This window comes from Castanea sativa, chromosome 1 (genome assembly GCF_040712315.1).
Source record: "Castanea sativa cultivar Marrone di Chiusa Pesio chromosome 1, ASM4071231v1".
NCBI classification, from domain to species: Eukaryota; Viridiplantae; Streptophyta; class Magnoliopsida; order Fagales; family Fagaceae; genus Castanea; species Castanea sativa.
Genome location: NC_134013.1, coordinates 69,088,707 through 69,160,795, shown reverse-complemented (window position 1 = coordinate 69,160,795; position 72,089 = coordinate 69,088,707). Strand labels below are relative to the sequence as shown.

Sequence of the window (72,089 nt, the reverse complement as noted above, 5' to 3'; positions counted from 1 at the left end):
CCAAAAGGAAGAAAAACCGAAAATCGGCGGGAAACCCAAGGGTCATGCAATGAGGACATAAGCCTTCTCCAACCCTATCACCCCACGTGGCCATGACCCGCGTAACGCCACCACTACGCATTCAATGCGTCACGAAATCCCAAAGGTCAAAAAAAAAAAAAAAAAAGAGAACTTTTCGTCTTCCACGGTCGTCAGGACACGCATTGACGACCATGGAACCTGGGGGGCAGCTGATGGGACTGACGAAGTTGAACACGGACGAGGTCGCCTCCACAGACGAACCTAACCGATTATCTGCGTCATTGGCAAAAACGTTAATGACATTCAATGCTGCCAATAATGCCCCGGACTGTTACAAGACCTGTTGGACGAACCGGTGGAAACGCATTAAAACCCATTACTCCGCCAAAGACGTTATCAAGGGAGACATTAACACCACAACAGCTATAGTCCAAAAGGATATATAAAGCCCTCACAACACTAATACGAGGTACACGCAGAATCACAACATATATTGAGCTATTTTTGATATTTTGACTACTACCTTCTTTCACACTAACTTTGGCATCGGAAGCGTTGTGACAGGCACCACATCAGTGACCATTTGAGTGAGTTCTCGCTTCTATCACGTCACCGGAGTGCGACCGGCACCGTCTGGACGAACCCAAAGAAACTGACGAGCTTCTGCTTCAACAATAACTAATGATCTATTTTTGAAAATAAACTATTACTTAATTGAAATTATCCATGGTATGTTATTTTGGTTTCTTTCATGCATTAAAACATCTTCGGTTCTCTTCATTTCCTCACCCAAAATAAAGTGAGCATATTACTTTTATATCTCACTTATCTACCTTTTTCTTTACACTTTTTGTATTTACATTAAAACAAGTCACTAGTGAGTAGTGACTAGTGACTAGTGCGACGGTAGAGGCTAGAGTGTTACACTAGTATTATAAGAGAGCGATTTTGCATTCCTGTAATTTATAGGGTAAGTGTAAGTGGAGGTATAATTTAGGTGGGGTAAATTGTAATTTTATTATTGTTATTTATTTTACTTTTTTGAGATAAATTTCATAGTTAAAATTAGGGTTTTACAAAAAAATCCCACTTTGCATGCTCACATTTAATCCAACCAAAATTGACCATAAAGTGTGGTCATTATTGTAGTTAATAATATATAAGTTTTATTTTATATTTAATATATTTAACATATATTAAGATAAATTATTAATATATATGAAATCTGACCAAACCAAATCATACCGTGCGGTTATTGATTTATAAAGGTGAGGTATCGTAAGGGTTTTAGGCAAATGCACAATGCAATGCGATGCTAAATATGGCCCCAAAGCACACACCATGTTAGCCCTTGGTTAATATATGGTAAAACAAATTTAAATTTTGAATGTTTCAGTCAAAAACATTCAAAGGTGTTAATTGAATTACAAAATTATTCGTAGTTTTTTTAATTCATTAAACAAATTATTGCAATGACCACTGTATGTGCAAGTTAGATTTGAGCTTATTTATGGGAGTGAAATAAGTTATCTAATAGTACATCTACACGAGAAAGCTCGAGAAGATGCAAGTTTTGACATGACACTCAATAAGAAATAAAGAAAGTGACGATAGGACATATGAAAAAGATGCATGTTTAAACAAGAAGAAGAAGTTGATTATAAAAACAACACAGGATGTATATGGAAAATCCTAGAGAAGGGATAAAAAACCACGATTTGAGCAAGAACATAATATTCTTGCTCGACTCGGCTTGTATTATGTATGAAAAGAGATCAATTTACGATGAAGTTGTCTTTCTTTCCTACCAACTCTCCATTTTCATCTCAAATATCTATTTGGGTTCTTGCCCTAATAGCATAGTTGTATGTTCCTCTTATACTTTAAGGAATACGGCTTAGTACAAAGGACATGTGTCAAGTCATCATATTCTCTCTTTTGGATGTTTTCACAGCTGTGATATTATCTGCTAACTAAGAGATAAGAATTGCGCCAACGTGGCATTGAGACCCGTAGGTAGGTAGTTTTGCTACTTTTTAGGAGACAAGTCTTGGTCATCAAGAAGGATGTTAAGAATGCTGTGATTAGTACACGTGTCTCCAAGGTGACTCATTGTGCATTCAAGCAATAAGAGGTGTCCTCGTAGTCTTTAACCTTGAAAGTCACTATGTCCCTTTTTGGTGAGTGCTTGAATATCATGTCAAGTGTAAATCTCATCATTCCCAAGGCAGTCAGACCTTTAGCATTGACCAAGACAAAATCTCTTAGCCAACACCTACTCTCCCTTCCCCCACAGCTGCTCCACATGTAGAGTCTAGATTCAACCACTTATGCATTCTCTCATGCCTTAGTGGTGTTATGTACAACCACTAATACAAACAATATATTTTTTAAGAATAATTAAAGTTAATGAAGTTATATGTTTAAACTTTAGTCAAAAATATCATTTTGGTAGTAGATTAATTGATTCATGTTACATATTCAAAAAAAAATGATTCAAGTTATAGCCAATATGGTACCTACTTAATTTTTCTTGCACTTTGTTGACAATCAAACACAAAAACACAAATCATTGATCAATGTTATAGCTCAACTAAGATTCAAATCCTCCTACCCAATTATCCAATTATCAAAAACAAAAAATATCTCTAAATTTTTATAGGCAAAATGACTAAATATGTTTTATTTTTAAAGTACATAGCAAAATATCAATCTTTCCAAAGTTTTTAAAAAGATGCATTAGTCTTTGGAACTTAACATTAGCAATGTTGACTTCTACGTATACTTTACCATTTAAATTTTAAATTAAAAAAAATTTAAGTGGGATTTGAAATTGTTGGTGTTGAATTCTAATTAAAGATACACATAAAAATCAATTTTAAAAATATAAAATTTTATGCAAACCTCAGCTTTATTAAAATCAAGTTTCAAAATAAGAGCATTTTGTTAGATAGTTTAGGAGGACGACGATTTTGCTAAGTAAGCCATTTTCCCTAAATTTCATGAACTAAATTGATTTAAAAAAAAAAAAAAACAAAGAGCATCAGATAGTCACTTGTTTTGTGGATTATTTCACCTCCTTATTTCGGTCAGATGAGCCAGTTATCAGCAACATGGATGAAGTTCTAGCTGCTACTTCACGGGTTGTCACCAATGAGATGAACCAAATTTTGTTGGCGGAGTTCACCAAATGTGAGGTTGATTTGGCTTTAAAGTAGATGTTTCCTTTAAAGGCTCCCAGACTTGACGGCTTGCCTCCTATTTTATTCCAACACTATTGGGATAAGATTGGGGTGGATGTGGCGCAGGTAGTTTTGACTTGGCTTAATTCAGGTACTATTTGTCCATTCTTAAACCATACTTATATTACTTTAATTCCTAAAGAAAATGCCTTGAATAAGTCACGCGATTTCGACTTATTGCCTTATGTAATATCGTGTATAAGCACTACAAAAAAATAGGGCTATCCCAGCGTTTTCAAAACCGCTGGGATAGCCCCAAAAAGCGCTGGGATAGGGTCAAAATTCCTATACCAGCGTTTTTTTTCCCAGCGCTTCAAACTGCTGCGCAGTGATAGTCGGTATAGAGTCGCTAGACCTATACCAACGTTTTTCAAAAACGCCAGGAAAGGCATATGCCCTATCCCAGCGCTTTTGAAAACGCTAGTATAGGCCTTTTAAATTATATGCATTCAAGACCTATACCAGCGCTTTTGGGAGCGCTGGAATAGGTACTACCTATGCCGGCGCTTTCAAAAGCGCTGGTATAGGTCATGAATGAATATAATTTAAAAGACCTATACCAGCGCTTTTGAAAGCGCTGGGATAGGCTGTGCCTATTCCAGCGTTCCCAAAAGCGCTGGGATAGGTCTTGAATGACCAAAATTTAAAAGGACCTATGCCAGCGCTTTCAAAAGCGCTGGTATAGGTCATTTTTTTTTTATAAAATTTTTAGCACCTATAGTGTACCTAAAATACATATTTTCCAATACCTATTTTATAGCAACTGTAATGAGCCACAATTCATATTTTCCAAAAAAAAATACCATACCACATTGAACCAAGAAACTAAATATATTTAATTACACCATATCAATAATTACATCCCAAATGTCTAGAATGTTATGAGGCGCACCTACACTACGATTTCACCATTGCACATTGAGTTTCAAAAATGTAAGTCACAAAACAAACAACACTCCTAATAGAAAATACTCCACATTTTCTCTCCATGCAAGCCACCCGCTTACTCCAAAACAACAATCCACCACGACAGTAATGTAGACACATTATTTTACAATTTAAGGGAATTAAGAAGCAGATCTTACTCACCCTTTAGCAATCCTAGTGTTTGACCATGGAAAGAAGAAGGTAAACTTCAAATAGCCACCCTCCTGCAAAACGAACTGACCATTACTCACTACTATGATAGGTGACCATTACATAAAAATGAAATCTTTGGTGATTAAACATCAACAATGGTAGGTGTAGTTTATTATATATCAAAGGTTCAGAAGTGATGAATCATACTTGGGGATGATCAAAACTAATAAACATTTTAGAGATAATTATACTTTGTCCACTTGTAATGTGAGACAATTACACACTACTTATCTATGGTATGAAAACTAATACCTTGGATACATGTGGTTCAATCCTCTAACTGCCATTACACATCACCCTTAAAAAAAGGGTAAAAGCAACTAAAAGCTATAACTTGAGCTAAAAGCAACTAAAAGTCAAGAATCGATACCTGAAACAAAATCAAATGGTAATGAAGAGAGGTCCGAGTGAGATTGAGAGAGAGGCCCTTTTGTTCCTGAAAGAAAACAACAAAATATAAAAACCCCATGAAGCAAAACCCTAAAAACAAAATCCAATTAAACCCAAAATCAAAACCCTAAACCAAAAATCAAAACAAAAAATTTTAAAAACTTAATATTATGAGGCCTAGGCTTCATCGGCAGTGGCACGGTGAGGAGGATCAAAAATATGTCATCAATCTTTTGATAGTAATGCAGATTCTGCAAGGATACCTGCAACATGGGAAAGGAAAGTAAGTTCAAGGACAATAGTTTTAAGTGGGTGTATTTATTATTCCTAGTTCTCTCTATTTTTCTTTTTCTTGGTTGTTTATTCTATATGCAAATTCTTAGTGACTTACCTCAATATGTTTGAAATGGTCTCAATAATATTAGATTTTATGGAGAACTAGAATACCCACAGGATCACACAAGTAGTATACAAAGCCTTAAGAGGCAGAGAATAAGACAGGCTGACTTTTTGTCTTTTAGAGATCTCCCAAGTTGATGGGCCTTCATGTATAAGTATTTTACTTATTATGGTCCCCTGGTAAGCCTAACTTTTCGAAAGAAGGAAAGGGCAGTGAATAAGATCCTTTTTTTTTTCTTTTTTCTTTTTACTGACTTCCCTTATAAATCTTACCAAGAGAATCTATAGGGATCTTCATGTAGAAAAATCCCACTTTCAATCAGAATTCAGAACAGCCCAAAAGAGAAAATAACAAGAAAATCAAATGACAAATAAGAAAATGGAAAGAAAGATGTGAACAACTCAGGTTAGGTAATACTGGAGAATATTGGAACTATCAACTATCAACTATTAACTATGGGAGATTCATCTGTATTCCATTTTATAATCACTTGAAAATAGTAAACGTGTCTTAATAAAATAATGACATTAAAATCATTTGACAGTCTCTTCCAAGATTTGGTTTGCAAATTTTCCCCTCTTCTATTTATTTTAAGCCTACTTGTGACTGGCATTTGCATGTGCAATTAGGAAATAAAGTACTTAAAAACTATGAGTTAAAAGTTAATTTTCCCATTGAAAGAGAGTAGAAGAGATTAAGTTGATTAGGCAAAGACAGTAAGAAATATGGAGGCCTTTTTGTTTTGGGGGCTAAGTTTACAACTAGACTAGCATTATATCTATATTTTAATGTGAAATTTCTAACTAGGATAATCTTAAGGTCACGTAATTTATTAAAGAAAACCGCTACTAGATTAAATCAGGACAAAGCAGAATGATGGCATACCCACTATACAATATTCACAACACATACATTGGTTACTGTCAGATCAAATTTGCATTAATTGGTCTTATATCTCCATGCAAGCCACCCGCTTGCTCCAAATCAACAACCCACCACAGTAGAATATTTGAATTTACTAGTAGTTGATAAAATAAATTCACACATAGTTGAACAATAATATGACAACATTCACAAGACAATCAACACTCCCAATAATGAAAAGTAGACCACCTTATATCACCATGCAAGCCACCCGCTTGCTCCAAACCAACAATCCACCACAACAGAATTTTTAACATATAATTATAGACTAGTAGGGTATTATGAAGCAAACTTTACTCACCCTTTCACAATTCACTGGTTTGATCACGGAAAGAGGAAGTCAAACTTAAAGCAAGCTGCTAATCCTGCAAAATCTAAGTCTAAATTATAGACTATTAAGATAACTTAAAGACGTAAATTAGGTGACTTCACGTCCAAAATCATGTAAAGGAGAAGACACTGCTAAACTAAGCACACCGAGAGAACAAACTATAAACTAAAATAGAGAGAGGTGTGCAAAGATATACAAACCAAAAGATAAGCTCCAATATTTTTGCTAGTTTGCATTTGTTCCACAAGTAGACATGAGCTATTTCATAATTTAATCATACGTAGTCAGAGAATGAGAGGTTAACTTACTAGTTGCTACCTTGCTTTGCTCCAAGGGAGATGCCAAAGATGAAAAGAAGAACACCAAGACCCTTCAATACTATTGCAGCAGTCACTAAATGTTTAATCTGGCAATAACAAATCCAACAATTAGAATTGAGTTGTTTTTATTTTAATAAAAAACAAAATGGCAAAGCAAAATAAAATTATCAACTAAACTGAGTGGAAAGATTAATGCATATCTCATGGTTAAAAGCGCTTGCTTGATTCAAAAAGGAGCCCCCATTTAGGATTTCAACAGACAACATCACCTAAATAAGCCTAAGCATGGTTGGTTATGTCAACAGTATCAGAATTCCCCTCCACGTTAATCCACTCATGAGAGTCAAGATACTTAAGATCCTTCACAACTGCATACAGAACATAAGTTTACTAAGCTTAACTTCATATGGGAAAGGAGTAGCTAGAGATTTTAAACAAGCACAACTCTGAAGGACAACAATTTTTTGTTTTTTTTATATAAGAAAAAGTTTTATTAAAATGCAGAAAAAGGAAGATTATCATACAAATAGAATCCAATGCCCCTAGGGACATGCCAACCAGATATCAGTCCAAGACATGCATAACAATTATACCACTCATAGTGTAACCTGTTACGTTTGAGATTGTTCTGAGATGCATATTAGTATATTACTACTGCTTAGGATGAACCATATTAGATTTAACCGTCCAGTCCAATTTGATTTCAAACACAGGGTTTACAATCATATTGGGGATGAAAATGAAAGGGCAATAGAAAAAGATGTAATTTCCTTTCTTTTTTTCTTTTTTTTTTTGATAAGTTAAAAGAATTGATTTATTTTACAATAATTGTAAACATCTTAGACAATAATAGTACATGTGATAAACTTAGCTACTTCATAGATAATCATTTGAAGTTTTGAACTGACAAAAGAAGTGTCAGTCAATGTTTCTACATGTTTCTTCATCTCATTAACCATCTACAAAATTATTTTATTTTATGCAAACAACATTCACCTCTAAACTCAGAAATTACGAACATGCCAACCAGTTGGTCTTGGGGTAATAATTTAGGGACATACAATATCAGAATTGGTAAATTGCAGAGCTTGTGAAGCTAATGCATTAGTAATTCACCTCACATACACACGCGCACACACACACACACAAGTACAAATAGCAATCACTGATGAGATAAAATATACACAACCTGTACTAGTGCTATGTGATTCACAAATGAATCTCACCACTTGCAAAAAGGAGATACAAATATGTACAAATGATAAAACACAGAGAAAATGAATGAAAGAGCTACTTTTAGTATAGCCAAGCAATTTGAAACATGAGCACAAATTAGGGGACCTTAGAAGTTTACCTTCCTATATGGCCACCTATCCAGACCATTTTCACGACAAAGTTTCTTTAGTTAGAAATTTGTAAACCAAATAATTGGAAATTAGCAACCATCTATATCACAATGTGCATTATAAAATTTACAACTGAGCACATCTAATCAATTACAACTTACAACTACACATAACCACATAATTCTCAGAAACCCTCTTGGTAGAAAAATAAAAATAAAAATACAACCACTATGGCTTTGAATTCTCATATACTACTTTAAGGAAGTCCTCCATTTCAGTTGGAGGTGTAATACAGATATAAATTTTACGAAAGCTTAGACTTAAACAAGATAAAAAGGTATATAGTTTGAGCATGAACATACACATTCTTATCCCACATTCAAATCCATGTCTCTTGATTCAACCATATGAAATTCTTATCCAATCCCCAAAAAATATAGACAAACTAATCCCCAATCGAACCCAAGAAGAATTGTTAAAGTCATTGTCCTGTTTTTTAAATAATTCAAAAGGTTCAGAGTTCAGACCAAGAAGTAGAACAAATTTAATATAAGGTCTAAGTGTCCAACTTTCATATCTCTTTTTTACTATTCTTGTTTAATTTCTCAGCAACCAAGCACAGTTCAACAAAAAATTATTATAAAAAGCAATTGAACCTGACTAGAAGGAACCATGAAACCATCGACAAAGATGGAAACCCCATCAAAAAATATCACTTCACTCACACCCACATTTGCCAAAGTCATTTAAAATGCAAAGAATAAATTCCAAAAATCAACTCATATCAACATATGCAACAACAAGACCCATATAGTTGATCTAGCAAACCAACCCTCAAATACCCATTAGGAAACTAATCAACCAAAACCTTTTATCAAAGCAAAAACTCTTCAAATGATATGAAATTTTCGGATTTTAACAAAGCCATTGGTACCCAAATCATCTTAACCCTCTAATCTAGCATTATTCACCAAAACCCATCAAGTATTTACTATAATAATCATTGAATAGCAAAACCCAAAGGATTTCATAAAAGAAATTGAGCAAAAAGCTTAGATTTTTACCTTAAAATCTTGTTGGGAAAAGGCACAAATGAAGGAGTATATGGAGGCTAAAGGGATGATCTAACGGTGGCTGTTCATGAGAGATGAAAAGGGAGTAAGATTTGGGTGAGAGGAAGGGAGAGGCTGCAGCACAAGAAAAACAAGAGAGAGAGAGAGAGAGAGAGACCAACATGAAAATGAGGAAGAAAAGGGTGGGTTAGAGGGAAATGTCTGAAGGAAAGAAGTGGGAGACCAAAAATGAGAGGCCAAAGTGGTGCCAAGCTAAAAAAAATAAGAGGGAAGTCTGAAATTTTTTCAGTGATACGAAGGACCTATTGCAGCGTTTTTTGACCCTATCACAGCGCTTTTTGAAGTGCTGGAATAGGGTAAATAGGGTCACCCTATTCCAGCGCTTCAAAAAGCGTTGGGATAGGCCTCTCTCCATTCCCTTATGGAGTGACCCTATCCCAGCACTTTTTGAAGCATTGGAATAGGGTGACCCTATTCCAGCGCTTCAGAAAGCGCTGGGATAGGCCTCTCTCCATTCCCTTATGGAAGGTCCCTATCTCGGCGCTTTTTGAAGCGCTGGAATAGGGTCAAAAAGCGCTGGAATAGGGTGACCCTATTCCAGCGCTTCAAAAAGCGCCGGGATAGGATAATTTCAAAAATTAAATTAATTGAAAAAAAAAAAATTTACCCTAACCTATAGCGGTGGTTATAAAACGCTGCAATAAGGCATCCTACACCAGCGTTTTTAAAAACCGCCGCTATAGGTCTCCTATTGCAGCGATTTATAAAGCGCCGGTTTTGAGCTGCCGTAATAGGGTTTTCTATACCAGCGCTTTTAAAAAGCGCTGGTACAGGCTTATCTATTACGGCGTTTCTTAAAAACGCTGGGACAGAACGATTTTTTTGTAGTGAAGCTTGTGTCAAAGGTTTTGGCAAACAGGTTAAATAATTTTTTACCAGATATTATTTCCGAGTCCCAAAGTGCCTTCCAATCTGATAAGGCAATCTCTGATAATATTCTTGTGGCTTTTGAATCTCTTCATCATATGAAGCATAAAAAGGTGGGTAAATCGGGTTTTATGGCTATGAAGCTTGATATGAGTAAGACATACGACCGTGTAGAATGGATTTTCTTGTGTCGACTGATAGAGAAGATGGGTTTTAAAGATCGTTGGATTGAGTTAATTCATGGTTGTATTAGTTTTGTTTCTTACTCTACCTTAGTGAATGAGGAACCTCATGGTGATATTAAACCTTCTAGGGGTCTTAGACAAGGCGATCCTCTATCTCCTTATCTATTCCTTTTGGTGTCTGAAGGTCTTAACGGTTTAATCAAACAAGCTGTGGTAGCGGGTGATATTAGAGGTTTTTCCCTGTGTCGCAATGGTCCTCATATATCTCATTTATTTTTTACGGATGATACTCTCCTTTTTTGTAGAGCTGAAATTAGGGAAGTTCAGATTATTCAAAACATTTTAAAGAAGTATGAGTTGGCTTCAGGTTAGAAGATAAATCTGGGTAAGACCACCTTGTTCTTTGGAAATTTTGTCTCTATCTTGTCAAAAAATGCCATTAAAAACCTGCTTGGTGTTCCGGAGATTAAGGACTATGAACATTATTTGGGGCTACCTACGGTGGTGGGAAAGAATAGAAGTGCCAGCCTTACTTATATTAAAGAGAGGATTTGGGGTAAGCTTCAAGGGTGGAAGGAAAAACTACTTTCTCAGGCGGGTAGGGAGGTGTTGTTGAAAGTGGTTTTACAAGCTATTCCCACTTTTGCTTTAAGTTGTTTTAAACTTCTTGTGGGTCTTTGTTATGACATTGAAGCTATGATTTGAAGATTTTGATGGGGTCAACGGGGCGATCGTAGGAAGATACATTGGAAAAAGTGTGATATCTTATGCAAATCAAAATCTAATGGAGGCCTTGGTTTTAGGGAATTGAGTAAATGAGGTCATGTTAGCAAAGCAAGTTTGGAGGTTGGTTCATGACACGGATTCCCTTTTTTACAAAGTGTTTAAGGCTAAATATTTTCCTACGTGTACCATTTTTAATGCCAAGTCAAGTTCGGGGTCTTATGCTTGGAAGAGTATTCTCAAAGCTCGAAAGGTGATATTATTGGGTGCCCAGTGGAGGATAGGTGATGGATCCTCTATTAAGATTTTTAAGGACTCTTGGCTCAGTGGTCATTCAGGAAAAGTCCTTTCCCCGGTTTCAATTATGTCAAAGGAAGCCACAGTGGTCCTGCTGATTGATAATGATTCATAGTGGTGGAATACAAGTTGGTGGATTCTATTTTCATACCTTCTGAAGCGCAGCAAATAAAGTCCATCCCGGTCTGCCATTTTGCTCAGAAAGATTTGTTGTTTTGGCCTCATTCTCGGAATGGTATGTATCAGATGCGTTCGGGTTACCATTTGTTGTGTGATTTACAAAATAATGAGGTGGCTTCATCTTTGGACACAGCTGGGCAGAAAAAATTCTAGAATACCCTATGGAAGTTAAACATTCCAAACAAGGTGGAAATTTTCTTTTGGCGAGCTTGTACTAATTCCATCCCGACTATGCTTAATTTATATAAGCGTAGGATTGTCCCATCTCTGGTTTGTAGTCTTTGTCATGTAAGGGAGGAATCGGTTCTTCATGTCTTATGGTCTTGTGAGGATATTTGTTCAGTGTGGGGGTTGTGTTTTGCTTCCTTACTTCTGAATCTTCCAGGGTCAGCTCGTTTAGAGACTTGATTGAGCTGGTGTTTTGCTCCTCACTGAATACTGAAATTTTTACGATGACTTGTTGGGCTATATGGAACCGCCGGAATAAGTTGCGGGTTGGAGAGGTGGTTTGGCCACTGAACAAGGTTGCTGGTGTTGCGCGCCGTCAATTGTAGAAGTTCCAGCAGGTTCGTCATTGTCCCAGCAAGAAGGTTCGTGCAAGGAGACCTCTGTGGAAGCCTCCTGATGCGGGTTTTGTAAAGGCCAATTTTGATGGGCAATTTTTGAGGATTTAAGAGCAGCTAGTATTGGCGTGGCTGTTCGGAATGAACATGGGGAGGTGGTTGCAGCTTTGGCAGAGCAAATTCCCATTCCTAACTCTGTTTTTACTCTCGAAACTTTGGTGGCTAAGGCGTGTGGTTCTTTTTGTTCGAGAACTTGGGCTTCGTAATGTTGTTTTTGAGGGTGATTCGGAGTCTTCCATTCATGCTATTAGTAATAGGCTTTTACTACATTCGTCTTGTGGTCATATTATTCAAGACATTTTGTTGTTTGCTAGCTCCCTTCGGAGCTTTTCTTTCTCTCATGTGTGTAGGCAAGAGAATGTTTTAACTAACGCCTTGACTAAGAGAGCTAAGTTATCTTGTCCTTTGTTAGTTTAGATGGAGTCTATTCTTCCATATGTGAATAACTGCTTTTTGTCAGATTTTTCTTCTTTTAATTAATTTAGCCTTAATAGCCGGTTTCTCAAAAAATTAAAAAATTAAAAAAACAAAGAAAATGTTATAAGAATTTAATTCTATCCTTACCCCCACTTCTCTGGCACCAGCGGAGTGACTGGCGACTACTCCCTTCCCTGTCAGCAGAAGCGTCGCGTTGGCCGCCACCTCTCATAGCCGCCGGGTTCTTGTTCTTTCGCGGAGCTTCTGTGTCGTTGCTAACCACCGCCACAAGTCTGAACAAGTAACCCATCTCTCTCTCCTTTCGTTATGTTTTTTTCTTTTCATTTGGGCTGTTTTCTCTCTCTGTTCATTGTTGTCAAGATTGTGAAACTTTCTGCGATTGTTTGATTTTAAAGTTATATTGTTCGGTGAAATGGGTATCTTGTTTTGTTGATGCTAGGCTTCAGCCACTTCTTGAATTGAAATTGGGTAATAGTGAGAATACAGTATTTGATGTTAACATGTGAATACAAGGTGGTATTTGTATTAACAGTTAGGTGCTCTTGAGTAACGATATATAGCATAGGCAGTTGGTTAGAACTTAAAACTATATGATACTCGAAACTGAGAGTGTTTACTGTGTTTTGTTGCATTTTTTCAGTGCTTATTGTTTGAGAATACAAAAGCTGTCAGCTGATAATTGAAATAGAGGAAAATGGGGATTTATGCTTTAATAGCTTTAGAAACGAAACTACATGTTATGCAAGTAAAAATGTATAATAGCTACAACATCTTCCCTAATATTCCCTTTATTGCTCTTCTTGCTTTTCCATTTTTGAGCTCAAATAAGTTGTCTCACTAGAAGCTAAAGATTGCATTTTTGGTTTTAAGCCCGGTTCTTTCCTCATCCTTCTTCCTATCCAATTTATTTGTTAGTCAATTATAAGAAATGGGTTTATTTAGTATTTGGTTTCCTTCAAGTATCCATTAAATTTTTACTCTCCCTGTGCTTGCTAAAACTCAGGAAAATTGAACATATTTAATATTTACTTTTGTATTTGTATTTTTTTTTTCTACATTTTGTATTTCGCGCTCAGGTGTCCTAAAGAGAAAAGACCATTTTCCTCTGTAAATATTTGCATGTTGAGGAAGAATGTTTGTGCTGCCTTGGTTTGAGCAAGTAAAAGCTTTGGAGAAAGTTTGTTACTTTTATGCTATATGATTTTGTGGGTTGACCTCTTATTCAATGTTTAATATCTCTATTTTTTTTTAAAACAATATTGTTATGTTGTTTGATTTTTTCCTAACCTTGTTATATATGCCAACCATGGATTCAGTTGTTTAATGCATAAGAAATGTATGTCAAAATGTCTTACTGACATATGAATTGCTTCTTAAACTCTAGCATCATGTTAAGGAAAATGGTAAGAGTTAGTTGTGGCTGTTGTCCACCCATGCACATAGCACACATGAGGGCTGGGGGCCTATGCATACACTTGGAATGATTGGCATGCTTTAATTCTTGAAGTGACAAATACAATAATATCTTATGCGTTGTTATTTCCATTTGACAGTTCAAGAGACGTGGAAAATGGTGTCTTGGGCTACATCAAAATTTTTGTCAAATCAATTTATTCCAATTTCTGCTGTTGTTACTGCTGCAGCTGTTCCGTGTTCTAGCTGCAGCACCAATTTCTTGAAAGTTTGTAGTCCAAGAAGTGGAATGTTTGGTTTATCTGTTGCTGAAAGCCACTCAAGTGTGAGGGCTTATGCGGTTAAGTCAAACCAAGCTTCTTCAACGCAAATTCGACCAGGAACTTGGGAAGATCCTGATAATGGCAGTGGTAGTGAATTTGATGAAGATGATGAAGGAGAAGAAAATGACTGGGGTCATGAGAGTGACTGGGAGGAAGAAATAGATGCTTCAGCTACAACTAATGTTGATAAGTCCACAATAAATATGTATGAGGAGGATCTTGTGAAAGGTTCTTACTCTACTAGAACCTCTTGTTCCCTTTAATACCATATTTTTCTTTGACATCATATTTATTTGTTTTCAAGGGAGGTGTTTTGAAGTATTAAGAAGCATGAAATCTACCGTCTTTTACAATCTTTTTCAAATAAAATTATAGGAAAAATATTGGCTTCTAATCATGAAAGTTTCAAGAACTATAGCTGAAAACCAAGTAGATGATCCATCCCTGTTGTAAAGTAGTATTGATTATTTTACTAAATGATTGCAAGTTTATAAAGTACTTAATGGCTAATTTTCTCACTAGTTCTGCATGAATCCAAGGACCAAGAACTTTATACTCTCCATCTCTGGTACATAAAAAGTGATGGTTAATGATATTGGCTTTGTATGTGTTCCCAGAAGTCAGAACCATGTAATGAAAAGCATATTTGAGTGCATTTTTTTCTTTAGTTTTATATGGTGTGGGTGGGGAAGACAATTGACTGGGGTCATGAGAGTGACTGGGAGGAAGAAATAGATGCTTCAGCTACAACTAATGTTGATAAGTCCACAATAAATATGTATGAGGAGGATCTTGTGAAAGGTTCTTACTCTACTAGAACCTCTTGTTCCCTTTAATACCATATTTTTCTTTGACATCATATTTATTTGTTTTCAAGGGAGGTGTTTTGAAGTATTAAGAAGCATGAAATCTACCGTCTTTTACAATCTTTTTCAAATAAAATTATAGGAAAAATATTGGCTTCTAATCATGAAAGTTTCAAGAACTATAGCTGAAAACCAAGTAGATGATCCATCCCTGTTGTAAAGTAGTATTGATTATTTTACTAAATGATTGCAAGTTTATAAAGTACTTAATGGCTAATTTTCTCACTAGTTCTGCATGAATCCAAGGACCAAGAACTTTATACTCTCCATCTCTGGTACATAAAAAGTGATGGTTAATGATATTGGCTTTGTATGTGTTCCCAGAAGTCAGAACCATGTAATGAAAAGCATATTTGAGTGCATTTTTTTCTTTAGTTTTATATGGTGTGGGTGGGGAAGACAATTGATTGCCAATGATGACGAACAAAAACAGTATTCCCTGTTTTCCATTATTCTGGTCTTCTTTGTTCCATGTTGACTAGGAAGGGATGCTTGAGCTATTTAAAGAGCTAAAACTCCTCTCCGTGTACATAAGCATCTCAAGTTGTTCCTTAGTTTCGAACTTAACTGGCAAAGTTCCATTTAGCCTCTGTAGTTCAGGACAGGACCGAGCTCTTCCAAAAAAATGAATTAAACTAATGCAAACTGTATCATTTTAGTTGAATTTTGAGGTTGCATTGGACCAAATTGACCCCATTGTTCTGCAATGCTGCCAGCATGCATCAAATAGGAATTATTACTTTATTTTGAAATTGCAAACCATGATGAATTGGTTTCTTTTATATGGATTTTTCTATCATGCTTTTGGTGCACTTTAGCCTTTTCCTTTGTTATCTACGTATGTTGTACTTGTGCACATCTCTGCATCTGCTTTGTCAGCTCTGCTTAAAGTTCAAGCAACTGTTATCAACGTTTGATAATTGTTGTAGAGGTTGAACAGCTTTTGGGACCAGAAGAAAGAGCAATTTTGCAACAGAATGTGAAACCTAACCTGGGAAAAATATCAACTGTAAGTAATGAAAACATAGAGCAGCTTTCCTTTTCTCCTTTCCTTACATAGTTTTAGGAGAATGCAGTCTCTCTTACCAAGATCCATGTAACTCAGTGGCACTGCCATAGGAAACACATTTATGGAACTACCTACTACTTGCTATACAAATTTATATTGTAAGAAATTAAATATGTGGTTTCTAGTTGACCGAGGATCTCTTTTCAATCTTTTGGATTCATTTTTCCCAACTGCTCAGGCAAAATGGAGCCCACTTCATACTCTTGCACTATCAGGACAGATTCCTTTCATGGATAAGCTACTTGAGAATGGGCTTGATATTGATACTGTTGATCAGGTGAGTTGTGTTCATATATTAGTTCCGCATTTATGTTCAAGTTAGTAACATCTTTTATCCGGGCTTGTAAACAGGAAGGTCTCACTGCTCTTCATAAGGCAATTATAGGCAAAAAGGAAGCTGTAATTAGTCATCTTCTAAGGAAAGGTGCAGACCCCCATGTCAAAGACCGGGTGAGGATAAAATTTTCATTCTTATAAACATGTCCCAGTTTCCTCTGTACCTCCATATATGATATACCTGAGAACTATGGGTTTATATCTTCATACTCATGTCAGGATGGAGCTACTCCACTTCATTATGCAGTTCAAGTTGGTGCCATCCAAACTGTGAAGTTATTGATCAAATACAAGGTTGATGTCAATGTAGCAGATAATGTGAGTATAGTTTTTAAATTTTCATACAGCCAATATCCTGTCGATTATCTTCTTTATGAGTTCTTCTTTCAGGAAGGGTGGACTCCATTGCATGTTGCCATCCAAAGCAGAAATAGATTTATAGCAAAAGTCTTGTTAGTCAATGGCGCAGATAAAAACAGAAGAACTAAGGTAACTTTCTAGAGCCATGCATATCCCAGCAAATTGTAAAAATGTCAGTTCTGGTCCTTCTGGCTCAATTTTTATTGTTGATTGATATGAGAGAACCTGGCCAAATATATGCTAGTGAATTTGTGACTAACTTCATTTTCCTATTAACAAAAGAAGGAATAATTGGTTAGCATTGTGAGACTTGTGACTATATATGCTGGGTAGTTGAAGCTAATCTGTTGATTGAGCTTTGCCCCAGGTGTCAACTGTGTGATATCTTTTTGGCATCTTATATGTATAGAATTGTTAGAAGTATACTCATCAAAAAAGAATTGTTAAGTATGAGCTGACGTTTTGGTTCTGCTTTGTTTATTTTCTATTGTATTGTCATGCTTGGTTAATTTATGTTCATCGATTTTTTTTCTTGTAGACCTTTGGTGAAGTATTGGAATTATTAGCAAAAAATTTCTCCTGTTTGCTTTCAGTGAAGGTGTATTTAACATTGATGGGTTTACTGCTTTTAGGATGGAAGAACACCCATGGATCTGAATTTTTGTTACGGAAAAGACTTCAAGTCATTTGACCTTGCCAAGTTACTGAAGATAATGCCAGCTAACAGAGATTTTTGATGGAGATGGTAATGCCATAATGTTGAGATAGAATCTTCAGCTGTTAGAATGTTTATGGTATTTGGTTCTATAACCTTGTCAACATTCTTGCATTGTGATATGGTGTGAGCCCATCTTGGATCTTGAAGTTGCCATACGGGCTAATTCATCTCGATTTCCTCTCATATCGTGGTGTTGAACCACATAGGATCATGCCTTCTTCACTAATAAATGTGGATGGTGTCTTTCCATAACTGATTGCATATGTTATTCATCTCGTTTGTATCTTGAAGTACATTATAGTGAAATACAGACCTTATGAAGAGTTGGGGACACAGATTTGTTTGACAGATATGCAAAGCAAGCTTGGGCAGGTTATTAGTGCAGCTAGTGATTTCTCATTGTCAATCTGTTTTATATGTATGGGCTATGGAGGATAGGGCCATTGGACAGGAACAGATGGTGTCTTGTTCATGTCAATGTGATGCCTTGATCAAGGAATGCTTATAGTTAGGATTAACTCCATTTGTAGATCTAATTGCAAGTTACAAGAAAAATTCAGAAACTCCATTTGTAGATCTGATTACAAGTTACAAGCAAAATTCAAAATCGGGTTAATTTCAATATTATTATTATTATTATTATGAGAAATGGGTTGGTTTCCTTATTCTATTCCTTTTACATTGCAATTGGATTTTCGGAATCTATTTCCTTCGTTCTTCTCTTTTTTTTTTTTTTTTTTTTTTTTGTTGTTGTAATTATTACCTTTTTGGTTTTTGTTTTGCTAAACATTATTTTAGCGCTAGATACCCGCTAAAACAAAATATTGGCGCTTACAGTAGTCTTCTGCAATGTTGTTTTGATTTTGACAAGTGAATATATATATTAAAAGCCATGTTTTCTATTTAATTTTAATTTTTGTGTCAAATGAATTATTGAATGTGAAAATTGAGGAGTTTAATCCAATTGGATTTTAAATTGGATTTCAATTGGAGTTTAATTTTGTACCATATATTTTATCTAATTTTAATTTTATGTCAAGTAAATTATTGAGTGTAAAGATTGAAGAGTTCAAATCTGATTAGATTTTGAATTGGATTTCAACTGGCGTCTAATTTTGTGCCATATGTTTCATCTAATTTTTATTTTTTTTAACAAATTGAATTATTGAGTATAAAAATTAAAGATTCCAAATCCAATTAAATTGAGCGAAAATTATATTTTACCACCTTAAACTATAACAGTATGCTTCAAATTACACTTTATACTCTAAACTATTCGAATACACAGTTTACACCTTAAACTATGACTCTTATTACACTTTGCATTTCAGCGTTAGTTTTACTATTACATTTAACGAAAATATAAAGTATATGACTTGCATGTAAATTGCTTAAGTGATACAAACTTAAAAGACCAAAAACTCCCTCTTCCCAGTCAATTAAAAACAAAACTTTTTTTTTCATCTCTCTCATGGGTATCAGCCCCTCCCCAAATCAAAACTGTGTAATCCTAAATTCCCAAATCTGAATCATCTTCACCACGGCGACACAACGACTGCCCCCAAGACTGACAATGCTTAAAACAGTTGCTTTTGCCCATCCTTAACCATAATAAAAGGTCATGTAGGTCCATCTTGGTCATAACTTGTACAATTCTTACAGCATAGTCCTCCTAGTCCCCAATAGTATCTAGCACATGGACCCCTATCATAAGTTGCTATAATTGCTTGAGCCCATTGCAGCAACATGCAAAATTTGTTCTCTTCAAAAGGAGATTTCATCCGCTTAGGTCCGGTGTTTGTTCAGAGTTGGAATATAAAGGAATTTGTTTTGAATTGATTGGGAAAGTGTGGGTTTTTGGTCTTTTAAGTTTGTAATAAGAGTCATAGTTTAGGGTGTAAAGTGTAATAAATTCAATGGGTATGTGTTCAATTATGTTATATTAATTATTCAATGTGAGACTTCATTCACATGTGTAAGTGTAACCCAACAATCTCCTCCTTATGTGTAAGTCGCTGCCTCTCTGTGGGGTTCAAGACCTCTCTGTGAATTATAAACAAGTCCTACTCACTTGCCCTTCCCTAATGGGCATTTTCCTTCACTAGCGCATTGTCCATAGATCTTTATGTGTCAACTTTGCACGTCTTTTTATCCTCCTTGGGAACCTGACACTTCATCATTGCCTAACACTATTAGCAATAATACTCATTTGTTGATCTTACTCCAACTCAGAAAGGAACCTCAATAATCTTGCCACCTTTGCCCCACACCACCACAAGCTCTGATACCACATGATGAGGAGATAAACACCTTGAGAAACTTCCTTAAATAATTAATATAACATATAAAGACACACTTTAACTTAAAAGGCCTAAGCTCAATAGGTATGTGCTCAATAGGTATGTGCTCAATTACGTTATTTAACTACTTATTCTTCTCGTCATTGTTCAACATGAGACTTCACTCACATGTGTAACCCAACAATAAGGTGGTAAAATGTAATTTACCCTATATTTTAAATTGGATTTCAATTAAAGTCCAATTTTGCCCCACGTATCCATATGATCTTTTAATTTTTCTTGTAAGCGAATTATTGGATACAAATATTAAAGAGTCTAAATCCAATTAAATTCTAAATCATATATATATATATATAAATAATATGTGAAATTATTACATATTTTAGAAATCTATGATTTAAAAATGATGTAAGTTAATATCATGTATAATTTCAATATTTTTTATAAAGAAAATGTATAATTTGAACCATGTAATTGTAATTTTTTTTAATTGTACTTGTACATATGCACAAAGTTAAACATTGATTTCATTAAAAGATAAAATAATATTGTTTTTAATTAAATGGAGAAATTATGAAAGGAGGGCATCCCATTATAATTAATGGATTCACTTTGGTTTTTAGAACCTCTTTCTTTGTAGAGAATGTTGATCACTTTTCACATTCATGAGAGAGAGAGAGAGAGAGAGAGAGAGAGAGAGAGAGAGAGAGAGAGAGCCCAGCAAAAATGATAAGTACTAGAAGGAAGTGATAGTAAATAATGAAACAAATAACATTAAAATTATAAGGATTAAAAATCATAGATACTAAATACTAAATAGTGTTACATAATAAATAGTATCTCCCTTATTTAGAGCTAATGGTTTATTGAAGTAGTCCTACATTTTTTTTTTCTTAAGCTTGTGGTTTATTGAAGTAGTCCTACATTTTTTCTTAAATAGAGACAGTAACTTTAAGCCATATACATCTTTGTGAAAAATGAGAATCACTGAGCAACACGAAGATAGAGTGGGATTGGATTGTCAGCATTTGGAGGTGAATCCCACTCCGAGAAAGCACTTGTAGAGTTCATCCATTTCTCTACCATTTCTGGATAATGACGTTTTAGCACATCCTTCAAACTCTCTGTATTATTAACCCATTCAAGTCCTTTTTTCGTGTATGTCTCCTCATTGAAATTGCTTGTAAAGAACCTATCTGCTTCCAGCCTCCTGCATCCATGACAACCCAAAAGTCAAAATATTGTAACTCATTAGAACATGACATTCCACCTAGTTTCTTCATCTCTAAGTTGTAATTAAAATATTATGATGACTTTTTTTTTTCACCTCTCAAAATTTTCTTTTTAATAAAAATTGGATATTATTGAATTTGGATCCGTTTTCCTTTTATTACAATGCATGCACTCGATTGCTATTTTCCTTGTATATATGTGAAGTTATTTTATTACCTGCTTGCCATTAGTAAGAATATTATAAAAGCCGTTTCACTAATTGCGAACCCTGTGATCTTCTTCTTTGCCATGAGACCCACAAGCAAATCAAGTTGTTCAACATCATCACCGTAGACTTCGTCAAGTGTTTGAATTGCTTCTTTATTGTAAAGTTGTAATTTACAACTATTTTGTGTTGGCTTTAATTTCATGTCAAATTTGATTGTAATTTTGTTCAATCTTTTGTACCTTGTATTTCATGTGGGATTTATTTGTAAGGGTTGTGTGAGAGAGTGTGTGAAGACTCAAGGCAACTATTGAAGACAAAAGAAGTTTTCGCGGGTAGCTCGCGAGAAGCCTTCCCGCGAAGTGAAGCATGTGCTCAGCACATGACTGGAATGCAAAGATTCATGATAGATGGTGACAGCTGGTTTTCACGAGTGCCTCGCGGGTAAGGCCTTCCCGCGAGATACCCGCGAAACAATCTATTTTGTTATTTTGTCATATCTACTCCACTACATCCTCATACACACTATATATACCATTATTATCCACATATTGAGAGGAGTGCTTTTCAGAGAGAAAACCCTAGCCACAAACCCTTGAGAGTTAGAGATTGTCATACCCATAATCCTCTCACCATTTATTGTGGTTTTCCTCAACTCTTACCTCTCCATATACAAATCCTTGAGAGATCGATAGTTCAAACACTTACCACACCCATACTGAGTGTCAAGTGAGGTTTTGGTGTTGCTGGGAAGCATTGGAAGAAGCCAAGCTTTGGCGGATGCAATTGAGCGCATTGCGAGATCCGGAAAGCTAGACAAGACACGGTTCCGAGAAGTCTTGTTAGACTAGGAGCTTGGAGGGCTTAGGTGCACTAGGTAGATTAGGCTTGGAGGGTCTCTTACTATTCGTGTATCCCAACTTATTGTCTAGTGGATTGATTTACCGCTTGGAGGGCAGAGGAGAGGTTTTTCGCCAAGTTCTTCGATTTCCTCTTCGATAACACATCAGCGTGTTATCTTGTGTTTACATTTCTCTTCCCTACTCTTTTAGCTTTCATTTTACTGCTGTGTTGTGATGAATATGGCTTAGAGTAGTTGTTTTGCTTGTTCGCTCGCATTTACTCTATTCCGCACTTAGTTTAAGTTAAAGTAAAATCAACCAAGCCGTAATTTGTTAATTTGGGGTCTAAACAACTCTTGTATTTTTAACACAAATTTGAGCTTTCAATTGGTATTAGAGCGGGTGCACTTGCTGTGGTTTCATTACCTAAGTGCGATCCTAGACCATTTTCCTTACTATGGATACTGTTGTGACTAAGGCCAACATGAAGCATAGTTCAAGTGTTTGTGATAATGACTCTATGAGCATCTATAAAGATTGTCCTAGCAATGAGCTTTTAGAGTCATTCAAGTCTAAGAAACATGCTAAAATCTTTGTACACATGCTGAAATCCTTAGAAGAAAGTAATCATGATATTCATAATAGCTTTTGTGAGTCGAATTCTTTAATTGCTAAATACAAGAGAAGGAATAGACATTTGTGTGATAAACTTGATGGTTTGAAAAAAAAAAAAAAAAACTCTACTCAATGAAGGAAAAGAAGAGGAGTGTATCTTTAAGGGTCAAGAGTGTTTATCTCATGCTTGTCTTTTTGTTCATACCGCATTGAAAGTGTTTAATTTATGTTTGTGGTATCTTGACAGCGGATGTTCAAGGCACATGATCGGAGATAAAACACTATTCAGAACTCTTAAGGAGAAGTAAGACGGCTTTGTTACTTTTGGAGATGGTAGCCATTCCCAAGTTCTTGGAAAGGGAACCGTTGATATTCCGGGACTTCCCTTGTTGATTGATATTCTTTACATCAAAGGATTGAAGGTGAACTTGCTGAGTATCACCTAAATATGCGATGAAGACTTCAATGTTCAATTCTCAAAGAAGGGGTGTCTAATCCTCAATGAAGAAGGTGTTCAAGTCTTGAAGGGACTTAAAACCACTAACAATTGCTATGGTGTTGATCCCAAGCCAAGCATATCATGTTGGAGTGCTAGAGTAAATCTTTTGGAGCAGTGGCACCAACGGTTTGGGTATGCAAATTACAAGCAAATAGCAAAGATCTCAATGCTTGAAGCGGTGATTGGCTTGCCAAAGTTTGGAAAGATTGAGAACAATGTTTATGGTCCATGCCAATTAGGAAAACAAACAAAATCAACCCATCCCAAAGTTAATGTAGTGGCTACCTCTCGTCATTTGGAGTTACTCCCTGTGGATCTAATGGGTCCAAAGAGAACAGAAAGCTTGGGTGGAAAACGATATATCATGGTGGTGGTTGATGATTTCTCAAGATATTCTTGGGTGGAGTTCCTTAGAGAGAAGTCAGAGGCGTGCAACAAGATGGAAAGGTTATGCAAGAAGCTCCAAAATGAAAAGGGAGTTCCCATAGTCAAAATAAGGAGTGATCATGGGAAATAAAATGCAAAATTTGAAGCATTTTGCAATGAACACAGTATCAAAAAGGAATTCTCTGCTCCAAAGACGCCACAACAAAATGGGGTGGTGGAAAGAAAGAACCGTGTGATCCAAGAGATGGCAAGAGTAATGCTTTTCAATAAAAATATTCCACAGAAATTTTGGGCTGAAGCGGTGAACACATCATGTCACATTAGGAATAGGATTTTCTTTCTAACTTGAATAAAAAAGACATCGTATGAGATTTGGAAGGAAAAGAAGCAGAAAGTAAAGTACTTCCGAGTATTTGGAAGCAAATGTTACATTCTCAATGATTGGGAGAATCTTGGGAACTTTGATGCTAAGAGTGATGAAGGGATCTTCCTAAGATACTCCATAAGCAGCCGGGCATATAGAGTGTACAACAAGCGTACTAAGACGGTGATGGAGTCAATAAATGTTGTCATAGATGACACCATCTCCGAAAAAAGATGTTTGTGAGAATGGTGAAGCACCCATCCTTAAGAAGAATGAGGGTGATGATATCATGTCTCAAAGTGATGAGGGTGAGAAAGAATCACCGGAAAAGGAGTCCACACCTCCTACATCAAGAAGGGAGACTAGATCAATGCAAAGGCCTTCAAGTCCACTCACCCCTCCAGAAGTTCAACCTCCAATTTCACGAGATAAGGAACCCTCTACTTCCAAGAAACCATCATAAAGAGTAAGTCTCAATCATCCCACAAGAAACATCATTGGTGACTTAGATGAAGGACTTCGTTTGAGAAGAGGATCGAGCTATAGCTTGAATCATGTGACATACAATTGCTATCTTGCTCAATTTGAACCCAAGAAAGTGGAAGAAGCCTTGAAAGATGAAAACTGGGTGGGATCCATGCATCAAGAGTTACATCAATTCGTTAGAAATAATGTATGAGAATTGGTACCAAGGCCTAAGGATACACATGTAATCGACACCAAGTGAATATTTAAAAACAAGACCAATGAAGATGGTGAGGTCGTTCGAAACAAGTCTAGACTGGTGGCTCAAGGATATACTCAAGTTGAAGGCGTAGACTTTGATAAGTCATTTGCTCCTGTAGCAAGATTAGAGTCAATCCGAATTCTTCTTTCCATAGCATGTGTTATGAACTTCATGCTATATCAAATGGATGTGAAGAGTGCATTCTTGAACGGATTCTTGAACGAAGAAGTGTTTGTTAAGCAACCAAAAGGGTTTCAAGACCCTCACTTTTCGAACCATGTGCTAAGATTGAAAAAAGCTTCATATGGGTTGAAGCAAGCACCAAGAGCATGGTATGATCGCCTCACCACATATCTTGTAGATCATGGTTTTAAGAAAGGTCAAGACGATAAAATACTGTTTGTTAAAAGAGATGAGAAATTCTCCTTGTTGCTTAAGTATATGTGGATGACATTGTCTTTGGATCCACAATTGATCACCTTGCTCAAGAATTTTCAGAAGAAATGAAAAAGGAGTTTGAGATGAGCATGGTTGGGGAGCTAAACTACTTCTTAGGGCTGCAAGTGAAACAACGGAAGGATGAGATATTTATCTCTCAAGAGAAGTATGCCAAAAATCTGGTAAAGAGATTCCACTTAGACTTCAAAAAGCATGCATCCACCCCCATAAGTTCATCGGCAAAACTAAGCCTTGATCCAGCCGGTGTGGAAGTAGATCCAACACTCTATCGGAGCATGATTGGTAGTCTTCTCTACCTCACGACAAGTAGGCCAGATATTTCCTTTAGTGTAGGAGTATGTGCTCGATTTCAGGCAACACCCAAAGAATCACATTTGTTTGTGGTAAAACAAATCATCCGCTATATCAATGGCACTTGTGATTATGAAATTTGGTATTCAAAAGACTCCAATGAGTGCTTAGCTGGATATTTGGATGCTGACTGGGCCGGGTGCATTGATGATAGGAAAAGCACCTCTGGTGGTTATTTTTATCCTGGGAATAACTTGATGTCATGGATGAGCAAAAATCAAAATTCAGTCTCTCTATCAACGGCTGAAGCAGAATACATCGCAGTAGGAAGTTGTTGTGCGCAGCTATTGTGGATGAAGAAGCTCTTACATGATTATGGAATCACTCAAGACACTATGTGTGTGTTTTGTGATAACACAAGTGCCATAAACCTGTCAAAAAATCTAGTTCAACACTCAAAATCGAAACATATTGAGATCCGGTATCATTTCATTCGAGATCTAGTGGAAAACAAGGTTGTGTGGCTGGAGTTTATCAACACCAACAACCAAAAGGCGGACATCTTCACCAAACCCTTTAATGGTCCACGATTTGAGTCTCTTCGTAAGACCATTGGTGTCGATATCATTCCTTGACTTCCATCCCCTGTGTGACCTCATCCTGTTCATTGTTGCATACATACTTTATAGGTCTCATGTGTATGATCACATGTTTCTTTTGCAAGTTGCATTTTGTACTTGTTTTTGTTGATCTTACTTTTATTGTTATGTTTTTGAGTGTGTTAAAAAATTCAAAAACCCATAAAAAATTGAAAAATCTATAAAAAGTTTGATCGCTTGTGTTGTGTATATCACATGTGAGTTTGGCCTAGTACCTTCGTACTAATAGCGTAGTGTATTCACGAGTTTAGCTTGTTTTGTATGCATATCTATCTTTGTGGGAAAAAAAACTTAAAATCTATGTGTGATTGTTGTAAATCGATCTTCAAGATTCTCATGAATAATTAGTCAATAGTTTTGTTGGTCTTGATACATGCATAGACTTGTGTCTATATATTTTCTCACGTTTTATGTTTTTGTTTATAGCTTATCAAATGTCTAATCTCGAAAAGAGAAATTAAGCAGCAAAACCCGTCGCACATATTAGTATTTGACTAGGAAAAAGGGAAAGCGACTTGTATTGAAATGTATGGTTGCCTCAAAAAGCCAAAGGCTCTCTCACAAAATTGAAATATCCAAAATTTCAAGTATCAATCTCAAAATGAGATGTATTGTTCAAAAATGATCAAATGTCATGATTTGTAAAGAAGTTGAATGAAAAGCTTCAAGGAGATGTAATCATTTTCTTGTGGAAGATCATATATGTTCATTTCTATAATTGAGATAGTCTACTTGACTTAGTACTAGTTGTGTATGATTTGATTGAATTGATCATTGAAGCTTCACTCTAGACTAAGGATTATTTCACATTTGATACCCACACACAACATACAAGACTTTGTCCAATGAATGCTTATTTCCTTTGTGTGATTGTACATGTTCATATGTGATGTGTATACTCAATCGCTTGTTGATCAAACCCAAAAAGATTTTTGAGTATTTTATTTGTTTTTGAAAGTGTTTTTATACTTTCGTGTTTTGAGTTTTTGTTCAAAGTGCTTTTTTTTTTTATTTACAACAAAAACTTGTTCAGAGGAATTTTCACGAGAAGCTCGCAACTAAGCTCTTCCCGCGAAAATGGGTTAAGGCAAAAACATGGAAACACAAAATTCAAACAGAGACTTTTGCGACTGTCTCGCGACTGTTTTGTGAGTAATGCTTACCCGCGAAAATCTTTGTGTTTCAGATGCATTTTTCGCGAGTACTTCGCGAGATTGTAACCCGTGAAAAATGCGTGTTTTCAGTTTTAAATGGCTGATGTAGATGGTTTTTCAAACATACCCTATTTCACTTCTTTTGCCTCCCTCAAGCCTCTCTCAACCTAAAACTATTTTTCACTAAAAAATCCAACCAAAACTCAAGAGAAAACTTTTTCAAATCATATCTAAGGTATGTTTCTACAATCTTTTCTCTCTATTTCCTTAGATTATGCAGAAAATTCTAAGTTCTTCTAAGTTGGGTTCTTTTTGGAAAAGGGTTGGGAACTTTAGTTTTTGTAAAAATTCTTTCAATTTCTTGATTGGGCTTCGTCCCACTTGATTTGTTGGTGTTTGTGTGGGCCCCTTGTGGCAATTTTAACATGTATTTAGGCAAGATTCACTCATGTTCATGCATTGCCTACATGTTAGTTTTATAAGTGCATATCAAGCATTTGATATAATGCCCAAGTGACATTTTGGTGTTGTTTTGGACTCCATTGAGTACCAAATTTCTGGGATTACCATGATTGGACTTGTTTATTATGTCTTGATTATTGGGAATATGTTTTGTACACTTTGACCCAAATGTGATTAGTCATGCCTTACACATGCATCACATATGCACACCACATGCACACTTGATGCACACACTTGTTCACTTGTCATGTTTTGCATATCATTCTTGCTAGATATTTGTTTTTACATGTTTAGCACTTTTCAACATGACTATATTACATTGTTTGTTCTTTTTAGGACTTTGTGCTTATTTTTATGAACTAACTTGATGTTAATCAAGTTTGTGTTCTTGTCTTTATGTTTTTGCACTTGTTGTTTGTGCTTTGTGTTTGTTTGTGAAAATATCTCCTATAAAGCATTCTGCCATCAAGAAATCCTCAAAGCATGCTTGCACGAACTCAGCAAATTTCCGCTCCATTGAGGCAGACATGGCCTACAATGACTTCTACAAAAAGGCAACAATCATTATGGAAAGGGTTGTAAGAATGGAGACCCTTGAAAATACTGCCATTCCTGAGATATTCAAGGTGAGAACTTGGACAAAGTTGCTGAATCCAAGTGGAAATGTTTATGTTGAACTCATCAAGGAATTCTTTGCTAATGCCATAGTGGAAGGAGATCACATCAACTGTTAGGTACGACAAAAATAGTTCTTTATCACAAGGGATTCAATCCAAGAGTTCCTAGAAGTTCATCCACCATCTCAACCAATCTCCATACAATATGATGCTAGATTGGACTCTCTAGAGCCAATGGCAGAGCTCCTCGGTGGTTCTCTCACAAAGAGGTCAATGAATACCACTCCTTTCAATGCGGAAATGAGGACATTGGCTTATGTAATGATCCACAATCTCTACCCAGTGACGAACTTGACAACATTGTCCGCACCAAGAACTATCTTCCTGCATGATCTCTTCACACATAAGGAGATTGACATATGTGGTCATATCTATCACCTCCTGACAAAGAGCATCACCAAAAGGAACTCAAGGACAGTAATGCCATTTCCTACTCTCATCATGAGTCTCATTGCAAAGACAAAGCTGAAGGTACTAAGCGAACTTACTATCGTGCAAAAGGACTATCCCATTGGTGCTCATACGGTGACCCAAAGCCAAGCCTACATCACCGGATCAAAAATCGGCTTTTCTCAAATCCCAAGGGCTAATGTTGTAGCAGAAGGTGGGGACACGGAGGATGAAATTAACAGATTCACCTCAGCCCCGGAGAGTTCTGCACAACCATCTTCTCAAGCACAACCAAAGGGACCTGATTGTCTTGATCGCCTTATTGCAAGGGTAGAGCAGATGTATGGCATGCTCGAATCTCATGTGCAGCACACCGTGGATTATTTTGCTTACATTCAAGGCCAAATCACTGCATTATCATTGCATATTGAGAATATGAAGATGGTGCAAGGATCTGATTCAGAATCTGAGCAATTCTAGCTCTTTTGGCCATTCCATTCAAAAAGGGAAAGAAAGTTTTAAGAGGGAGTTGCACATTTTGAGGGGGAGCATAACGTAGCACATGCACTTCTAGATATATTGGTTAATTTTTGGTGGTTTAGTTGTTTACTTTCTTTTGCCATAGTTTCTAGAACGCTTTTATTTACATTACTTTCTTTTAAAGTTTTAAGTACTTTGGTTTAATTCTAGTTTAATATTTAGTACTTTGTGTTTATCTCTTTCCTTTGTAGCATTTTTTTTATACTTTTAGTTTATCTTAAGTACTACACACTTGTGCCCTTATTGGATCTTGTATCCTTAATGCAAATACCTTGGTATTTTGCATTAGTTGTGTGTTTGGACATGCAATTGATTCTTGCTTTGCACTTAATTGCATTGCGTATCCGATGATCGTTTACTAGTTAGATGATCATTGTAGTCATTCTTTAATGACTGTACTTGTATGATCAAGCTATGCTTAGTAGTGTTATCTTGTTGTTTACCTTGATCACATTATACTTGCTCATATACGTACCTTGTATTCAACTTGTCATGAGCTTAATGAAAGATTTGTTTGTGTGCGAGTGTTTCAGGATACAGGTGTATTCGTGCAAGTGCTTCACAACTTCTAGATTAGGTGTGAGTGAGTTTTGCCATTGTTCCTAAACTCACATTTAAGTCTAGAGTTTGTTATAGGGTGTTTTGTCATGGAATAGCCAAAGAGGGATATTGTAAAGTTGTAATTTACAACTATTTTGTGTTGGCTTTAATTCCGTGTCAAATTTGATTGTAATTTTGTTCAATCTTTTGTACTCTATATTTCATGTGGGATTTATTTGTAAGGGTTGCGTGTGAGAGAGAAAATGTGTGAAGACTCAAGGCAACTATTGAAGACAAAAGAAGTTTTCGCGAGTAGCTTGCGGGTAGCCTTCCCGCGAAGTGAAGCATGTGCTCAGCACATGACTGGAATGCGAAGAGTCATGACAGATGGTGGCAGCTGGTTTTCCCAAGTGTCTCACAGGTAAGGCCTTCCCGCGAGATACTCGCGAAATAGTCTGTTTTGCTATTTTGTAATATCTGCTCCACTACATCCTCATACACACTATATATACAAGCATTACCCACATATTGAAAGGAGTGCTTTTTAGAGAAAAAACCCTAGCCACAAACCCTTGAAAGTTAGAGATTGTCATATCTACAATCCTCTACACCATTCATTGTGGTTTTCCTCAACTCCAACCTCTCTATATCCAAATCCTTGAGAGGTTGATAGCCCAAATACTTACCACACTCATACTGAGTGTCAAGTGAGGTTTTGGTGCTGCTAGGAGGCATTGGAAGCAACCAAGTTTTGGTGGATGCAATCGAGCACATTGCGGGATCTAGAAAGCTAGACAAGATAGGGTTCCGAGAAACCTTGTTGGAGTAGGAGCTTGGAGGGCTTAGGTGCACTAGGTAGATTAGGCTTGGAGGGTCTCTTGCTATTCATGTATCCCAACTTATTTTCTAGTAGATCGATTTACCACTTGGAGGGCAGCGGAGAGGTTTTTCATCGAGTTCTTCGGTTTCCTCTTCGATAACACATCGGCGTATTATCTTGTATTTGCATTTCTCTTCCCCACTCTTTTAGTTTTCATTTTACTGCTGTGTTGTGATGAATATGGCTTAAAGTAGTTGTTTTGCTTGTTCGCTCGCATTTACTCTATTCCATACTTAGTTTAAGTTAGAGTAAAATCAACCGAGCCGTAATTTGTTAATTTAGGGTCTAAACAACTTTTGTGTTTTTAACACAAATCCGAGCTTTCATTTATCATCCGTTAGATCTTCCCATCTTGAAATTGGTATCAATAGTAGAGCCCTACGGAACTCATTATACCTTGCAACATTCCTCTCCCTATCCCTATACACCGCATTATAAAGCATTAGAAATAAACTTCACATTGAATTTCTAAAAGTTGGTAAATCAATTAAATTAAATGATCAAGATTAGCTTACTACCTTCAAGGGCTGGTAAGTCCACATGATCAAGCCTATCTCGGCCATCCACATCTTGTGGTATAAGGTCTCTAAGCCATGTAGGATAGTTCCAAAGCTCCAGAGCCCCAGAAGCTTGGTGGCCCATTGAAACCATTTGCTTTTCAAACCCAATTTCTACCAAGGCCGTTTCTCCTCTAAGACCAATCAAATTTGGTAGAGGAACCCTAAAAAGCAAGAAAGTAATTATAACAATAAGTCTAGTGAACAAACAATATCCATGAAAAATTTCATGAACTAATTTTGATGCTGAATGAAATAGTCATACTTTTCTAACAGTGGTGGAGATTTGTTTGGCCCGGGTGCAGCTGAGATGTCTCTTAAATGAAGATAATCGGGTAAAAGCAAGTGCATCCAATAAACACTAACAAACTCCTCAGTCAATGAATAAGGAACACCATGATTATTCGGTTTCTTTAGACCTAGGAAACCTCCTAAGATGGCTCCTCCAACATGTCCAAATGTGTCCTTGAATTTCTTTCCCAACAAACCATACCTACAATGGATTTTCCAAACCATCAGAACAAATTAACCGTGAATATTGGATAGTCATTTGGGGTTTACAATCATTCTATAGTTGAGACATATTATGCTACTTAAAAGTATCATACGTGAAATTAAAGTCCATGATTTAGAAATGCAAAAAATGACATGTAGAGGTTCCATGTAATTAAGTTTGTGCACAAATTTTCATTTCTATTATGTGATCTTAAAAATAAACCACAGAAACCACCATTTCTTTGCTTTTAATATTTATCACAGTGATATAGAGAAGATGATTAATTTAGTAAATTAGTTAAATAAATTTCTTTGTTGAAAGATAAAGATTACCAATTGGCTCGCATCCCTGCAAGCAACGTATCAGTTTTGAGGAGCTCCACGGTCCAATCTATGGTATGGACCTTAGCAATAACTGCAGATGTCACTAGCCTTGCATGACGATACAACTCTTCATCATCCAAGTGATGATATTCTCTCTAAAAACATCATGAAAAATGAAAGAAGTTCTGAGTTTAACTAGTAAGTTGAAAATGATACTCATTCACATGATAAGCTAATCAAATCCCTAAAATCAAGTAATTGACATTTTCCTTTTTGGGTCGTAAAGTACTACCTTGAGGGCGTCACAGATTGCATTGTGTTCTTTAATGAAAAGGGCCTGCAATGTTGAGATACCAATCCAACTATTACGAACATCTCCTGACACAGCAACACCATCTTTGTCATGGAGGAGAAGCCCATCTGATGATATTTTAAGCTTCCCATCTTTGAAAGTTCTTACTTTGTGCAACTTTTCTGCATTGCTCCCATAAACAGCACTTCCATCCCTTAACACCATGCAAAATAGTAGAAGAAAGAAAGTTCAAAAATTCAAAGTGTCTTTGGAAGTAACTAATAAGAGAAAACTGAAAGCCAATAGCAATATATATGGGAGCTTTTTTTTGGCAACTACAATTTTAAGTCTTTATTACCCAACAAGCCTCCTTTTTATGTTGAAATTGATGCATAGAATATTAAATCTTCACTTATTACTTTGAGATTGTCCTTTTGGTAGTGATATTCTAGCAACTACAGATATTTTGGTATAGATCAGGAGCAGGTACTTTCAATTTGTTATAGAGAATTTTACTTGTACTTAGAGGCCCTTCGATTTAGGCATTTTGTCTAGAACTTATAGTACCATACTCTAAATATCTAAATTATGGAAATTCAGTGTGCATTTGGGATTGCTTAAAAAACTAACATTTTTTACTATTCAATTTATTTTTGGTATTATTTGTGGATCTTATTGCACATTTTGATACTATTCATGAGCCCCACGTATTATTTCAGCTACTTTATAGCTTTATCTATAATGCTTTCAGCAAAAAATTTTCAATTTCAACCAAATAAATTGTTCTAAACAGACACTCAAACTAATTTCTTACCACCATGGTGAACGAATGTTTAGTGCACCAGATTTGATATCGTAAGAGCCAGTTGGAACCTCCTTTGTCTTGTAAAACTTGAATGACATGAGAGGGCACTGGTTTGCAACTTCTCTAGGTGCAGTCAGCTCAATCTGTGATAGTTTATCCAAAAGATAAGATGTGCACATTTATAAGCATTGTCAATTTTTCAATAAAGTCAACAAATTGTGTTCTTAATCGTGTTGTCTGTTGTATATACACTAAGCAACAAACCTGCTTGGAGTCCTCCAAGTGATCGATCCAATCATGTATCATAAACTAAATCTAAGAAGCTGCTATCATGTTGAATTGCTTTCCTATGTTTGTGAATTTTCTCCGAGTAAGAAGCTTTGTGGCCAAGGTTGTCAAAATCGGGATCCTACATAGGATCATAGGAGGTAGGTGAGATTGTAGATCGTAGATCGTAAATTGTAGGATCTTACATTATTTGAGAAAAAAACAAAAAATACACATTGTAATGTTAAATAATCATATAAATTATACATTCATTGATATAATTACCATGCATCACTATATCCATTTGTAAGCATCATTTAAAGAGGCCAAAAACCTCAAAATGTGATATTCTATTGGGATATTTTTTATTTGGGTCCAACTGATACTCTTTCTTCGTTAGAGTGGAAAAACTTGGTCTATTGGGATTTTATTTTTTTCATTTAAGTCTAACTGAGTCTTCTGTCAAGTTAAAGAATATTACAAGAAACTAAGGTCATTTGGGATCGTCAGAACCGTACGATCCTACTGATCTCGAACGATCGCAAAGATCCTTGAAAGATCCAGATCGTTTCAGGCATGTGATATCGTAAAATTGTAGGATCGTAGGATCCAAATCAGGATTTTGACAACCATGTTTGTGGCCACGACCATTGGATCTGGTTTTATTAGCTACATATTGTAGAAATTAATATTATAAGATGATTGAGGCAATTGTTTATAAAATAAATAACAAAAAAAATTGAGATTTCAAATAATAGTTCTCAATTGGATTGGTCTTTTAATTTTTAAAATGTTGGAAATAAATTTTAAGGTATAGAAAATTATCTTAGTAATGTTAATTAATAAATTTTGAAGATAAAAGAAAGAAAGATATAACATATCCTGACAACTCACAAGCCATACCCCTTATAATGAACTACGATATGACATAAGCACGACATAAAAGACTAAATTCTAATTAGGGCAAAACTTAGGTACAGTACCTTAGGTATCCCTTTTAAAATTAAAATACCTGTCCACTTACTTAACAATGAAACTGCCATTTTCTTCTCCATTTGTTTATTTTCCTTCTTTTATTTTCCCCCTGTTTCAGACTAAGACTTCCGACGAGAAAACCCCAAAACCCCAAAAATGTTTTCTTCTCTTTCTCTCTCTCTTTCCTTCTGTTTCACTTAAATTAGATGAAAATGAAAAATCCAGCTCTCTGAATTCTCTATCTCGCTCTGTTTTCGTAGATTGGTTGGCTGGCACTAAGAAAATTCGTTGGTATGTATTGGCTGAATCTCATTATATGTTTTTAATTCTAGTTGTTGGGTTTTGTGTTATTTTGAGGTTTGGTAGAGTTTTTCTTTGTTGATTATGATCTGGGTATCAATTTTTGTTATTGGGTCTGTGTTATTATTGCTTTGGTTGGTTTGATTTGGGTTTTCAATTCTAGCTGCTAGGTTTGTGTTATTTTGAGGTTTGGTAGAGTTTTCCATTAGCTATTTCTAAAAAATGTTTTAATTTTGGTTAATGGGTCTTGTTGGGAAATTTAGACCCCGGTTGAAAGAATTTAACAAGTTTTAAATCTAAGTTGTTGATTAGATTTATTATGCATAAAACTTGTTAAAACAAACAAACATCAATATTATGTCAAATATAAGTGCAGTGGAAAAGTAAATAAGACAAGATATGATGATTCAGGAAAACCAATGAAACAAACTAGTTTCACAATAAAAAACCTAGGGGAAACCTTCCCGAAAAGCAATTCACTATAGTAAAGAGATGTTTCAGATTTAGTACAAAATTTTTGTCCCTAGACTCTACAATCCCCGTAGATGAACTCACAGCAGAAACCTTCTACCGCTTCAGAACTTCAGAACTCTTCAATATATGAACGCCACCTTTTGATGCACGGATCCCAGTACGTGACTAACTCTTTTGCACGAATCCCAGTACGTGACTCACTCACCAACTTGAGAAAGAAGAATGTTGGTTGCAAAGTTCTTCATTTCATCAACAATGAAGATTAAGAAGCACTTGGTTACAAAATCCTAAGGCGCAAAGACGCAGTAGCTTCTTTCAGAGAGAATAAGGCTTCGATCACCTTTTGCATATATTCTTCTTGTATTCTCTTATGTGACGGCCTCTAAAATAAACCTTATATATGTCTAGGGTTGTGAGAAAAGAAACCCTACACAAATACATAAGCCTGGCCCAAAAATCAGATCTAAAAATTCTGATATTCGTAACCTCGATAGATGGTATTTGTCGAGCCTCATTAAATCTCGATAGATAGCTATTTGTCCGCAGGTGTCTAGCTTTAGTGAATACCTTTCATTCACTTGTTTCTTGGTCCAATCTTCATGGCCTTAATACTAGACTTGAACAACATGTTCTTTGAGGTATTAAACACATCCTAAATCTACCCAAATACAAGTAAAGTACGTTTTGTCAAAGGATTAGCCAATTACATAAAAGAACGACATATATTCTTAACAAGTGAACCACATATGTCCTAACAGGTCTGTCTTAGTATTGCTTTGGTTAATTTTGATTTGGGTTTTCAATTATAGTTGCTGAGATTGTGTTATTTTGAGATTTGGAAGAGTTTTCCTTTGGCTATTTCTAATGAAGGTTTCAATTTTGGTTAATGGGTTTGTCTAAGTATTGCATTGGTTAATTTTAATTTGGGGTTTCAATTCTAGTTGCAGGGTTTGTGTTATTTTGAGGTTTGGAAGAGGTTTCCAATGGCTGAGTTCACCTTGATGAAGCTGAGTTCTAATTTATTTTTTTAATGCTTGATGTTTCTCTTTTGGTGTTTGATTGATAGTTCAAATCAGAAATTTGAAATTGGAAAGGCAAAAGATTCTTAAAACAACAATCATATACTAATCTTAGAGAATTAAATACAAATATCTTGATTTGTATATTTTGGAAGTTGCCGGATTGATATTAGCAATATCTGGAGATGTTTTAATGGCTAGTGAATTTTTTTGGTTTATTTGTCATATCTTCTAAGACTGCTATGGTGACTGGTCAATAACATTGTAGTTTGATTTTTAAATGTGGTACGGCATTGATTGGTAACTTTTCATTATTGCAGCTCAACCATTTCAAACGTCTTGAGACATAAAGTGAATTTTGTTTTTACTTTAGTGAATTCTCTTTTGCAATATGCCATGTGATATTTGTATTGTGAGTTCATAATTTAATAAAACATTGTTTACTTCATTTTAACAAAATATGATGATTTTGATTTTTTTTTATGGGATTTTGCAGATGATCAAGAAAGCTCTGTTGGCTTAGAATGAAAGAAGTGGGTCGAGTCCATATGCTATAGCGAAGTACACGGAAGAGAAATGCAAGGATGTGCTTCCTCTGAATTACAAGAAGATTTGGGGTCTCCAATTAAAGAATTCTGCTGTGAGAGGAAAGCTTATCAAAATCAAGGCTTTGTATAAGCTATCTAAAATGGCTAAAGAGGAGAAGGTTACAACTACAACAATCAAGGCTGTGAAGAAACTTGAGGCTGCTAAAACGGCTGTGAAGAAGGTCATGAAGAAAGTTGGGCCTAAGAAGATGAAGAAATTGACTCCCACTAAGCCTAAACAACCCAAATTGATTAAATCCCCTGCTGCTAAGAGAGCCAAGAGGACCGTTGCTTGAGTCTGTAGAAATTAGATAAAGAAAAGTGGTGTTTGTTTTTAGAAAAAAAGTTTAGGTCTTTGTGTATATGAAGTCTATGGATTTAATGAAGGAAGTGTTCAGGTTTGCTTAGTCTTTTTTGTTTGTTTGTTTAGACATCAATGCTAAATGGAACTGACTTTTCTTTGCTTCCTCTGTGAAATGGGTTACTAAATTTTTGAACTTTTATCTTGTTCAGTCATTCATTGGCTTAATCAATTGTCGGTTACTGCTGCTAAGTTTTTTTTTTTTTGAGCTATAAGTAGGGCACTTACGCCATTTCATTTGAATTGATTGTGAGTTTTGGCTCTATGTTCACCACAGGTTGCCTCATCCTTTATAAAAAGAGTCCTCTAACCTTCATTTGCTTGCACTTAAAGATAATAGTGGGAACTAAGAGCTATGTGTATAGATGTGCAGTACATTTGTGCGGAAGTGCATATTTGTGTATATGAGAATAATTTTATGTGATGTGAAATGATATTGTTAGTTTAGTATTGGCTGGACATGTTGTCAAGCTGAGAAATATATCGGTTTTTAATTTAGTTCATAAACACACTTCCAAGATTGATATTTGATAATTGTTCATTTGACTTGTTTTATGTACACATACATTATTTGGATTGGGGTACACGGCAATTGGATTTCTGCAGCTATTCATACCAGCCATCAACTGGATTTTTGAGTTAAAATGAAAATTGAATGCACTCATTGAGTTATTTATCTGTTTTTGTTCGCAGGGTTTAAAACTCTAAATTTGCAGCTATCACCACAAAAGGCCATATATTTAGCATGTTTTGGATATTTGAAATAGAGATTTCTGGGGAGTCAATTTTAGTACAACCTTTAATATCAAAGACAACCATTATTACCAACAAAATCTCTAGATCTTATACTTACATGTTGTTCACTGCCCCTAATACTATTTTACAACCAAGTCCATGCTGGTGCAAATTTTACTTGATGAATGAAAAAATCAATGCTTTCTTTCAAGTTTCTGACATCCAAAATACCAAAGTAGGTACTATTTTTCCAAGCGGGTCTTGCATGAAGTGGAGATATGATCTTGAAGGCAAAGCATATAACTAGTACAGCAATTGGCTACATTCATTTATGATCCAATAAGTACAACCTTCATCCAAAACCAAGAAGACCCTAAGATTTTCAAGTACACTAATTAAATAATCCACACCAAAAAATTGTACACGTACAACAATTGGAAATATTTAGCTAAAAAAAAAATGAATGATGCAATCTGTAATATTATGTACACATGTATTTATTACCACTTTCACCATCAGATACATTAGCCAGCTTGGCAATTGCACCAATGAGTGCAACTGATGCAATTGCATCAAGAAAAGAGCAGCCCACACACTGCAGGCAGCAGCTATCCAGTGCAGAGGGAAAAAAAAAATGTACTGCACATCTATACACATAGCTCTTAGTTCCCACTATTATCTTTAAGTGCAGGCAAATGAAGGCTGGTAGACTCTTTTTATAAAGGATGAGGCAACTTGTGGTGAACATAGAGCCAAAACTCCCAATAAATTCAAATGAAATGGCGTAAAAATGCCCCACTTATAACTCAAAAAAAAAAAAAAAAAAAACTTAGGAGCAATAACTGACAATTGATTAAGCCAATGAATGACTGAACAAGATAAAAGTTCAAAAAATTAGTAACCCATTTCATAGAGGAAGCAAAGAAAAGTCAATTTCATTCAGCATTGATGTCTAAACAAACAAACAGAAAAGACTAACCAAACCTGAACACTTCCTTCATTAAAACCATAGACTTCATATACACAGAGACCTAAACTTTTTTCTAAAAACAAACTCCACCTTTTTGTTATCTAATTTCTGCAGATTCAAGCAACGGTCCTCTTGGCTCTCTTAGCAGTAGGAGACTTAATCAATTTGGGCTGTTTAGGCTTAGCAAGAATCAATTTCTTCATCTTCTTAGGCCCAACATTCTTCGTGACCTTCTTCACAGCCTTTTTAGCAGCCTCAGGTTTCTTCACAGCCTTGGTTGTTGTAGTTGTAACCTTCTCCTCTTTAGCCATTTCAAATAGCTTATATGAAGCCTTGATTTTAATAAGCTTTCCTCTCACAGTAGAGTTCTTCAATTGGAGAACCCAAATCTTCTTGTAATTCAGAGGAAGCACATCCTTGTGCTTCTCTTCCATGTACTTCACTATAGCATATGGACTCAACCCACTTCTTTCATTCAAAGCCAACAGAGCTTCCTTGATCATCTACAAAATCCCATAAAAAATTCAAAATCATCATGTTTTTTTAAAATGAAGTAAATAGTGTTTTATTAAAATGAAGTAAATAGTGTTTTATTAAATTGTGAACTCACAATACAAATATATCACATGGCATATTGCAAAAGAGAATTTACTAAAGTAAAAACATAATTCACTTTATGTCTCAGGACGTTTGAAATGGTTGAGCTGCAAGAATGAAAAGTTACCAATCAATGCCGTACCACATTTAAAAATCAAACTACAATGTAATTGACCAGTCACTATAGCAGTCTTAGAAGATATGACAAATAAACCAAAAAAATTCACTAGCCATTAAAACATCTCCAGGTATTGCTAATATCAATCCGGCAACTTCCAAAATATGCAAATCAAGATATTTGTATTTAATTCTCTAAGATTAGTATATGATGGCTGTTTTAAGAATCGTTTGTCTTTTCAATTTCAAATTTTTGATTTGAACTATCAATCAAACATCAAAGACAAACATCAAACATTAAAAAAATAAATTAGAACTCTGCTTCATCAAGATGAACTCAGCCATTGGAAACCTCTTCCAAACCTCAAAATAACACAAACCCAACAACTAGAATTCAAACCCCAAATTAAAATTAACCAAAGCAATACTAAGACAGACCCATTAACCAAAATTGAAACCTTCATTAGAAATAGCCAAAGGAAAACTCTTCCAAACCTCAAAATAACACAATCTCAGCAACTATAATTGAAAACCCAAATCAAAATTAACCAAAGCAATACTAAGACAAACCCATTAACCAAAATTGAAACCTTTTTTAGAAATAGCTAAAGGAAAACTCTACCAAACCTCAAAATAACACAAACCTAGCAGCAAGAATTGAAAACCCAAATCCAAACAAACCAAAGCAATCATAACACAGACCCAATAACAAAAATTGATACCCAGATCATAATCAATAAAGAAAAACTCTACCAAACCTCAAAATAACACAAAACCCAGCAACTAGAATTGAAAACATATAATGAGATTCAGCCAATACATACTAACGAATTTTCTTAGGGCGAGATAGAGAATTCAGAGAGCTGGATTTGTCTATTTCATCTAATTTAAGCAAGAGAGAGAGAGAGAGAGAGAGAGAGAGAGAGAGAGAGAGAGAGAGAGAGAGAGAGAGAGAGAGAAGAAAACATTTTTGGGGTTTTGGGGTTTTCTCATGGGAAGTCTTAGTTTGAAACAGGGGGAAAATAAAATAAGGAAAAGAAATAAATGGAGAAAAAAACGGCAATTTCACTGTTAAGTAAGTGGACAAGTGTTTTAATTTTAAAAGTAATAGCTAAGGTACTGTATCTAAGTTTTGTCCTTCTAATTATATTGTGAAAAAAAAAGCTATTCAATCATATAATAAATATCATCTAAAAGAAAGTCATAAAATGAATAATAAAATTTATTTAAATATTTCTATAGTAAAGTTTCAATTGGATGCCTTTTATGCTTCTAAGAATTTTTAATAATAATAAATTAAAATTTCAATTACAGAAATTTATTATAATAACTATAATTAATAAATTTTGAAAAAACAAACCATCATATGAGTGTGTATAGATAAAATTATTTTCATTAGTTTATTTTATTTTAAAAGTAAGATATGCAAGAATACAATTGCCACCTTTATTTTTAAAAGCAATCAATAAATATATAGAAAATTTAAGGTACATTTTCTAAATAGATTTATGAATAATAAAATTAAAATTTTGACTGCAAAATTAAATGGGATATCAAGGGATGAATAATTGTGTAGTCAAACATATATTAATTGAGATATACATATTTAAGAATATCAAATTTTTAAATATTTAAGAATTAAAGAAATTATAGAAAAATGTCACATTTTCAAAATTCAACGATGAAAACTAACTAAATTGAACTTCTTAAGAAATTTTTTTATTTTATTTTATATTTACCTTAGAGTAGAAATTTATATTTTAATTGATTTTTTATTTTTAGTTTTTATCGATTAATGTTTTTGGAATTAATTGCTTCCAATCTTGTATTTTCAATCTTACACCGTTGACTAAAATCATTATTTTGCTATTGATTAATTAAAAGTATTCCCATGAAATTCATCGCTTGCTTAGCAAAAATCAAGATGATACCAGTACCAATAAAAATTCTTACAAAAAATAGAATATAAAAAAATATTGAAAACTCATTGTTAGTCACATCATGGAGGAACAACGTTTGCAAATATATGTTATGACCACAGCTACGTTTTGTGACGACTAAATCTAGTACACAATTAGTTTTGCAGCTCTGCCACAATTTTGCCACGTAACGACTTGTGAGTGGTGGAATTATGGACTCATCATTTTATTTCTATCACTTATAACTCCCCATGTAAGCAAGTTGTAACAAAAATTATGAGAATTGTTGTGGTAGTAGACTTACTCTTTTGTGACAGAGCATTTCTGTTAGTCACATGATGGAGGAACAAGTACTATGGGTAGAGAGAGAGCCATTTTTTTTTTTCAATCTATGCCGTCTCCTCCTGATAATAGCTTTTTATCACCATACCAAGATACGAATCGATTTTTGATGTAGGCGGGAATTGAACTCCATATCTCTTATTTAATTATTATAGATTTTACCAATTGAGTTAATTAGAACTCACAGCATAGAAAGATTTTGTAATAAAGCACATACAAGGCCTAATTTTTATCAAACTGAAGAATTATCATATATTATTAATTAATTTGTAAATTTAAATAATTATTTTTTTTCTAGTTTTTGAAATCACTTACCAAAAATAGAATATATATATATATATATATATATAAAGAAAAAACCATTGCACATGCACATTAGGAAGCAACAATATGAATACCCAAATATTAATTAAGTATTTCTAAAAAAAAATATTAATTAAGTGAGCTAGGTGAAAGAGCACATCATTATTACTACTGGAATTTTATCAAAACAATAAATAATTGGAGATTGCTAAAATAATTTTTTAATAATAAAACTTAAAAAAAAAAAAAAAAAGAATTCCTTAGGACTTTTGGTAAACAAATTATCTTAATAATATTAATTGATGAATTTTGAAGATATGAGATAAAAAAAATCTACTATATATAGATCATGTGGTGAAAAGCTCTCAAAAAGGCAGGAGCACATACTCTAAGATTAATAATTTTTTTTAAAATAAAATAAAACTTTCGGTGATAGAATTTTGATTAAGACATAGGGTTAGAGTAGATTATATATGATATGGTAATCATAGGGTCCCCCATCTGAGAAATACATTATTCTTTCTTTGTTTTTTTTTTTTTTTTTAATACCTTATTCTTTTGATCAACAGGAAGAACATTTCTACCAAAGAAAGTTCCTTCACTGCCGGCATCTCCATTAAAGGGATCATTGTATTTTCCATCAGCTGTCCTATATGGATAATATTCCATGGGGTTAAACCGAACCCTGACCGCAGATCTACCGACGTTGAACAAGTTGTACTCTTGATGAAGGTGCCAGCGAATTCCCAGATAGAAGAGACCTGAGATCACTGGTATTCGAGGCCATATCCCCAACTTATCAATGGAGTGAACAATCTGCATGCATGGAAAATGTTAAGTTAACATGAAAGATATATAATGTCAAAAAATATATAAAAATAACACAAACACATGCACACTAATAACTAATATAAGATTGTGACTTGAAATAAAAACAATGAAGCATTATAAGGTGAAGTTTTAGTAATTACAAGGAAGAGGAAAGCGTCTTTGAGAGTCACCTTAGCAACGGCTTCGTGGAAATATTTGTGGATGAATTGATCGAAAAGTGTTTTGAGGAGAGACCTAATCGACGCCATTATTACAGAAAACATAATCGAATGTTTCTTATATGTTCAGTACGTCTTTTACAATTCACAACTTGGCCGGCCTATATATATATATATATATATATATATATTAACAAAAAGGAGATGGGGGTCCATGCATGGGAACCAGTCGTATATGAAAGGAATTCTCGAAGAACAACCTTAATTTGACTGTTGGACACACACGTGTTTGATCTTTTATATATATATATATATATATATATATATATATATATATATATATATATATATATATATATTTAAAAGCATTTGATCTTTGATGTTAGGTGTGCAGAACCTATGCTCAAAGCCTAGAAAACAAATATATTGGTACACATGGTCCTTCAAGCTGCAATGCTGAATGAAAATTTCAATATGGGCTTTAAATTCTCGAAAACTTATAGAAGTTACAATTACAAAAAAGTCGCAATTAAATCATTCCATCAGTTTGCTTGGCCAAAGTCATGGCGCTTTTTCATCACCATACATGCAGACCAGGGGTTATAATTAAGTTATAGTAAAAAATAACCAAAACATTCATTTACATACATTTAAAAAAAAAAATTCACGAATTACATTTATTTCAATTGTAAAAGTTAAAAGTAGTATAATCTGGAGTATGCTTTAGCATTTTCCAAATCTCACATTTCATGATTTAAGAAAGTTTATATACAGTGGCATTTTTTTTTTTTTTTTTTTTTTGCGTTGTTATATATAGTTTATTCGGGGTGACATTTTGTTATGGTCAGCAAAAATATTAAAAAAAAAAAAAAAACCCAAAAACTTGCATGTCTCTTGCTGTTGGATCTTTTGTTTCTCTTTCCTTATTTCTTTATATCAAGAACCATTTCTGTTGGACCGTCACATTTGATTGATAAAAATAAAAATGACCCAATTGCAACTTTTTAAACTATTTGATGACTTGATTCTAACTTTTTAAACTTAAAGAATTAGATTAAAATTTTCTATATTTTTCAAAGCTTAAACATAGGTGGTTTATATATAGGTATGTTTGGAACAGAGGGAGTCTTTTCTCTCTTCTTGTCTCCTATCATCCCTTCCTTATAAACATAGGGTAAGATTTTGTATTTAAATGGCAGTTCCTCCCTATTATTAAAGGAGAGTAATAAGGTTTTGTTTTCAAGATTTACTCTATGCGTATAATTATTAAATAAAAAGATTCTCATGAATTTGTGATTGTATACCATAAAGGCTTAAAAGTCTGAAATAATTTTCTTTAATATATATATATATATATATGTGTGTGCGCTCTCTCTCTCTCTCTCATAACGTATTACTTGACCCATACAAGATGAAGGATCAGCCCGGCTGGGCGGTTCCTAATTTTGTCCATCTCTGTTTCACCTTACTGATAAAACCATGGATTCTGACCTCCACTGAGGAAAAAAAAAAGGATTCTGATTTCATTTAGAATATAATACCATGGATTATTCCCAATTGATATACTATAGTTTTAGAAGTTTAGGTGCATGAAGGAAAAACAATTGGCATGTTGGTTGATTAGGATCAGATAAGATATAATACTCTTGTTAGTCGTCCTCAGCAGGTAGTGAAGTGAAAGCATAAGATACGGACTATCTTGTTGAGTTTCAATATTTCTTTATAATGTTATCAAAGTCAATATTATACTATAATGACATCGTAGTAGTTCTTTTGAGATAAACTTTGGGCTAAAATCCATAAATTATTCATTGATTGACAATTCACTATTTTTTTTTTTCTTTTGGTAAAAACATTGACAATTGAAATTGCTGTATTTGAAAAACATGATGATCCAATTTGACAAAACTAGATGTCATAGACTTTGCACGTGAGAAAAGGTCACAAGAACATTTTGTTTCCAAGATGAATCTTTACACACTACAAAAAACCGCTGGGATAGCCCCAGAAAGCGTTGAAATAGGGTCAAAATTTTTATCCCGGCATTTTTTTTTTTCGGGGCTTCAAACCGCCACGCAGTAACAGTCTGTATAGGGTCACCGAACCTGTACCAGCGCTTTTCAAAAACGCCGGGATAGGTCTCGACGCTTTTCAGACCCTATTCGGGCGTTTTTACTTGTGTCGAGACAGCATGTTATGAACAAAATAATATATTCTACACAACTATGTAGAATGTCCTGCATAAAAGAATACATTCTAACCATATAGAATGTCCTGCACAAAAGAATACATTCTAATTGTCTAGAATGTTATAATAAAGTTTCCAACTATGATGTGTGTGTATATATATATATATATATATCAAAGTTTGAAACTTTATTATAAATATCAAAATGTCACAGTAACTACTCCAAAATAGGTGCCCAAAGTACTGCCTACTGCGTATCATCAAATGATAAGCACTAAGCACCAGGAGGCTGGATATCCACTGCAGAATCACTATCACCATCACCATCCTACGAATTAAGAAACACACAATGGATTAGTGTACTAAACAACAGAGTTAGTAGCTGAATGACACAATATCACTAGTATTACTACCAAGTGCCACATTAGCAATTAAAACACAGTCAAAATTTGAGATTTCAATTAAGCATTTGAACATTCTATTCCTTCAAAAACTCTCAAATTTATTTCCCTCCAAACGGTCCATAAAAGGCAAGCCAGAGTAGCTCCCCACAAAGTAAAACAAGTCTTTTTACCACATAGTTCAAACCAAATAATGAGAAGGTCTGGCACCAAAAATAGCCTTGAATTGCAGTAAGGTACTTAGACTAGTGTGGTAAAAAGTGTAGAGAAAAGGCTCAAATCTTAACTCTAACTCTCCTAAAAAGAACCAAGCAATACATTAAGTTATATGAGAAACATGTTTTAGATATCACATTCTATATTAGCAGAACCCTTAAATAAGTTCAATTAAATAAGCTACATCTTTCAAACTTATTTCCTTCAAGTGGACACTCTCATGTTGCCCTATCCAACTTATTCAATTCACTCATAAAGTCACTCATAATTAACAAACTAAAAACTGCTTAGCAAAAGTGACACCACTCTTCAACCAGTGCATACAAGCAAACTTCCCTAGTATCAATCAATTACTATGCCTTACAAATCACAATATTTTATGTCTCTCCATCCTTCCTTCCCCTCTCTTCTACTTCTTTCTCAAATTCAAATAAACCCAATTGTCTTATTTTGCTAAAAGGAAACTAATTCCTGAGTGGCTGTAAAGGCAAAAAACATATATAACAATCTTTGACTACACTATCAGGAGTAAAGTGAGATATATGGTTCCTCTCATTAATAATTTATCACACATCACATTTACAGGCTTTTGATGTGCGTGTTTGTAACTCATTTTACTAACAAATTTTGACAATTCTATTTTAATAGAAATGTGAAAATTCCACCACAAAAGTGTCAAAAAGTTTAGCTTTCATATCCAATGTATTAGACTTTCTAATGCCAAAAATGGTGCATGTTTGCCTAGAAAACCCTAATGCCATTTTGGTGATAGAATGGTGATCTAAGCCTGAGGAAATCAGCAAATATAGGACTGCTGAATGCAAAGATCAGCAACTTATTTGCATAAGCATGCAATTATTAGATTTGAAAAATTGAACCACAACTAATGTTCTTGGGGGTCTAGCACCATATTATTAACCCTAAAATATGGCGCATCTTCTTATTTACTTATTTGTCCAACACGCCAAAAAAAAGAAAAAAAAAATCACTTATTATTTGTCGTGTCTACTAGCTTTCCATAACTTTTTTCCAATAACAATGTCATTACATTCAAAAAAATAGATCAACGGTATTGAAACACATTTACTTTTACTTTAAAACGCAAAATGATTTAAGTTTGATTATTTTTTGGCATGTTACTAATATATAAATATTAATTCTTACAAGGAGATCCACCGTTTGGGCATAGCTTTTGGAACCACAAGTACGTATCTCATGCTTCTCAATTATTGCCAAATGGCCTTTTGGCCACTTTTACAAATCATATTTTCCATGAAAGACATAAAACAAGCACAAAATAAAAATTCAATCTATTGCCAACTAAGAACACATTTTAAAAAAAAAATAACAATCAACACTCCCAATAATGAAAAGTAGACCACCTTATATCACCATGCAAGTCACCCACTTACTCCAAATCAACAACCCACCACAACAGTAATTTTGACATATAATTATAGAGTAGTAGGATATTATGAAGCAGATTTTACTCACCCTTTAGCAACTCACTGCTCGCCTCACGGAAAGAGGAACCTAAACTTACAGAAAGCTGCTAATCCTGCAAAAGCTAAGTCTAAATTATAAACTACTAAGATAACCAGTGCATAAAGATAAAGTAAAGAAGGTATGAATAGGATGAATCAATTTACTTCCACAACAACAAAAGTCTGTAGTGAGAATAATAATTATCATCATCATCATAAAGACCTACGTGTTTTGTAGTGAGTGTACGTTGGAGTGGTGAATTTCAAAACCGAAAATCAGAAACACTTGGGAACACTTTTAATCTTCACTCCAATTCCACTTTACGCCCAAGATGTGTGGTCTCTCAATCAGTTTTCAAAGGAGAATGATAGAGTACCTCACTCTCACATACACACCATTTCACAAAATGATGTTTCTCTTTTTCATGCATTAAAATTTTGTATGTTTCTCTTCTTATAACTGATTATCTAATTGGGCTAGCCTTTTGTACTCTTCTAATTGGGTTTTAGTATGTGGCTTGGAGCGGGACCAAAAGGGACCAATAAGACACTAGCTCCAATGAGTCTTGGGTTTTTCTGTCAACTCTTGACAAGTCCAAAGTTACCATTAACTATATTTAATACTACTATATAAATATAATTGCACTCTAGGCTTTATTTATAAATTATATTCCAAGACTTTATTATATATGTAACCCCTTCATAAAATTTTGTAGTAATACAAAGTCATGAATGTAGACTGCCACTTTGTAAATTAATGCATCTTATTCTTGAGTACCCGGTTTAATCCTTTAAAGTTATTCAACATGTATTTATGAAATCCAATTTCATAAATATATACTTCAGTAACTTCTTACCAAAGTGGTTAGGCCTAACTCTCTGAATAACTGGTCCATTAAATTTATCTCAATGGAATATTTTATATCTCCGTTAAGAGATTATGAATTTCATCTTGAGAATATATGTTCCATCAACATTAAATGTGACTGTCCAACATACTGAGGTTTTGACCATTACGTTAGATCTCACTCTTGATATATCAAAGTAACCTACACTTCATGATCAGGTCCATTATCCTCTCAGGATTAAGAGTTCATGTAAAAAGAAGTCGTGAGTTTATTATTCATTTGACAGTCGTTCAGAGAATAATAAATCTCATAGCGGTCCAGTTCAATATGTTTTAACTCTTAAAACATATTAACATACCAACTAGAAATCTCCATTTCTATGATCAAGACAAATCATCTTAGTTGATATGTTATAGTCTTCGCAGATGAAATGTCCAATTTCATCACTGACTACGAACTACTCTTTTGAGTTTACAATGAACTTGTGATTTACATATTCTGTAACTACATCACATAAATCACATATAATGCATCTCATACACTATATGATAATGTCTCATATTCATGTTACCATTATTTTAGATAATAATAATAAAACAAATTTATCAATCACAATATTAAGTTATACATCATGTCATACATAATATCATACAAAGTATCATACATTAGGATTTAAGGGTATTAATCCTAACATATACATTAACCAAAAATACACAAAAAAATGTAGTATATTATTCAACAAAGTTGAGGATAAGCCATAGAGCAATAATTAAATTGAAACGTTCACATTGAATATCATTATGTCTACTAAAAATATTGAGGATGAGATTGTTTGGTTGGACGAATCCCCTCTGCCTGCCTTTGAAGCGTTGTATCTTGAATCTTTTTAATATTCAATGAAGTTTGCCTTCGGTTTCAAAAAAGTACTTTTGAGGATATCATTATGAAGTACTTTCTTTGTAGAGGTCAGTTGTATTATTCAATTATGGAGTACCATTCAAAAAGTCGAGGATAAGCCATAGAATGATATAAAGAAAGACTCTCATTGCTGGGTTAGAAAAGCTGCAAATAACACAGCTCATGTGTTAGCTGCGTGTTTCTCGCATAATTCTCATGTCGGTGTAATAGACCCCTGTATGGGCCTTCAGTCTTTGTTGATGAAATTGGGCTATATCATGCTTAATTTCATCAGTAAAAACCGAATATAATCTAATGTGAAATATTTTAAAAAATGAGTATATTAAATAGAAAAAGTAATTTATTATACTAAAATAAATTCTTATGTGTGATTTTTGTTCCCATTGTATTATAATCTTAAGTATTTGTTTTAATAAAATCTATGCAGCCTTTTTCCTAAAGAAAAAAAAAAAAAAAAATTATGCAGCCTGCAGGTAAGGGTTGGGAGTAGACTTAGGAACAGTAATTTAGGTACAGTAGCTTAGATTTCCCTTTTAATATTAAGACATGCAGCACTTAGCCAAAGACACTTAACGGCGTTAAAATTTTGCACGGACTGAGGAAACCCAGTCCAATAGCTCATTCTCTTTCAATTCGATTGAACTTAGGAAACAAAACTCTCCCAATCCACTCCTCTCTTTGCTAGAAATCAAGCACCCATACCCTCTTGAACAGCCGTCAGTGACCTCCTTCGATTGTAACAGACTGTGGAACTTTGCATATCCACCAGCAGTAGAAAACTTTTCATGCACCCAATTGCTTGGCTTATGAGAATATATCTTTGGAAAGAGATTAGGTGGACATTAGTCTTGAAAATATACCTTTAGAAAGAGATCTGATGGCTCATTCTTCCAATTGATAACACATTGACCAAACCAAGGACAACAAATCTTGACACCCTCTCTCCAACCAGTTGAAGTTGCAGGAAAAAAAATTGACAAAGACCTTAAATTGGATAAATTACTGAAGTGGGTTTGCATAACCTCCATTTACCACCATGAATTTATCAAGTACAATGCTAAATCAGTTATTCTTAACTAATTCTCTCATCTGACCTAAAAAATTGAACCTAAAACTCTAATTAATCTTCAAACAAATCAAACCCAAAACTTGTGTATTTGTATAACCACCTAAAAATTGTGTATAATGGAGAAAATCCATTGTTATGGATTAGAGAGGCTAGATTCAAGTATGGGAAACTGCCGATCTGTTGTCTCCCACCTTTCAATTTCCAAAGCCTTGGAGTTCCACCTCTAATTCGAATTCCAAGTGCATCACCACTCCTATCAAAGCAAGTCAATCAAAATTGTTTGATTTCTATTCAAAAGGGTACGGAAGCTTGATTTCTAGTAGAGATAGAAGAGGGGTTGAGAGAGTTTCACTTTGTGAAACAGAAAAGACTGTTGCTCAGTCCGTGCAAAATTGTGAAGTCGTTTAGTGTGTTAGATTAAGTAGCCACGTGTCTTAATATTAAAAGAGGAACCTAAGGTATTGCATGTAAGACACTGCATCTAAGTTATGCCCTCTACTATAATATACTAATAATTATAATCATAATATTAAGTTTTTTTTTGGAGATAAAAGATATAATTATATTAAAGAATAAAAAATATGTATACACTTGGCGCCTGGAGTAAGAACAGGCAAAAAGACTCTCAACTTTGACCACGTTCTTTTTTTTTTCAAAAGAAAAAGCTTTGACCACGTTTATTTGTTTCTCTATGAAGTTGTAGTTGATTAAAAAAAGTAACAATTAAAAAAAAGAAAGAAAAGAAACTTGGACCACGTTTTTTCTCTCTATATTAGATAAAGTTGTAGTTGATTAAAAAAAAAAAAAAAAGTAGCAATTACAAATTTTCATTTTTTTTTTCATTTTTTTCAAAAGATAAAATATTCTTAAATTTATGGTATCAATAACTGTAGGGGTATTGTGCCCAGTAATTTATGAAGGACGGCCCAACGAAGTCTTTTGGGCTAGTAACCCAAAACCGAAAACATCAAAATGATCGTGGAGTATTTAAATATCCCAAAACGTCCAAGGAGTAGATTTGTCCTCGGAATGTTAAGCCGAGGATACACAGTATACGTGGAGGACAATAGAAGGAGCGGTGGAATGTCTAAAGTAAAGCTGCTACCACCGCCTATACATTAAAAGCTCTGTAATTGATACGCTGACTGGAGAGATGGAAGGATGGGACCTGAGCATAGAGCTTGGAACTTGGTCCCTAATCCCAGCGGGCTTTAGGGAAGAATGGATGGGACAAGTATCCGAAAATCAGGATTGCAACCATAAAGTGGAAGATGATGAAGAGAAGGAGAAGAGTATAAATAGAAGGGAAGGCATACGAAGAAAGGGGGAGGCTTTTTGAGAAAGAAAAAGTGTATGATAATCAATATTTGTATCCAAACTTGAGAAATACTATTATAAATTATCCTCGGAAACAGTCCGAGGAGGAATTCTCAGTCTTACTCTTTGCAAACGATTCTTTGTTTTGTTCCATTGGGCCCAAAGCCCGTTCTTTTTGTAATTGTCTAAGCCTTCCTTGAAATCTAGATTACAAACCCATCCTCTACAAATTCATTGTGAAGAAAGGCCTTTCAAGCCCATTTCCTCCCAGTCGTGGTTTGGGAATTTGAATTGTGTCCTTACAATAACCATAATCACTATTAAAATCAATATGATTTTTTTTAATTTATAATAATTTTGTGATTTATGCATTTGTCAATCACCAATATACTTGGAAATGGCAGATTAAGACATATCATAATATATATATATATATATATATATATATATATATAAAAGATGAACATACCCACACATTAGATAATGACTTTAATGCTATCTCGGTATTCATTAATCCAAAAGAGCATAAAATATCAGTTGGGCTACAAAAAATGAACACATCGACACACAATTTTATGATTTTAATGCTATTTCAGTGTTCATGTTTTGGTGCTAGGTCTCAACACACTCTTGGTTATATCAGTTACTAATAAATGCATAAATCTCGAATTAAGATAAAAGAAAAAGTGTTAACACTACTAAAAAAAATCATTCAAAATACACACGTAACACTTGCAAATTTGCAATTAGGATAGTCATTATTTTCACTTTTTAAACCCTATTATTTAGGACATGTAACAAATAAAATCATGATGTTTCAAAAAGTAACAAATTAAACTCTTAACCCATATATTTTTCTCAAAAAAAAAAAAAAAAAACTCTTAACCCATATTAAATTTCAAACAAAATATAATTCCACTCAAATGAGTGAGATTTAATTTGTTACTTTTGGAACTATATATGATTTTTTTTATGCTATTTAAGGTTTAATTTGTTACTTTGAAATGATGATTAAATTTTTATACTCCTAAATAATAAGGTTTAAAATGTGATTTTTCCCAAACTAATATTGGAACATGACACGTTAGGGTGAGGTATGTGTGAGTGAATTTCCTTAATTATATTCATTTTTAGGAGTCTCCACCAACCATTAAATTTCTAAAATGTGATTGATCACCTAAATCTAATAAATTTTATTTACTAAATTAACTAAGAAAGCCCTAGGACTCCTGAGCTATAATAGAAAGAAAAAGAAAAGTCTCTAACTAGAAGACATGGATCTGGAAGCTTAGTTACATGTGGGGAAGATGTTAGACACCCTACAAGCCTATCTAAAAGGATAGTACAACGTTTCAAATTTAATCTTAAATTTCACTATTTAAATAACAACTAAAAATTTGGCATTTGGCTTTAAAAGAATGAATATTATGCATGTGCATATGCAATAAAAGGAAACAAGCCTATCCTAGAATGACATGTATAATCTATCATAGGGTGGCATGTGAATAAATGAATGACATGTATAATCTATACTAAAATGAGATGCGAATAAATGACATGTGATCTATTGTAAGAAGACATGTAGGCAATGACATGTAAACAACTACATCTGCATAATCTATCTTATGATGACATGTGAATAAATGACATGATCTATTGTAAGAAGACATGCAAGCCATGGCATGTAAGCAATGACATATGTATAATATATCTTAGGATGACATGTAAAAAGAATGTCATATGATCTATCGCCAAATGACATGTAAATGAAATGACATGTATAATCAATCATAGGATCATTACAAAGAAAAACTAGACTATTGCAGCGGTTTTTTTGCGGCGGGTACAAAAACCACTGCTATATGTCACCTATTGTGGCATTTTTTAGGACCGCCGTTATATGTGTGTTTTAGCGGCGTTTACATAGATATAGCGGCGCTCCAGAGAAACCTGCCACAATAAATATAGCATTTGCAGGGATACTATAGTGGTGATATCGAAAACCGCCGCAATATGTAAGTTTTAGCGGCGCTTTTCCTTAGTTATAGCGGCGGGTTTGTGACCGCCGCAATAGACCTTTGAATTGCCCATAATTAGTTCAATTTTTTCCCCTTCCCCCCCCTCCCACCTAAATCTATCAATTTAGACCCTAACCTTTTCATTTCTCATCTGATTGTATCCCTCTAAAACACACACTCTTTCTCTCTCTCTCAAATTAAAATCTCACATCATTGATCTCAATACCCAAATATCGATCTTCCCACCACCACCATGCATTCTCACTCTCAAACCCTAGATTGGGCCTCTCTCTATTAGCACTCACTGCCGCCGCTAGCCAATTGAAGCCCCCAATGATCAATATTTAAATACTAATTTCACCAAGTCTAATGGTATCAGGACTATCTATTAAGTTTAACTAAGTTTGACCAATTTAAACAAAACTTTGACCACGCCTTTCTCTAAATTCGACCATTAGATTGTGACTATAATTTACCAAAATTAACTTTTCATTACACTCTTCAGATCCAACGGTTAAGTTTCAAATCTAATTCTGGCACGTGATAGACATGTGCTGTGTACCTGTATGGTTATGTTTTCTCAATCTGACCTTCCAATTGGTTTCAAATTTCACCAACACTAATATGTCACCATACTCTTCAATCCCAATGATCAAGATTTGGATATAATTTTCACCAAGACCGGTGGTTTTGGGACCATCCATTAAGTTTGACTAGGTTTGACCAACTTTGACTAAACTTTAACCGCGACTTTCTCTAAATCCAACCATTTAATTATGACCATAATTTATCAGAATTAACCTTTTATTACACTCTTCAAATCCAACAATTAGATTTCAAATATAAGTATGGCGCTTGATGAACATGTGTTGTGTACCTATATGACTATGTTCTCTCAATCTGATCATCCAATTGATCTCAAATTTCACCAACACTAATATATCACCATTAAGAGTCATCAAATAGCCCAAGGCCCATGGCCCAACCCAGAAACCCGGCAGCCTACCGGGCTAATGGGCGGCCCAGCCCGTTGTTATTAAGGCCCGTGGGTAGCCCACTAGCCCAGTGGGTTAGGCCGTAGGCTAGTTTTTATGCCCATGGGCATTCGATGGACTAGCTCAGTAGCCCAGCCCGTTGGCCCAACCTGTTGCCCAATCCAATGACTTAGAATTTATAACAAAAATATATAGGAGGTGTATGAATGATTGATCTTGAGATATTGTAAAGGAGTTTCTTAAGAGAACTTTCCCAACCATTAAGATACTTAAAGTAATTGTGCTAAACTTAGTTTACTAAATATATATTTCTCTAGTAGTTTACCAAATTTGAATTAAACATTTTTTTTGGTTAAAGATAAAAATAATAAAACTATTTGAAGCCTTAATAAAAAAAATTAAATAAGTTTCTATCAACAAATGAAAAAATTAAATAGATTTGACTTTATAAAAAAATTGTAATTAAGTATTAAATTCTTTTATTCTTTCCTTTAAAAAAATAGATTGATTATTCCCTTATAAAAATTGATTCTTTCTTTATAAATAATAAAATAATATGCCAACACAATTTCATGGGTAGCCCATTAAGCCTAACCTAGTAGCCTAGCCCGTTAATGACAAAATGGGCATTGCCCATGGGCAGGGTCGTGGGCTGGGGTTTTCTCTTTTAGTCTAGCCCGACCCGACCCGTTAACTAGTTAATAGTCCATTATGCCCAACCCATTATGCCCCTGGGTCAAGTAAAAATGGGTCAAGCCAGCCCGACCCGGCCCATTGACGTCCCTTAATCGCCATACTCTTCAATCTCAATGATCAAGATTTGAATATGATTTTCACCAAGTCCAGTAGTATTAGGACCATTTATTAAGTTTAATCGGGGTTTGACCAACTTTAACTAAACTTTGACTGCGCCTTTCTCTAAATCCAATTGTTTAATTGTGACCATAATTTACCAGAATGAACCTTTCATTACACTCTTCAAATCTAACAGTTAGATTTCAAATCTAAGAATGACACGTGATGAACATGTGTTGTGTACCTATATGGCTATATATATATATATATTTTTTTTTTCTCTTAATTTGACCATCCAATTGGTCTCAAATTTTACCAACACCAATATGTCATCATACTCTTCAATCCTAATGATCAAGATTTGAATATGAATTTCACCAAGTCCAATGGTATCGAGACCATCTATTAAGTTTGATCATGTTTGACCAACTTTGATTAAACTTTGACCACGCATTTCTTTTAATCCAATAATTTGATTGTTACTATAATTTGCTAGAATTAACCTTTCATTATACTCTTTAAATCTAACAGTTAGATTTCAAATCTAAGTATGGCGTATGATGGACATGCGTTTTGTACTTATATGGTTATGTTTACTCAATTTGACTATCCAACTGGTCTCAAATTTCACCAACACCATTATGTTACCATACTCTTCCATCATATTGATCAAGATTTGAATATGAATTTCACCAAGTCCAGTAGTATCGGGACCATCTATTAAGTTTGACCGAGTCTGACCAACTTTGACTAAACTTTGACCGCGTCTTTCTCTAAATCTAACTATTTGATTGTGACCATAATTTACTAGAATTAACCTTTCATTACACTCTTCAAATCTAATGGTTAGATTTCAAATTTAAGTATGGTGCGTGATGGACATGTGCTGTGTTCTCTCAATCTGACCATCCAATTAGTCATATTATTTTTTTTTAAAAGTAAACATAGTTAGTCAAATATTAAAATTCTTACATAAATTTAATAATAGCTATGATCATTTTTTTAAAATTTTTTAATAAGATAGAACATGTGATAATTTTTGTTGTGTGGTTTTTTTTTTTTTTGTTGAGAAAGTTGTGTGGTGATTTTTATTGAGTATATGTGATTTTTTTTAAAATTTTATTTCATAGCTCATTAATATTAGATTCTTAATATTTTTCACTCATTAACTCACTTAAATATATAGATGTGTTTGATTCATGTACAATTACAAAATGCATGACAAAATGGTAATTGCTAGTCAAAAGTGGTAATTAATTAATATTGTCTTCTCTTATTTTTATTTTTTCCTTAAAATAAATTTGTCTTCTTTTGTGGGTTCTAGTTAACTCAACTGGTAAAGTCTCTAATGGCTGTATAAGAGATCTGGAGTTCAATCCCCGCCTACACCAAAAACTGATTGGTGTCTTGGTCTGATGATAAAGAGCTATCATCAGGAGCGGACACCATAGGTTGAAACTTTCTATAAAAAAAAAGTCTTCTTTTATTTTTCCCACTCAAAATTTCCAAAAAATTTGTTTCCCTCCTAAAGTGTTTCACTCAACTTTTTTCCCCTAAAGCCAAAATCTGACTTTTTACTTAAGTTTTTTTCTCCCAAATTTGTTTCCCTTTCTAAGCCATCACTCTTCCTCTCTCTTTCTCTCCATCCTCACCGGCCATCCTCACCAGCCACCGCCACCGACTGCCACCATCTTCCATCAACACTAACCCCATCTTCTTTTTAGCACAAATGCCACGTGCCATGTGGATGCCCAGGGCATATGAAAGTTTTTATTTCACACAGTCTCTCATTTTTTGTTTTCTCTAACCGATTCAGACTCAATAATTATAATCATTTTCTATTTATTTAATTATATTGATTAGAAGTAGTGCAAAATATTGGATATATAATTAATTTTTTTTCTTTGAATTTTTCGTTTGGTTTTATTGATCAGATTGTGTATAGGATTTGGGTGGTGTGAATGAGGTAGTGTTCGTGGTTCTTGATATCACTGTTTCAAACACTACAAAAAACGCGCTTTTGGGCCGCGTTTTTTAGCCGCGTTTTTCTAAAACGTAGCTACAGACAGGGGTTTTGAACCGCGTTTATGAAAAACGCAGCTCCAAGAAACACGTATAGCCGCGTTTAGTAAACGCGGCTATAGACCCGCACTGAAGCCGCGTTCTTCGGTGTTGAGGCTGCGTTTGGCTGGTAGGATTAGAGCCGCGTTTTTAGAAACGCGGCTCTAGGGAATTTTTTTTTCTTGTTTTTCATTATTTCTGGAGCGGCGTTTAAGAAACGCAGCTCCAGACATGTTGAAGCTGCGTTTCATTAAACGCAGCTCCTAAATGTTGAAGCTGCGTTTAATGAAATGCAGCTTCAAAATTTAGTATAAATAAAAAATAAAAAAATCTATCCCTAAATCAGACCGCAAAAAACCCTAAATCATCTCCACCCGCTCTCTCTCACTCACCTACCCAAACCCAAACTCTATTCGAAGCTCTTCTCAAGGCCTCACCGACTCCTCCTCTTCCAAACCCAACCCATCCAACGGCCTCCCTCGTCTTTCAATCTCCGCCGTCGATTGGCCTCGCTTTCAAGTTCGCCGAGTTGGAAACGGAAGAGATCCCGCTTGCTTAAAAAATGCAGCACTGCTAGACAGGTATGGTCTCTGCCAATAGAAAGAAATTTGCATAAACAAACGGTTTGCATATATTAATGATGTGGTTATATTGGTTTTATATATTTAACATACTGGACTTTGAATGCATTGTAGATAAGTTTGTTATTTCCCTCTTTTTTGTAAATTCTTTTGGGTAGCATTGTAAACTGGATGAATAGGATTAATGAATAAATTTAGCATTGGCAGTTTACCTCCCCATAGCGGATGATTAGGTTTATGGGTGTTATATGTATATAATTTCACATTGATTTGAGAGTCCCAAACTCAATCTGGACATCTGAGTCACATGACATGATAAATTGCTTAAGACAATAATAATAAAGAAAACAAAAAAAGAACACAGATCAATAAAAGTTCAGTCTTGTCACAATAATCTTGAAAGCTCGTGATGTGGCATTTTTGTTTCCATGTTCATTTTTTGATGCCAACTAGTTTGGGCTGCCCTGCCTTGCCATTATAAAAAATAGTGATTAAGGTCAATTTTAGAAATCATTGATGTCATTTATAAGTGCTTAAAAAAACAAGAGAGATTAATTTTGGCAAAATCCTCTCCTTTCTTTTTTAACTTAGCAGTATTAGGATTGTTTCTCACACACTGTAATAATTCTTTCAGCTTTCCAAGCACAGAAACTACACAATATACACTTAGAATGAGGGCATGGCCCATATATTAGATCATACAATCTAGACAATGTTCAATTATTTTTCTGATCATATAACTTGCACAAGGCAGATAAGAAACATTTTAATTACAATTCTAAGAATAAAGAAAATTCCACCTAAAAAACTGTGTATCCAAGGACAACTGTATACAAGGAGAAAGTTGGATGCCTACCAACAAAAACAAACCAAAAGAGGAGAAGTGAAGGGATTGCACTTGTGCATTTCTGTGGTGGAACCTGAACACTGTTGGGCCATCCTCTGTTTGGAAGAAAGAGGCTCCACCAGATTCCCCTTCATCAGGGGGTGGTACTTGGCCTTTAAGCCCTTCTTCACTATATTAATCATAGAAAGCTTTCTTTTGTACACCTTGTAGTCATTGTAGTTTCAGATTCTTATAGTAAGTAAGACTACTTAACATCATTGACACATTGGATTAACTAAAATGTTATTTTTGATGCCATTATCTCTTTACATCTACACGTCATCCTTCATGAGCGTATATTCCAAATTCAAGTTGTCTTCAAGTTTACACTTGATTTTGATGGGGATGTTAAAATAGATTACCATAAATACATAAGCCATGATGTATAACACCATAGGCTATTGTGGTTTTGTAATGCATTGGACTATTGTGGTTTAGGCTTACTATACTAAGCCTAATCTACTTTTATATATACCCTACATTAAATATTGTAACATATAGTTCAATATAGCAAAGATGTGACTACTTGTCTTTCTGCCATAGACATATGCCATCAAGCCGAACTATGTTAATTGGTTCTCTTATTTCTACTTTCTCTTTTTACATGTTTTATTTAATTCTTTCTATTTTAACATTATGAATTTAAAATGATAGGATCTACATAGGTAATGCTTTGAGCTTTTCTTGATATTTTCTGTAGTGATCATTCTGCAATTTGCATTGTAATTATTGTGAGTGAGAAACCTTGAGAGATTGGTTTAGATTCCTTGATAGAGCCTTTAAAAGGGTGGTCTTCCCACAACCTGGGGGACCAAGCAGTAGAGTTATCCTGCAAGAAAGGTAAGGCCATGTGAACACATCTCTAGCCTCATTAAAGCACATTTTTCAGTTATCTCTATTGTTAAAAAAAAAAAAAAAAACCAAAAATCATTGAAGCTAGGGACGCAACAAAAATTGTAGTGAAATTGTAAAGTTCTAGTATAATTTGGGAATGCTGTAAAATTCAAGTGAATTTTTAATGTGCCCTTAGACAGACTATTAAATATGAATTAGTTTGAGAAATTTGGTTGGATTGATTTTTAGTTAGGTACATGGGTTACATTAGGTTTTGATTTGATTTTTTGAAATTTGGGGTTATATATGGTTTAGGTTTGGAAAGGGCAAGACAGAGAAATAAGAGAGAACGTGAGTTCGCTATTTGGAAAGAGCGTTGGTAACGAGAGAAATTTGACATCTTCTGGTCAGGCTACCAGAAATCTTTATTAGTAATTTTTTTTTGAAATATTGCTTTAAATGTTTGAGTTGATATAGTCTTAGGTTTGGGTATTTAATTGAATTGATTTTGATTCAAGATTTGTCTTCCTTTTTTACTCTTTTCCCTCTAAACTACACTCTAAAAATACCATTTAGAGGATAGAAAAAGAAACATCTCCTTCCATTAGAGAGCGAGAGGGAGATTGAAGAAGTTTGATTTCTTTAATTTGATTTTAATTGTCAATTTGTCACATACTTACTGCATTTCTTCATGTTTTATTCTTATTTCCTTTTATGCATGTTTTGATTTCAAGTTGGGTTAAAATTATAGGAAAAAATAATTGTGTTAAGTTCTTAAAATTTTCTATTGCATATGACTAATTGTTAACAATTTTTATCTATTTTAGGTTAGTTCTATGAGATTTTGTTTGATGTTTCTGAAATGATTTCAAATTGCAGAGTGAATATTTGTGGTGTAAATTTGAAATTATTTTAGGATGTTTAAATTCTCAGTGTGATTCTATTTTTGAAAAATAATTTCCTCAAACTAATTTTCAAACAGAATAATAATTGAAAACATCATCTTTTAAAATAGTACATCTTTCTCACAATCAAAAATCTGGGTATCAATATACATATTAATAGTCATTTGCTCTGTTAAATCTCATTACTTTATGCTTTCACAATTTTTTGAACTGTTTAACTGTACTTTCTTTAAAGAACAAAATAATAATAAAAAATACTGCATTTACGTCTCTTATAAGAGAAATCCAAAGATGAGCATGTGAATGAGAAAAAAAAATTGTTATAAGTTTTATTCCTTGAAACCTTTTTTTTATAATTGATACCTGCCTTTGTAATTAGTGTTTTGCAAAAACAGTTCTCCACTTGGTTTGACTTGCCTTTGAACCTGGCAGCTTAGTGAATGCATGTTAAGTTAGAAAGAAGACAATCTTGATTTTCCAATATTCATACCTGTTATATAATAAGCTGTAACTGCAATATATTTTTATTGTAGATTAGTGTTGTGTTGGAACTTGTTTATTTTGGATGGTTGTGTTGTGTTGGATAACAGGGAAAAAACAGCCAAAAAAGAGGGCAAGAAAAAAAAAAAAAAAAAAGAGAAGCTATAGCCGCGTTTTAAAAACGCGGCTATAGTTTCTATGCAAGGTTGGCAAACGAACTGACAGAGGGCTATAGCCGCATTTTTTATAAACGCGGCTATAGTCCGCAGCCTGTAGCCGCGTTAATAACCGCGGCTCAAGCGGGTCTGTAGCCGCGTTTTTGGAAAACGCGGCTTCAGGTCTAGTCTGTAGCCGCGTTTTTAAAAACGCGGCTACAGACCCCGCGGGTCTGTTGCTGCGCCGCTTAGGCCGCGTTTACAAACACGGCTCTAGAAAACGCGGCTCTAGGATATAGCTGCGTTTTCGGGGTCTATAGCCGCGTTTTTGAAACGCAGCTATTGACCACGTTTTTTGTAGTGAAAACATAATATTGTTTACTGTTGACTGTGCACTAAGATGGGAGTTGTATTTACGGTTAGTATTATAATATATGAAAAATAAAATAAAATAAACTTTTTTTTTTCACCAACCAAAAAAAGTAAAGAAATTTTTAAGATTAATGGAAGCAATAAAAAATATTTGAAAAACAAACAGAAGAACAATTTTTTTGATTAATGGAAGCAATGAATATTGGAGTCTTTTGGGTAAATATTGCAAAAAATGGAGTTTTTTGTGGTTATAGGCACTGTTCAAAGTTATTTAGGGGAATAAGGAGAGAGAGTGAATTTCGGCAACAGTGTTGCCGAAATTATAAAAAAAGTAGGAGAGAGAAAAAGAAAAAGGAAGAGAGAGAAATTTTGGAATTTCGGCAACACTGTTATCGAAATTCGTTCTGCCCAGCCCCTACCTGAGTGAGTGAGTGAGTGCGTGCCCAATGCGAGTGCCCGTAGCAACAAAAAAAAAAAAAAAAGTTTTGTGGCAATCCCATTGCCAAAAATGGAGGGAAAAAGTTAAAAATATATATATATATATATTGGCAATGGTATTGCCGAAATAGGGGGAAAAGAGAGAAAAAAAAAAGAATTTTGGCAATGGTATTTCCAAAATAGGGGAGAAAAGAGAGAGAAAAAAAAAAGAATTTTGGCAATGGTATTGCCGAAATAGGGGGGAAAAGATTTTTTTTAAAAAAAAGAAAAGAAAGAATTATGGCAATGTATTGCTGAAATACGGGGAAAAAGGAAAAAAAAAAATTAAAAGAATTGTGGCAATGCTATTGCCGAAAATGGGAAAAAAAAGAAGTAAAAAAAAAAAGAAGAGGAAAACCAATTGTGACAATGACATTGTAGAAATAAAAGGGGTGTTTGTTCAAAATATATAGATTCTAAAAAAGTGCATAGATTCTAAAAAGTACATGAAAGAAAGTTATAGAAGAAAAAAATGATTAATGTGTACTGTAAATAGAAAAAAAATGATTGATGTGTACGTCCAAAAAAAATTAAGTCCATAAAGAATCTCTATTTTGACAATGCCATTGCCACAATTGGTTTTCCTCTTTTTTTTTTTTTTACTTTTTTTTCTCATTTTCGGCAATGGCTTGCCACAATTCTTTTTTTTTTCCCCCTATTTCAGCAATACAATGCCACAATTCTTTTTTTTTTTTTTTTTAATCTTTTCCCCCCTATTTCAGCAATACCATTGCCAATTTTTTTTTCCTCCTATTTCGGCAATACCATTGCCAATTTTTTTGTTTTTTTTTGTTTTACTTTTTCCCTCCATTTTCGGCAATGGGATTGCCACAAAACATTTTTTTTTTTGCTTTGGGCATTTGCATTGGGCATGCACTCACTCACTCACTCGGGCAAGGGCTGGACAGAAGGAATTTCGGTAACAGTGTTGCCGAAATTCCAAAATTTCTCTCGCTTCCTTTTTCTTTCTCTCTCCTACTTTTGTTAAAATTTCGGCAATACTGTTGCTGCAATTCACTCTCTCTCCTCATTCCCCTAAATAACTTGGAACAGTGCCTATAACCACAAAAAACTTCATTTTTTGCAATATTTACCCAAAAGACTCATGAATATTGAGGTATATGGATTAATTTAATTGTCCACTTGACAATGTAGGATGCCGTGGCTGCTTTTGAGATTGTAAATTGCAATGGGGTTGAGGTGCAATGCCAGATATCCTTATTTCACCTCATAAATGATTTTATAATGTCAAATTGAAATCCAATTATATTATTCCAAGATTTCAACCTAATAAACATAGAAAATAGATTTTGATTTGAGAATGATATTAATGCCTGGTATATGATCTTACATCTTAGTCGTTTACCTACTATGTGGCTATTATAGGGATCTGCTCCAACTATTTCAATGGACAACAGCTAAGTCTAGTGAGATCAATGTATTGGTACCTGGTGCTGAGCCTGATGGTGGTTGGGTATGTTTCCTGGTTTCTTTTCCCCTCTTCCCCCCCCCCCCCCCCCACAGTTGTCCTTGTAAACAGTATTGTTAGGAGGTAGTGTTCATGGTTCTTGATATCGCTGTTTCAAAACATAATATTGTTTACTGTTGACTGTGTAGTTGTAGTTTCATTAGTTTCATTTTGACTGAAAGTTAGCTAAAGCAGGCGTGGTATATGTGAGATTTTGTTTGTGAAGTGGGATGTTTGTTGAACAGCTCTGGATTGGCATTGATCAATGTTACCATAGTTTGATTACAATTTGATTACTGAAATTGAAAATTAAACAAAGTGGGTTGTGGAAGGTTAGAATGACATAATGAGTCTGAAAATCTGATATATTTGTGTAAGACTCTTAAGTCTTTTTGGAAAGTTTTTTGGGAAAGGTTCTTGGTGATCAAGGGACACTTAAGTGCATTGGTTATTGGCCAATACGTACTCCCTGTTCAAATTTTTTTTTTTTAAATAGTTAAAATAACTTTAATCTGAAAATCTGATATATTTTGTCTAAGCTGTTAATCTTTTTTGTTTTGTTTTTTGTTTGTTTTGGGAATGTGTGCTAGAAGAGGTCTCTAGCAATCAAAGGACACTTTAGGTTCATTGGTATTGGCCAATACATACTCCTTGTTGAGGACTATAGTTGTGAACACTAGCTATTGCCTATTGGTAGTCTTTGCATGTCAAAGTAGCTAGCAAAAGACTTGTCAAAAAAAGTAGTAGCATAAGGATTCATGAGAGTAAACAGAAAATCTTGGAGATTGTTTCTTGGGGTGGTCCTATCTCCAAGTTCTTTACGCTACATGTTGACCAAATGTAGTCAGAGTTGGTATGGTAATGATTCTGACTTGACTATGTTAAAGGCTGTTACTAAGAGCATCCACAGCAGTGGAGTTAAAATTTTGGCAATTTAGCTATACAAAAAGTTACTTTATCTATTTTACCTATACACTTTACAAAACATGCTGCAACAATGCATCTATTTTAGCTTTCAACACAATAAAATAATATAAACATTACAATAAAATAATATTTCTATTACAATAAAATAATACAAACACAAAACAAAAAAACTCCACAAACCGATCCACCACCACTGCCAACCAACCAAGATCACAGAAAAAAACCATCAGCACAAATCACACAAATCACAAATCACACCAACAAACCCACACAAATCACAAACCCAGCCATAGCCACGCTACGAAATTCGCGGCGTTCTTGAATCCGATGAAGGCGATGCCGATGGAGATCGACGGTGAGATGGAGGACTGGGCGAGATGGGTCGGCGGCATGAGACAGTGACGTGGGTGATGAGAATGAGGATCGGCGGTGAAATGGAGGACTGGGAGAGATGGATCGGCGATGAAGATCGACGATCCAGAAGTTATCGGCGGCGAAGCTCGACGATCCAGAAGTTATCGGCGGCGAAGCTCGACGATCCAGAAGTTATTGGCGGCGAGGCTCGACGATCCAGAAGTTATCAGCGACGAAGCTCGACGATTCAGAAGTTATCGGCGGCGAGGCTCGACGATCCAGACCTTATCGGCGGCGAAGCTCGACGGTCCAGACCTTATCGACGGCGTCGGCGTGGGTCTCAGCTGATCGGCGTGGGTCTCAGAGAGGGAAGAGAGAAGACGGCGTCGGCGGCGGAGTGACTGAAGAGAGAAGACGACATCGGCGGCGGTGGCGGTGAGCTCAGAGAGGGACTGTGAAGTGAAAGAGAAGGAGAGATTGAAATGGAGATGCTTTCCGGAGGAGTGTATGAAGAGAAAGAGGTCTGCGTGCAATGAAAAAGGGAAATGAGTGAAGTATTGTTTTTTTAATCACTGCCGAATAAAATATTACTTTTTTTTTATAACTTTCAGCTACAGTGCTCATGTATTGATACATGAGCACTGTAACGCAAAGCTAAAATTTTTTAGCTTTGCCTCCACTGCTGCATGTGGGTTTTTGTGGTTTGAGTGGAGCTAAAATAGCAATATAGCTATTTAGCTCCACTGCTGTGAATGCTCTAATGTTGATAAAACCTGCATTGACTGGTAAGGGTGAGTAAAGAGTGTAGGTTAGATTGTATGGCATATAGTCTCAATGTAGTCATGTATGTCAGGCATCAGTGAAATAGGATTTCTCTTGGCGGGTAGTCATGTTTAATATGTAGTCATATTTAATACAATCTAATATGTAGTCTGCACGACCTAGTGTAGTCATATTTTACATTATTCTTGGTGGTGCTTGTCGATTGTCTTTTTTCTTCTCTTTCGGCCAGTTTTAGAGCATCCTCATCATCAGTTGGTAGATACTCTTCTAGAATACAAATTTGTTATTTTTATTTTTATTTTTTTATTTTACATATTTTGGCCCAAAAAATACCCACATTAGTGAGTGTAAAGCTGTGTAAAATTGTGTAAATCCATCCACGAGCTACGGTAACCGTGTAAATATACACGGCTACTGTAACTCGTCCATATATTATTTTATCAATTTCCCATTCGCTCTTTTTTTTTTCTCTTTTCTCTGTGCTCAACAAACTCAGTAACTTCTCTCCTTATCTTCTTCTTTTTCCTTAGATGCACACAGAGATACACTTGCTCAAAAAACACAGATCGGTGCTTGCTCAACATAGAGCTACACTTGCTCAAAAAAAGAAAAGAAAAAAAGAGATACACAAATCGAAGCTTGTGGGTCTTGCCTGATTGGAGGTAGGGAGATCTGAGCTCGTGGGTCATGCTTGTGGGTCTTGCTTAATTGGATCGGAGTTCGTGGATCTTGCTTGACTGGATCGGAGCTCGTGGGTCTTGCCTAATCGAAGCTAGGGAGATTTGAGCTCGTGGGTTGTGCTTGTGGGTCTTGCTTGACTGGATCGGAGCTAGTGGGTCGTGCTCGTGGGTCTTGCTTGATTAGATCGGAGCTGGTGGGTCGTGCTCGTGGGTCTTGCTTGACTAGATCGGAGCTCGTGGGTCTTGCTTGACTGGATCGGAGCTTGTGGTGCTTGACTGGATTGGAGCTCATTGGTCTTGCCTGATCGGAGCTTGATCGGAGCTCGTTGGTCTTGCTTGATCGGTGCTTGTCGAGTCTTGCCTGATTGGAGCTGTGGATCGGTGCTCGTGACCGAGATGATGTGGATTAGACCGAGAGGGAGAGTTGATCTGAAAAATGGGTAGAGATGGGTAGAGAGATGGGTATAGAGAGAGAGCAACAAATCAGAAAAAATGGGTAGAGAGAGAGAGAGAGAGAGAGAGAGAGAGAGAGAGAGAGAGAGCGTATGTATAGGGGCAGTTGATAGAAATAAAAAAAATTGAGAAAATTGATTATTTAATTAAAATATGTGATAGAATAGATGAACTGATATGAGTGTTTTGTAAAAATAGATGTATAAAATAGAAAAAATAAATTTTTAGTTTAAAAATGAATGTGTAAAATAAAAGAACTGATGTGGTTGCTCTTAGAGTAGCTTGAATTAGAAAGATTAGAGAATAGGCAAAGTAGTCAATAGAAATCTTTCGCTCATCTCTACACTTTACAGGTCACTTCACTATCTTTCCTCTTTACCGATTTTTCACTTTCACAATTCACTCTCTTTATATTTGTACTTTATGAAGTTAGAGCATCTACAGCAGTGGAGCTAAAAAATTAGTTTTTTAGCTCCACCAAGAGTTACTTTATCTATTTTACCTATACATATCTACAAACATGCTGTAGCAGTGGATCTATTTTAGCTTTCAATACAATAAAATAATATAAACATCACAATAAAATAATATATCTTTTACAATAAAATAATATATTCCACAACTCAAAAAACATTCACAGCACCAACTACAATAAAATAATATTTTTTTTGTTTAGCTCTCATGAACAGTGTTCATTAGAGCTATTAGAGCTAAAAAAAAAATAGATTTAGCTCTACTACTGGAGCATGCTTTTTGGTGTTTAAAGAGCTAAAAAATATCAATATACTAATATACCACCACTGCTGTGAGTGCTCTTAGAGACTTTAAGCTAAAATGTAATCAGCTGTATTGTTAATTATTGGATTGTTGAACCTCTTATGCACATGGGTGTAAGTGCATTTCATTGTCACTCAAATCCCCACTTTCAGCTAAACTCACAGGACGAAATAGCAAAATAACCCTCAGTTTCTAACTATATAGTTAGCAGGCCCGGTTTGCAAACTATATCATAAACTAACATCTCGAGTCTCAGAGGCTCGATTTTGGGTCAAAAATCGAATTTTTGAGAGTCGATTTTTATGGTCTAATTCTGTCTGACGTGGCCTATTTTCCACATGGCGTCTAGTTGGAAATCGAGACTTAAAAACTCGATTTATGTCTTATATCTTTCCCTCTTTCCTTCTTATTTTTCCCATTTTCTGCGTTTCACTCCGTTCTTTCTTCCTCGCTACTCTCACTGCTTCTTTCTGCCTCCTCCTCTACATGCCTAGCCGCCGCCGACCCACGCGGACCCAGGCCGGCGCGCCTCAGGTCGCGCGACCCAGGCCGGGGCGCCTCGGTCGCGCGACCCAGCCGGCGAGCCCAGGTCGCGCGACCCAGGCCGGCGCCCCTCAGGTCGTTCGTCCCAGGCCCGCGCCCCCCACGTCGCGCCACCCCCGTAGGCGAGACCCAGGCAGCCGTGGATCTGGGGCAATGGTTTTTTTTTTTTTTTTTTGTGCATGCTGGGTTCTGTTCAGTCTTGATCTTCACATGGTGGATGAATTTTGATGGTTTTTTGGATTTTGATGGCTGTGGATTTCAGATGGCAAAAGACTTGGATTTTTTTTATTTGGGGTTTGTAAATCGAGTTTTAGAAACTCGATTTTCAGGTGGTTCCACGTGGAAAAAAATGCCACATCAGACATTAAAAATCGATTCTCAAAAACTCGATTTTTGACCCAAAATCGAGCCTCTAAGACTCGAGATGCTAGTAAAAGATATAGTTTGCAAACCGTAACAACTAACTATATAGTTAAAAAATTAGGCCTATTTTACTATTTTCTCCAAACTCACACCTCAAAAAAAAAAAAAAAAAAAAGGAGAAACTTTCCCTTTCTACAGAGATCCGTACCTTCAATTTTCCGAAAAAAAAAAAAAAAAACTTAAAAACCATTTTGATGGCAAATGCATGGAAAAGAGAAACCCACACAATTTTACCAATCGAAAACAATATGCTTAAAAACCATTTCGAGCCAGTTTTCGAGAACTTGCAGAGGATTTATGATGGGATTTATTTCAATCGGGTTGGGGATTTGGTCACTGTTTTCAATGCCGCCGCCTCGGACCAGAGTGGGAACATTACATTCCATAAGGTATGTTATTATTGTACAAGTATTGTGCTTTTTTTGGGCATGAATTTTGAATTGTTTCTTTGATTATTGGTATTGTTTCTTCAAATCCTCATTTTGCATTCTCTGTGAAAAGAGCCACCGCCATCTCCAGCTCTCTCAACTCTCAAGGTCGTTCTCTCTCTCTCTCTCTCTCTCTCTCTCTCTGTGCAATATCAAATATGGGTTTTAGCTCTTTTTGTTTATTTGTGATTGGTATTTTGCAGAGAAAAGAAAGCTTTGAAAGATGGCTGCTCCTCCTTATGCTGTGAAACCCGTGAAGCAGCTGGGTCCAGATGGTGGCGAGGAACAAATTCATAAAATCAGGATCACTCTTACCTCAAAGAATGTTAAAACCATTGAAAAGGGTACCTCCAAAATACTTTCTTTCTTGCTTTTGTTTTTTTTTTTGTTTTGGATTTTTAGTTCTAATTTGCATAGACCCATATGATGAAAATGGTGATTAAACATTAATAATGTGGATCTGAGTATGGTTTAGTTTCAGAGATGAAACACTCTTAGAGTATGTGTGAATTTTTGTTAAATCTTGTATGTTAGTATCGGGTATTTTCATATTTTTTAATGTGCGTTTTCTGAGTCAAATCTGATTTATTTAGTTGGTTATGGAAATGGTTTAGTTTCACAAATGGTATTATTAATGATTTTTTGTGTTATATGTTTGTATCAATTTTTAGCTATGATTTTTATCTGAGTCAGTTCTGATTTGATTTTAATTGGTTTATGTATGAGGTTTTAAAACTTTTTAGCATCTTAGATCTGTTTAGAACAAGAATAATAAGGCAACAATTTGACTGATGGTTTTGTTTATTTTTTTTTGTTGATAGTTTGTGCTGATGAGTCATAATGTGCGCATTTGGGATTAGATTGATTAATACTATTATTTGTAGGTTAATTATGTGATATGTCAATGTAGCAGATAATGTGAGTATAGTTTTTAAATTTTCATACAGCCAATATCCTGTCAATTATCTTCTTTATGAGTTCTTCTTTCAGGAAGGGTAGACTCCATTGCATGTTGCCATCCAAAGCAGAAATAGATTTATAGCAAAAGTCTTGTTAGTCAATGGCGCAGATAAAAACAGAAGAACTAAGGTAACTTTCTAGAGCCATGCATATCCCAGCAAATTGTAAAAATGTCCGTACTGGTCCTTCTGGCTCAATTTTTTATTGTTGATTGATATGAGAGAACCTGGCCAAATATATGCTAGTGAATTTGTGACTAACTTCATTTTCCTATTAACAAAAGAAGGAATAATTGGTAAGCATTGTGAGACTTGTAACTATATGTGCTAGGTAGTTGAAGCTTATCTGTTGATTAAGCTTTGCCCCAGGTGTCAACTGCGTGATATCTTTTTGGCATCTTATATGTATTGAATTGTTAGAAGTATACTTATATAAAAATAAAAAAAGAATTGTTAAGTATGAGCTGACCTTTTGCTTCTGCTTCGTATTATTTTCTGTTGTATTGTCATGCTTGTTTAATTTATGTTCATCAATTTTTTTTCTTGTAGACCTTTGGTGAAGTATTGGAATTATTAGCAAAAAATTTCTCCTGTTTGCTTTCAGTGAAGGTGTATTTAACATTGATGGGTTTACTGCTTTTAGGATGGAAGAACACCCATGGATCTGAATTTTTGTTACAGAGAAGACTTCAAGTCATTTGACCTTGCCAAGTTACTGAAGATAATGCCAGCTAACAGAGATTATTGATGGAGATGGTAATGCCATAATGTTGAGATAGAATCTTCAGCTGTTAGAATGTTTATGGTATTTGGTGCTATAACCTTGTCAACATTCTTGCATTGTGATGCGGTGTGAGCCCATCTTGGATCTTGAAGTTGCCATACAGGCCAATTCATCTCGATTTCCTCTCATATTGTGGTGTTGAACCGCATAGGATCATGCCTTCTTCACTAATAGATGTGGATGGTGTCTTTCCATAACTGATTGCATATGATATTCATCTCGTTTGTATCTTTAAGTACATTAGTGAAATACAGATCTTATGAAGAGTTGGGGACACAGATTTGTTTGACAGATATGCAACTAAGGGAAGCAAGCTTGGGCAGGTTATTAGTGCATCTAGTGATTTCTTATTGTCAATCTGTTTTATATGTATGGGCTATGGAGGACAGGGCCAATGGACAGGGACAGATGGCGTCTTACTCTTATCAATGTGATGCCTTGATCAAGGAATGCTTATAGTTAGGAGTAACTCCATTTGTAGATCTAATTACAAGTTACAAGCAAATTCAGAAACTCCATTTGTAGATCTGATTACAAGTTACAAGCAAAATTCTAAATCGGGTTAATTTCAATATTATTATTATTACGAGAATGGGTTGGCTTCCTTATTCTATTCCTTTTACATTGCAATTGGATTTTCGGAATCTATTTCCTTCGTTCTTCTCTTTTTTTTTTTTGGTTGTAATTATTATCTTTTTGGGTTTTTTTTTTATTTTTTGCTAAACATTACTTTAACGCTAGATACCCGCTAAAACAAAATATTGGCGCTTGCAGTTGCAGATTTAGTCTTCTGCAAGACTGCAATGTTGTTTTGATTCTGACAAGTGAAATATGTATATATATTAAAAGCCATGTTTTCTATCTAATTTTAATTCTTGTGTTAAATGAATTATTGAGTGTAAAAATTGAGGAGTTCAAATCCAATTAGATTTTAAATTGAATTTCAATTGGAGTCTAATTTTGCGCAGCATATTTCATCTGATTTTAATTTTTATGTTAAGTGAATTATTGAGTGTAAAAATTGAGAGGCCAAATCCAATTAAATTTTAAATTGGATTTTAATTGGAGTCTAATTTTGTGTCATATGTACTATCTAATTTTTATTTTTTCTGATAAGGTGAATTATTGAGTTTAAAAATTGAAGATTCCAAATATAATTAAATTTTAGCAGAAATTACACTTTACCACCCTAAACTATACTAGTATGCTTCAA

General features: G+C 34.8%; 4 protein-coding genes across 6 annotated transcripts; 2 read left to right on the top strand and 2 right to left on the bottom strand.

The window, feature by feature from the left end:
- The first annotated feature begins 12,405 nt into the window (after positions 1-12,405).
- LOC142622643 (ankyrin repeat domain-containing protein EMB506, chloroplastic) lies at positions 12,406-18,313 on the top strand. The gene is made up of 8 exons (XM_075796159.1): positions 12,406-12,840; positions 14,114-14,524; positions 16,092-16,171; positions 16,410-16,508; positions 16,583-16,681; positions 16,787-16,885; positions 16,958-17,056; positions 17,560-18,313. The coding sequence occupies exons 2-8, from the start codon at positions 14,131-14,133 to the stop codon at positions 17,662-17,664; spliced, it is 975 nt and encodes a 324-aa protein (XP_075652274.1). The 5' UTR covers positions 12,406-12,840; positions 14,114-14,130; the 3' UTR covers positions 17,665-18,313.
- Positions 18,314-20,919: 2,606 nt separating this feature from the next.
- Positions 20,920-43,409, bottom strand: LOC142621862 (alpha-dioxygenase PIOX-like). Its single transcript, XM_075795231.1, is given in 12 exon segments — positions 20,920-21,155; positions 21,395-21,542; positions 31,201-31,298; positions 31,390-31,590; positions 31,692-31,919; positions 32,255-32,400; positions 32,538-32,751; positions 33,352-33,485; positions 33,607-33,720; positions 34,240-34,278; positions 42,858-43,124; positions 43,280-43,409. Coding segments are annotated over 12 exon segments (1,938 nt in total). The 5' UTR covers positions 43,403-43,409; the 3' UTR covers positions 20,920-20,929.
- On the bottom strand, positions 39,050-42,146 carry LOC142621863 (histone H1-like). The gene is made up of 2 exons (XM_075795232.1): positions 41,968-42,146; positions 39,050-39,533 (listed from the first exon to the last, which is right to left on the bottom strand). Exons 1-2 carry the CDS (start codon positions 41,983-41,985, stop codon positions 39,147-39,149), a joined length of 405 nt encoding a protein of 134 aa, XP_075651347.1. The 5' UTR covers positions 41,986-42,146; the 3' UTR covers positions 39,050-39,146.
- Positions 43,410-68,818: 25,409 nt separating the features above from the next.
- LOC142606242 (uncharacterized) lies at positions 68,819-71,468 on the top strand. 3 transcript variants are annotated; one of them, XM_075777627.1, is made up of 5 exons: positions 68,819-69,094; positions 69,207-69,241; positions 69,337-69,477; positions 70,124-70,222; positions 70,736-71,468. In XM_075777627.1, exons 1-3 carry the CDS (start codon positions 68,900-68,902, stop codon positions 69,428-69,430), a joined length of 324 nt encoding a protein of 107 aa, XP_075633742.1. In that variant the 5' UTR covers positions 68,819-68,899; the 3' UTR covers positions 69,431-69,477; positions 70,124-70,222; positions 70,736-71,468. The 3 variants fall into 3 exon arrangements, with proteins under 3 accessions (XP_075633742.1, XP_075633747.1, XP_075633745.1); XM_075777632.1 differs by having other exon boundaries at positions 70,697-71,468; XM_075777630.1 differs by having other exon boundaries at positions 70,642-71,468.
- Positions 71,469-72,089: the final 621 nt, after the last annotated feature.

Bases quoted from the DNA above. Each gene is read 5' to 3' on its own strand.
- LOC142622643 (XM_075796159.1), top strand. From the start codon at position 14,131: ATGGTGTCTTGGGCTACATCAAAATTTTTGTCAAATCAATTTATTCCA. The intron at 16,886-16,957 runs GTGAGTATAGTT...TTCTTCTTTCAG, and splicing joins ATGTCAATGTAGCAGATAAT to GAAGGGTGGACTCCATTGCA. The intron at 17,057-17,559 runs GTAACTTTCTAG...TACTGCTTTTAG, and splicing joins ATAAAAACAGAAGAACTAAG to GATGGAAGAACACCCATGGA.
- LOC142606242 (XM_075777627.1), top strand. From the start codon at position 68,900: ATGGCAAATGCATGGAAAAGAGAAACCCACACAATTTTACCAATCGAA. The intron at 69,095-69,206 runs GTATGTTATTAT...CTCTGTGAAAAG, and splicing joins GGAACATTACATTCCATAAG to AGCCACCGCCATCTCCAGCT. The intron at 69,242-69,336 runs GTCGTTCTCTCT...GGTATTTTGCAG, and splicing joins CAGCTCTCTCAACTCTCAAG to AGAAAAGAAAGCTTTGAAAG.